Source organism: Tympanuchus pallidicinctus, unplaced genomic scaffold (genome assembly GCF_026119805.1).
Source record: "Tympanuchus pallidicinctus isolate F22 unplaced genomic scaffold, pur_lepc_1.0 scaffold22, whole genome shotgun sequence".
Lineage (NCBI taxonomy): Eukaryota > Metazoa > Chordata > Aves > Galliformes > Phasianidae > Tympanuchus > Tympanuchus pallidicinctus.
This window is the reverse complement of record NW_026294739.1, coordinates 39196847-39261797: the sequence shown is the minus strand read 5'-3', so window position 1 is coordinate 39261797 and position 64951 is coordinate 39196847. Positions and strand designations below refer to the sequence as shown.

General features: G+C 41.3%; 1 long non-coding RNA gene across 1 annotated transcript; it reads left to right on the top strand.

The window, feature by feature from the left end:
- Nucleotides 1-5269: 5269 nt before the first annotated feature.
- Nucleotides 5270-42598, top strand: LOC128081822 (uncharacterized). The gene is made up of 3 exons (XR_008207421.1): nt 5270-5337; nt 12908-13046; nt 41847-42598. It is a non-coding gene; the product is annotated as an uncharacterized LOC128081822 (long non-coding RNA).
- Nucleotides 42599-64951: the final 22353 nt, after the last annotated feature.

Genomic DNA, 64951 nt, shown 5'->3' with positions numbered 1-64951 from the left:
CAGAATCATACTGGGATCACTGGGTGATCATGAAGGTGTTTGGAGGAGCAAAAGAGAAAGTCCAGATGCATGGGAGAGGAGATGTATATTGAAATGATGTGCTTTAAAATTAAACCAGGTACCAGTAGAACGAAAACAAAATGTCTGTTCTAATGAAGACCGTTGTAAAATATCAGACAGATAGCAATTATCAGATGGTGAAGTTTTTGTTTATACTTCTGCTTCTAGAAGCTCTTGTAGATAGAATATCTGGAGTGGTGACACTGAAAGCTCAGACACTAATCCTCCATCTACAGCCAAGCAAATTGCTTTGCAAATAATGAAGACTTCAAAGAATGGGACTCAGAATGTCCTGCTTAGAGCTTTTTCCATAGCATTTTTCAAACTCTGACTCTTACAAGTTCAGACCAGAATTTCCCCCATCAGCTTTCCTGAAACCCACTGAATAATTTTACAGGGATTTAGTCAGGAAATGGCATTGCATCTGCCCCAGCTTTGTGTAGCCAGGCTCTAGCTTCAGGGCTTGAAGCAGGTCCCTGACAGTCCAAGCAAACAGGGATTACATGATCTTGGCAAAGATTGCTTGCTACTAGTATCCAGGGGGGTGTCTGCCCTGCTTCTCTTGTATCCCAGGGTAATGAAAAGTTTTCCACTTAAAGTTTTTTAATGAGCGTGACAACTACATACACTTACTGTATGTAGTTTGTAATGCTCTGACTTCTCATCTCATGTTTGCAAAACCACAAATCAGAGCACTATTTTTAGATGGAGACGCTGTCTTGGACTCATACTGAGTATAAATATTTATAAGAATATGGAGCCCAAATAATTCAAGAATGTTAAGTTCATCTAAATACTTCCAACACATGGGTGAAGTTAGTTGGCAAGTAAAAATGGTAAAAGCGAATTTCTTCATTCTCTTACCAGAATTTGCTGAAGTTACTGTTAATATATATTTTGAATTTTGTATTTATTTATTCAAGGATTGTTTATTAAAAAAAGAAAAAAAGACATTCTAAAGATTTGGCATTGTGATCTACTTTGTGTCCTCCATATTGAGCAGTGCAACTTAGTTGTTACTCTGCAGACAGCAATTAATGAAGGAGTCACAGATGTCTGAAGTGACAGATGCTACCATCTCTCACAGTTTGTTACAGCCCAATCCGGGTCACTTTCAGGCATCCACCACCTCTTCTGCCAACTCTTGTGTACCGCACATCAGCTGGAACTCTAAGGGAAAAACATGAATGCTTTCACTCTTAGGAGGTATCTGAGTCTGGTTTTCTTCTGAAAAGGTTCTTTGCTGAAGTGTCAGGAGAAAGGAACCATGGTAGTGCTATCAGACTGGGTAAACAAACATACATTAGATGGTGACACAACTGAGTGGGGTAAAAGAAGGAAATTGCAACTTTTTCTCCTTGTTAAAAACTCCCATTGAGTCCAAAACAAACAAGACCTGTACTCCACTTACACTGGCAGCAAAAGTACTTACGACAGTCTCGTGTGTAGGCTGTGCATGGCAAAGGGAACACATTTAGAGAGCAGCTAGTGGCTTAGTACAGCCCCTCAGCTTTGCAAGCTCTCTTGTGACCCAAATACTGCATTGAAAATTCTGTTTCCTTTGATTGTATTCTGGTGAGTATGCAAATAATGCTTCACTGAACTATGAGAAAAAAATGCAAAAGTGATGCCTGTAGAGGACTACCAAGTAGGCTGTTTTCTCAGGTGCTAGAGTCACTCATTAGGAGTGTGTGTGATGATGAAAGCTCTCATACTGCAGTTCTTATGGACTAGCCCTTAGGAGCAAGATTATGGTTAAATCAGGCTGTCAAGGTGAGCTGGCTAAATGTATATCATTCAATTGCACTGAGCAGTGAAATACAACCTCTGTGGTTGGTGTTCACAGCCCACAGATAAGGTAGGGAATGTTTATGTTAATTAGCATACATAAAGCCAAGATGAATAACGCCAGATATGATCATAACTCCAGTACTGAACTTATTGAATTCATATAAAACAGATCAATCAGTTGCTATCAAAGTAGTCTAAATGCATTCTATAGGCATTTATTCTTCAGGCAGCCCCTGAAGCTCTGACTTTAAGAAGTCTGTACGTTTTATACAAGGAAAAATCAGTCTATACATTTCTCATGTCGTCTATTATTTTCTAAACATGTATTTTTGACCACAAGAGAGAATCACAATAGAGATAAACGGGCTGTTTTTCTTTGAACTATCATAGCCTTTCTTATATTGTTAAGCTAAAGGCACCCACTAAACTTAACTTTAGGCCCAAGAAGGGGTGTGAATACAAGGATTGGGAAACTGGAAATGTCTCTTGGCATGAGCTTAGGAACATTTTTGCATATATCCTGGTGAATTCATTGGGAGTGACATTGCTTTGGAGGGAGATTCAGTTTCTCAAACTTAGCAGAAATCCACCACTCTCATCTTTTCAGATTGAGATCATTTTCTGTTCTATCAGTCAGTAAATTGGAAGCAGGCATGAGAGGTTAGATCTAATAATACATTAGAAGGAGAGGGGCATTTTGCATCAACCGGGCAAGAAATGAATGAAACAAAGGCTTGCCTTGCAGCTTATAAATAACTGCAGGAGTAAAGCAAGCAAACAAGCTCTGGTAAGGAGCAGAACGATCCCAGTAGGTATTCAGCTGTCGGGTACCGTCTGGGCTGCAACATCAAAAGGAAAAAAAGCAGTCACCAGAAACAGATGATGATGAATTGTTTTATAACTGCCTCACATAGCTTTTAGTAAACTAGGTGCAATCCTTTTCTTTAATGCTTGGTGACACATGCACAAAACCCCCAGTACATCTGATTTCTAAGGCTTCAAATAATGACATACATTTCTATGCCATCCAGAACATACATAAATATGAAAATGCCTCTTTATCTAATACTGTTGATGGTCTCAGTTCTGAGCAACGCAGAGGAGATTAAAGCCTGATGCTTCTGTGTACAGCCTAAGGCACTCACAGTGGGAGCACGGCGGTCCCCTTGTTCTGTGTGCTGTTCCAAATTTCATAAACGCCTCTGTCGCTGCAGTCACTTGCTACCATGTAAAGATCACTCCAGTACTCCACATCAACTTTGCTAAGTGCTTGTTCTTATTAGCCTGAACAGCGACAGTTTGTTGTTGTGGGCTGCTCTGGGACATTTCCCTCTCTAATAGTACACTGCTTGCCAAATCTACATGTTATTGCATTTGTCTGTGCAGTGCAGACTGCTTCTGAGGCTAAACTTATTTTTTTTTTAACTTGGACATTTTGTAGCTTTAGGCTAAATTACATTCTCAGTTACATCTGATGAGATCAAGGCTAGCTTTTAGTCATATCATACAATCATCCTCACTCCTTCATTTACATCAGGGTAATTGTAGGCTGAATTTATTGCTGAGCCTTGGATGACTCTTATTCATCAAAATGTAACAAAATGCCTTCTCTGATAGCTTTATTACTATAGTTTTCAAATAGTTGTTAAGTCCATCTAGATGTTTTAGATATTATTCAAGTATCTTAAGGAAACATTAGATCTGTTTTCCACAGAAAGGACAGCAGAGCTGTTTGATAAAGCAGCCCAAACACTTTTGGAGTCACGTCTATCATAGAAAGCCTAAGACAGCTCATAAACCAAACACGACCAAGAACTGAACTGCACAAATGATTTCAGATCCTGAGCATCCCTATGGCAGCTGATAGGTTCTGACTTACAGCGGTGCAGTGCTGACTCAAAGCTGATGAGACAAGAGCATCGTTCCCTAAATGATCTGTCGCACTAGGTCTTCATGAGTAAGGACATATACAGCGATGGCCTCATTTGACATAGCTCAAAATGAGCTCCGTTAAAGCGAAAGGAGATTGAAATGACTTGAGCTGCCTACATTTGAAGCAGCCGAAAATCTAAGGGGTAGTTTTAGCAGATAAGTAATAAGCTTAGCAGAGCTAAGATTTCTTTTCCTTTACTCCAGAAAGATTGCTTTCTCTTGGGTGGAGCGCGTTCTTATGAATGCTGTAGTGGTGCCTTGGAGTCTTTGTTGGAAAAAAAAAAAAAAAAAGCCTGCTATGGAGTTTAACTCAATAATAGCTATTTTTAGTGTGACTTTTCCTATGTATTTCAAAGACATGATTAATGTAGAACTTTTCAGAGTGGTTTTCCTCTAAGTTTCTCCCATTAGGGAACAAAAAACTTCTGTACATCTCTAAAGTAAAATTTCATTTTAACCAGAAGTAATCTTCATCTATGGTTTTAAATAGAAACTAGTTCTTCAGTTAGAAAATCTTTTGGCAAAGTGCTTTCTTTATATTTGGGATTGTTTAATCAAAACCATTATGAAATTGAAGCCATCTAGCATGCCTTCATTAATGGCAGTGCCTAGTTTATACCAGTTAAAATTCCAGTTTCAAACAAGTGCCACAGATACAGAAATGAAATAAATATATATTTCTTTAAACGAGATGTAATACATCTTATGGATAAAGGACATAAAGTAATGCGTACAGTAACTAATTTAGGGCTGTTGACTCTTAAGCCATGTTAGTGACTTTAGGGAACTGGTAGCAATTGTCACTCTTTCAAAAAGAAGCACTTGTTTGTGGGTTGCTGGGTTTGTAGGTATCTTGCATCTTTCTTTTACCTAGCAGGTCTTACACAAAACTGTGAGACAAGAGGCAGGTAGCAGATCATTGGGCGACCTGAAACAAACCTCAGGAAATAAGAAAAAATTCTGATATGGTAATCTTGAAAACTGAAATCTTGCAGTCTTTTTTCTTTTTGTAAATACAGTTGAGTGTGGGCTGATGATTATCACAGACTGCACTTCTGCCAGGAGACCCTGGAGGTTCTGCAGACACTAGCTGGGCTTCTCAGTATCTGAAAAGAAAACAAATGTGTGGAATGGAATGTTTCCCAACAAAATATTATGTCTCAAGTGTTGGGTTTTTTTTTTACTGTTTAAAAATTGTATCTTCCATCAAGGATTGGTGTAATCAATCTTAGTGCTAAGTTCAGACTTTAGTCAAAGCAGCTGATTCTAAACCCATGTGTTTTGAATAGCAATTATCATTCGTTTCTTCAATGGAGTTGCATAGGAACTGTTGAGTCACGGCCTGAACCACTGATGGAGCACCTGGGGAAAGGACCCAGTCAGCCCTGGGAGCACAGGTGAAGGCAATTCAGCTGTGTGACTTGAAGGGGTGGAGCCTGGCTCTTAGATCTCTCTGAGACCTCATTTAATGGCTGACTGCCACTGGGGAAGGATCTCCTGCTAGAGATTCCTTCTTTGTGGAGTCTTCCTGTGAGCCTAGATCTTCAGCTACAGGTGAACATCCTTTTTTGTAACGCCTTCTCATTGCACATATCTGAGACTGGTCCTGTTGCCTTTTCATGAGTTTATTTGGGTTACCTTTAATTAGGTTGGTTATGTGGGCAAGATAAGTACCACTTAAGTGTGATTAACATTTTTCCCTACTGTTACCAGCCTTAGTTTATCCTTTGCCTTCAGCCCGTTGGGTCTTTAGGAACCTGCTTTGCTTTCTGGGATTGCATTTCTGTTGAGAGAAACCTGTAATAAATTACTTCAGGATTTAATGTGGGTTTCTTAATGGTATGAAGTACATAAATTCTCAAAGTGAAACGGATGTTGCTGGGTGAGTAAAGCTGAGAGAATTTCTGACTGTATTTTCAGGTGTTGTTTTTTTTTTTTTTTTAATAACCTTGTAATGGGAGACATGCATGAAGGTGGCTTCACCTACTCCACTGTCAGTAAATGTGCATCTACCTTATAGTGCTGAAAAAAACGTTTTGGTGTTGGCTTTGTTTGTAAAACAAAGTTCTTTGAGTACTTCTGGCCTTGGGAACTTTCTTGGAAGCTGTGTTACTTCTACCCTTGCTGTTTATAGTGTATAAGTGATAATCTTGCTCAATTTGGGGAGCAGACTTCTATGCGAGGATAGAACATTGCTTCGTTTATCTGAATGAATTGAAGAGTATTTTGTGTGTGGCTTTATAGTGGATGCAAAATGCATTAGGAGCACTGGAAGGTGATGCACAGCTCATCTACCATTTAAAATGGCTTTCCCTTAAATTAGAAGTTATGAAAGTAGGTTGATGGAGAGGGAGAGAATTTGGCAATTGGAGTTTTCCGAGTAATGAAAGCTGATAGCTGCAAACTGAGTTTACTGAGCCTGAAGAAATTTTTGTCTTTCAAAGCAGTAAGTGATCCAGCATTATAGCAATGGAGTCAATCAATAGATAGGTTTCGTTGTTGTTTTTACTTGATTTATTTGGCACTATGCGATCACTCAGGTCTGAATAGGAACCATGTGCGTGTGGTCACCTGTGTCTTACACCTAACAAATCTGATACATTCCAGCATAGAGAGAGGAATTATACCTTAATGTCAAATTCACTAGCTGCTCCTAATTACCTTTCCTACTGTCTGTTATTTGTTGCTTTGTCGTGTGGACATTTGATTTCAATTATCAAAACATACATTCTCTAGCATACACCAGTACTCTTGCATGCTAGAAATAGGTTATGATGCAATTCTTTGAACACAGTGGTTGTGCTCAAAAGCATAAAGATATCGAAACCCTGCATTAATTTTCTGAAAGTGTTCATCAGAAATCTAGTGGAACCACATGAGAATCATAGAACAGCCTGGGTTGAAAAGGAGCACAATGCTCATCTGGTTTCAACCCTCTGCTGTGTGCAAGGTCACCAACCAGCAGACCAGGCTGCCCAGAGCCACATCCAGCCTGGCCTTGAATGCCTGCAGGGATGGGGCATCCACAGCCTCCTTGGGCAACCTGTGCCAGTGCCTCACCACCCTCTGGGTGAAAAACTTCCTCCTAATATCCAACCTAAACCTCCCCTGTCTCAGTTTCAATCCATTCCCCCTTGTCCTATCACTATCCACCCTCATAAACAGCCGTTCCTCCTCCATTCAAGTATTGGAAAAACCATAATGAGGTCTCCCCAGAGCCTTCTCCAAGCTAAACAAGACAATTTAATAATGCTGTAACTCATTTTTCACCTGAGAAGGGGGAAAAATAAAAAAAAAATTTAAAAAAAACCAGCTCTTCTTCAATACTTTTCTATTTGTTTTAAGCGATTCTGTAGCTTTTTGGGCTATAGATGAGTGTCAGTACAGTTTGGGAAGTTAAGCAGTTAGTCCATTAATGCATTTGATACAAGCCCATTGTGATTTTCTTTATCATCTTATATTGCTGTTGCTGAAGTGAATGACGGTTGTTGTTCTGCTATTACGCTGTGAGATTTCTGTCGTGTGTATTGTGCCTTACCATTTTTTGTTAGTCTTTTTTCTGTGTGAGGCCACACTGACCTGCACACTACAGAGTACCTTACTATTGATTTGACGTTAGATGAGTCTGTAGCCATGATGTGCAGTGACAAGTCTTGTAAATTTATTTTTTAAAAGGCAAATCTGTATTCAAAACAAAATAAAAAGGTGAAAAAATACTAATTTGACAAGCAGCCATGTCTATTAGGAATGTATGAATGTTTCCTCACAGTTATACCTAGGTTATATGGTCGCTCACATACGCAGTGAGAATGGAGGAACTGCATTTATTTGACCCAAACAGTTCAGCAGAAATGTAAACTCTGGTGAGTTCAGGCCATGGGGATGTCACCTGGTGTTGGGTCAGTGTGAGTGGCAGCTGTGGCAAAGCCTGTGGAGCAGCTCTGGGTGCTACCCAGCTGCCGTCACACTCTGCCTTTTGGGGTGTGAGGCATAAGACTGCATTTCATTGGGAAGGAATGTCCTGTTGTGATCTGCTTTAAGCGCTGTGTGACGGATGTCTAGCTCAGTAGATTGCGGCATGCTTGCCAAAATTGGAATGCAATGTAATGCACCTCATCAAAACTGAGAAAGCGTTTAAAAATTAGTATTATCAAGAGCAACAAAAGAAAGTGCGAAGGAAATTAAATGGCACTTTTTCTTCACTGTTCACACGTGAAAGAGACAGCGAAATTGAGTTGTCTTAGGATACTTGTATATTTTCAGTAATTGGCCAGTACAACCACAGCTCTTTTCTCTCTGAGCTATAGGTCAGTACCTGGCAGTTTAGGGTCCCATAAAAGACACGGAAACCTTGCCTCTGTTTAGCATCAGTCCGAACTGTGTGATTTAGACCTGTCTTTAGGCTTCTGGAGTTGTGTTGTTTTAGTTTTTCGGACAACTCAAGTCAGATGCAGCTTTTTCTGCTGTAAAGCTATCATGGGTTACAGGCATTTAGTTCTTCTCCAGGATTATTGTAAGCACTTCTCTTCCTTGACTTGAAACACTGGCCATCCTTAAATATTTCAATACGGTGCAGAGGAAGAGCTTTGGCATGATAATGTCAAGAAGTTGCGATGAAAATAAAAATGTAAGGGGATGTGTACCTGAGTGTTCCCTTGCTGCTTGGGGCAGTTGTGGTAACTTCCATGCTTCTATTTAAAAAAAACAACAAAACAAAACCAAACAATGAAAAAGCCTAACTGTAAAAGCAGGTATGAGGTAATTTTAAACTGAAGGTACTTTTTGGTGCAAGCTGGGAACCTCAAAACAGGATGCTGTTAGGCAAGAAAAAGCTCAGTAGATATGCTTGCTACTGGAACCAGTGCTTTCAAATTCCAGGCTTAAGGATATTATAGAGCCACAGAGTTGTTTCAGTAAATATTTATGATTCTAAGTTGTTTGCTGTTTGGGTCTTTTCCTGAGACCTTCAAAGAGCCTTTGTGTGTGTTTATTTTGTTTTTAAAAGCAAAGAGCCTCAGTGCATATTTGGTCTCAGTTTAAAAGTTAAAAAAATAAAAAATAAAAAATAACCCCCACCATATTTGAAATGTTGAAATGCTGCAGTTTCTCCCTTGTTCTTGTCTTCTGCTTCACAAGCCTCTTGATAAGAATTGCAGGCAGGTGGGAGAGGAAGAAGCTTTTGCTTCTTTTGCTTTGCTGTTTGACTTGGAGTTCCCTTCTAGCAAAGCACAGCAAAACTATGGCTTGTGAGGTCTGTACGGTGTTATTTAACACATCATAAACACTTTCAAATGCCCTTTCCAAGGTCAGATACCCACAGTAAATTCTGCGGTGACATTTCACAAACGCTCTGACACAGAACGAGCATGGAAAACAAAGGCTGGTTTTGAGAGAGCTTGGTAACCCCAGTTCATCCCCACTCCCAGTGATGGTGATGTGGTACTGCACTGGGACTGTATTAGTTCAGTATGAGCTCTCATGGCTTTCAAGCTGCCAGTTGGCTACAGCTGATGGAGGTGTCCATGAATCTTACATACGTCCTGGTTTGGATGTTGCATTTGAAGTGATGTTAGATCACTTCTGCAATTAGCAGGTGGCTGTAATGAGTGGGCTCACTGAGATGGGTACTCCTGTGTATGGCTGGGTGGCAGCAGGATGGAGCAGTCCCGGAATGACAGGGAAGATTCCCTGTGGATGGCTGTACTTCCTTGGCCATTCTTTAGACTTCACCAATAAGCACATGCAAAAAGAGAACAGCTTGACAAGAAGACCAGCAGAGTTCTAAGAGAACTTTTGATCTCAAGTATGAATGTGATCCAATGTATTTTGGTGTAAGAGTGTATAAACATTTGCCTGTCTCAAAAATGTCTGTGATATTTCACCTCTTAACAGAATTAGGGTTTGAGTGTTTCACATTCTTCACATCACCTCTATGTGAGATATCAGTGAGGTCAGGTAGCAGCAAAATCTTTTCTTCCTGTGTGCTTACTGTGGTAGTCAGTAACTCCATGTGGCTCTGCTAGCATGGGGCAGAGCTTGTGCCCAAAGAGCACTCATGGCAGATGTGTTGAGACATTTTGCTGTGTCATGGGTTGGTGCTGGCTGGCACTTGTCATCCCTCAAAGAGCTGCTGGAGGGCTCCCATTAAGTTACTGGGTACTGTGGCAAAAAGTCCAAAAGCTGCTTATAAACACAAGGAGAATGTTAGGACTGGTCTTACCTTCCTCTTTCTTAGGTTTATGCTTTAGACTTAATTAACTGAGCTGTGTTGAAAGCTTCATTGCAATTTGACAAAATCTGCTTTATCCTGAATGAAATAAAGGAAGCAGGATGTGGGTTCCTATCCAATTTCAAGTACACTTGTCCAGACATTACAAAGAAAAGGGAGAAAACTCTTCTCTAAAATACTGACTGAGTTCCTCTTCTGGAGGAGCGTTGTCTAATTAAATCCTGCCACAAAGGGGCAGGTCAATTGGGCAGGGCATCCTGATTTATTTTTTTTTTTTTTACTAAAATTTTTGACTTTCTGAGGATTCTTAACTGAAATGACATCATGTAACACTGTGATGTGCTGTGGGGGATGGAATTGGGGATGATGTTTTGCCCTTTTAATAGATGAAAGAAATCAAGGTCATCTAAATGAATCCGGGGAATTTATTATAACAAAGAGATACATCAAAGCATGGCATAGCTTTATCTTTCCGACATTTGTAAAACTCAATATTAATATCATTCAACTTAAGGAATAAAATTTGATGTGTGCACGTGTCAAGTGCAGCAATTCCTCAGACAGCATCACGAAATTGAGCTTCTTCAGCATTTCATCAAAGGTTAATTGCACAAGTTTCACTTCTTGTTAATTAATCCATTTCCTTCTTTGCATGTGCTGTAGGAGTTCACAAACCCCAGAATACACGGTCTCAAACTGACAGCTATAGTCAGCCTTTAGAGAGTAATTTATAAGCTATTGCTCTAGTTTTATTGTGTGACCTTCAGAAGAGAAGAAAATATTTGGGGATCTTTAAGGGATATTTTTAGGATTGTTTCTGCTGCTTCTAATTTGGGTAAATTGCATTTTCTTTTGAGAGATCTTGTTGAAATAAATTGGAATTTGGCTCTTAAATGGAGTTGGGGGAACAGAAGGCATAAGATCTTTATGCAGAAAATGCTGAAATAGGTAGAAATCAAAATAACCCGAGACAGAGGAAGTTGTTTGGCCTGAATGCTGCTCTCAATGGGCTGTGGGGAATTTTCTGTCCAGAAATTCATCCTGATAGAGTGTTGCCATCTGCATGTGCATAGAAAACGTGTTCCATAGCAGGCTTGTAAAGGGATCTGGTAGTTCAGGAGACCTAGGTGGGTGTCCAGCTTGCTTCAGAATTCACCCGCTGCGTTCCAGTGAACTGCAGGATGGAAGTTTCTTCCTGATCTTAATTTCCCCCTTTGAAGTGCTATTTCTAAGCTTAAAGGTAGTGCTTTGCACAGAGTGAGGTCTGTCTGGTAAACTGATCACATAGTTTTATATAGTATCTGATACAATGTTCTTCTAAATTTAGGAAAATAAGAAGAAACTTGGGCACAGTAGAACCGATTAGTAGAGCTGAGTGGGAAATGATTCTGCACCAGGGGGAGGTGGGCATGGAAAGGCTCCCCAGGGCAGTGGTCATGGCTCTGGGCTGCCAGAGTTCAAGAAGTGTTAGGACAGTGCTCTCAAAAATAGTTTCATTTTTGAGTGGTGCTTTGTGAAGCTGGGAGTTGGACTCATTCCTTGTGAGTACCTTCCATCTTGTGGTAGTCAACAACTCTAGGATGACACATTGCAATTGCATTGCAATTGTCTTAATTAGGGTCTGTAAACATGCTGCAGTTAGCTATTATCACGCTGTTTTGGGTTGCAGGATAGAATAAGACATTGCATGGGTATGTAATTGCAGAAGCAAAGAGAATAAAGGAAGAGAACTAGTGCTGCCCAGGAAACCTTTGTAAAATGCTGTGCTCATGAAGATGATAGAAGTGTTCTAATTCCTGCTATTTGTTACTCATGTTTCAGAGCTGGACAGACCTAAACTGAGCAGAGACTGGCTTGGGTCTTTCCTAGAACTATAATTTCCTCCGTGCTTAACAATTGTCTTGTTTGTGGCCTTTGGCCAAGAAACTGGTGTGTGCAGTGATTTTTTTATTTTTTTTCCAGCCCCAACTGTCTTCTACTGTTGTAAAGATTTCTGCAAGGCTATCCCAATCTCTTTAAGGTTGCACAGTGCTGTTGTTATGGTGTCTGTGGTAAAATCTGCATGTGATGAAGCTGAAGCAATGCCCTTTGTGTCCATGTTAGTCCTGGCAAGCCACCTCCCTTAGCTTGCTTCATACCACGAGTTCATTGTTTGGTGATGTGAGAGCACTTGCCTCCTCTGTAGCTGAAATAGAAAAAGTGGGGTATGTTATGATGCCCTTGCTGGTAAACAAGATTCACAAATGGCCATCTAAAATTACAGGGTTTTGAGAGCAATAAAGGTTTACATCTTGTAACTGGTTTCCAGGTGTAAGCATTCACAATGCGTTTTTCATGCATTTTGGAAATATTAACCTTTAATTGCCTTGAAAACAACACCAACTGAAAAAAGAGCCTCACATAGTTTAGAAAAAATATTCTGATAGTGTTTTGATAGTGACAATCAAATTTTACGTTGGCAATTAAATGAGCAGGTTTCCTTCAAAATGGCGAGCCAAATAAACTGAGCCATGAATATTTGAATTAATTTTCAGTTTCAATTAACTATTCTTTTTCAGATAATTCATTTGCTCAGCTCAGTTTTGCTGGTGTTGGTCAGCTTTACCGACTGGCCCCCAGTCAAATTTTGGAATTCGTTGAGGTTGAACAGTGCAACACGATAAAATTCCTGTCGTTCCAGATTATTAAAATGCAAATAACTTCTCGAAATACAGTTTGTGCTTTGCCAAATGCTTTGTAGTTGTACTCGTGTTGATTGAGCTTTTTAAAATTAAACTCATTTAGTAAATGTTAATAACCATTTAGATGTGCATATAAAACATTTCTATGGATAAAACTGCCATATGTGCTTCGCCTCTTTTCTTATATCTAAAAGCTTTGTGTTCTTCTTTCCAGGGAACAGGATTCTCTGGATAAGGCCTGAAAAGACGCAGCATGTTCCCAGGTCATGTGCAAGTTTTGCTGTATACCTACATTTTGATCAGCACCGGCATTTGAGAGATCTGCTGTTGAGAAACAAATCTGCTTCTCCAAGGTAAGGCACCTCTTCAAAATAACCCACTTCACAGACACCCGAGGGCACCGTAATTCACTTCAGAAAAATTGTCACTGCAATTTCAGTGGTTTCCTTTTCAGCCCTGTGTTTTTGTGAAGCTGTCATGTCAAAATTTGCAGTATTGAGAAGCAGCAGTAACTGAACACTTCCCAGTTCTGTGTATAGATCTTAGAAAATGTGGTGGTTTCTCCTACAATATAAAGAGAAAGCCGTTAGATAACAGTACTGTTTGCTAGCTTCTCAACTGTGCTTGTACTAGAGTTTTATGTAAGTGTATCATGCAGTGTTCTCCATTTTACTCAAGTTGAAATTCCAAAGCTACTTTCTGAAAATAAGTTTCAGGAAAAAAACATTTTCTTCCTTTTTTTAAAATTCTCCTTAAGAAGTAAGAGCCAGCCTACTTAATCTTTTCAGCCCACTGGGCAACTACTACTGTTTATGTTACTAAACCACAGGGAGCAGGTCACTCCCACTTCTACAGGACTGGCAGGTAATCTGTCTACACCATCTTACTTATAAACTGCTTGTTTATGTATTAAAAAGTCGAATGTCAACCAGACTCTGAAGGGAATCTTTGCTTTCCCCATGTTTTAGCTTTTGACTGTGACAGCCCCTGGGTAGGGCAAAGCATTGCCCATCTACTGTAGGTAAGACCAGGTCTGTTTGGTAACAGTGATTAGAAAGGTTTGATTTTTGCTTTCCTGAAAATTATTTTAAATTGTTTACTACTACCTCAGCCTCTTCTAGACTTGCAAGAAAATACTATGGACACAGACTGAATCTCCAAATATACAAAACTTTTAAGTAAAAACTGTCACTTGTCCTATGAGAGAAAAATTATATTAGATATGCAGTACATGTTTACTGGGTACCAAAGCAACTATTTTCTACGCCTAGTATAACCCTCCATATTTATGAATTGTATTAATCTGGAAGGACAGCTTGGTTTGAGTGCCCTCTAGTGACACACGGCATTTTGGTTGAAGTATCTTAAAATCGGCTGCAAAGCTTGGTTGCTCTCTGAGAATGACTGAGGTCTCTTGTCCTGCTGCAATGTAGCACGGATATGTCAGGATATTTACTGGGTATTTTTCCAGTGAATTTTGAGAATATAAGGAAATAATCTGAAAAGGTACAGCTAAAGTAATTTGTATGATTAGATCAATCCAAAGAAAAATTTAGCAACTAGAGGTGCTAAAGCTTCACTTCTCGTGCGTGTATTCTGAATCAAGGGAGGAGTTTGGAAGTGAGAGCTGTATCTGTCACTTGCTCAGCTGGTGTGGTTTAGAAAGATGGCACATCGTTCTGCACATGAAGTTTGGTGTCAGAATGGGGCAGGTACTGCAGTGTGGCATTATGCTTAGAGGAGAATGGCTCCCAGCCTCTTGTAAAGCCACACGCTGCTGTTGGGAGTCGTGCCCCTGGAAAGCATAAAACCAGAGCATATTTTTATGGGTTGCAGTTGTAAGACCAGTTCTGAGAGCAGATCTCATTACTCCATCAGCTTAAGAGAAATATGGCTTCAGAGCAATATAGTGAAGGTATTTTGTCAAGTACAGAACATTGAATGAATCATGTGGGAAGAGTTGGATTTCTCACTGTGGGCAATATTGCTAGAAAAGGCCTCCAGTTATCCCTTCTCAAGTTTGTACTGCCTTTTAAATAACTTCTCCGAGGTGTGGCGTTCAGGTGGTTGCTTATGTGGGTCCCGTGCTTCTAACTGATGAGTGGACAGATAAGGAAAACATTCTGAACAGTAAAATAAAGGGTATTCTCACTTTTCATTGAAGAGCCTGGTTTTCTCACTTACTAGTTGTTAGCACGGTAAAAACTGATGATGGCTGGGATACTTTACAAAGCCAAAGACACATCCAGATATATTGTTGTGTACGGTGGCTGATTTTCTGTTCAGAGAGGCAGATAAAGAAATGTTGTGCAGCGTGAACTATGTGCCGGTAACAGAGCTACTGACGTTTCTCTCATTGCTGGTGTTCTGCCTTGAGCCATGCTTGAATGTTGTCATACATGAGAGGGGCAGGCAGTACGCATGCCAGGCTTCAGTGATGGAAACGCTCTGGTGTGCTGCTCATCGTGGTAACACAGTGCCTTACGAACTTCTGGTATGTCTGCTGTTAGAGAACTGCCTTTTCATACAGAAAACTTCGGCCACAAATGCTCACTGTGTGGGATCCTCAGTGCAGGCAAAAGAAGCCTTTGTAGTATCCATGCTGAAGGAGTATTAGAATTGCGCTTATTTCAGCTGCAGGACTTTGAAAATAACTCAGTAATTACAGTATGGAAATGCATAATTATGCAATATTTATGATGTTTATCAGCTGAAATTAGCACAACAGCTTTTCCATGCCATGAAACACTGAGCAGTGGAGTTTTAAGCCCTTATTTTTATTTCATTGCACCATCTAGTGGCCGAATGCGCACACATATTGGAAGTGCAAATCACCTGCACTAACTGACATATCACTGCTTGTTTGCCAGGAACCTGAGGGAATTCAAATTGATCAATAGAAATTCATAAATTGTTTCCTCCAGATGTTGACTATGGGAATGGTGAGATCTCAGACACCAGCATCCTGTATACCTGTACGGTATCCTGTTTACCATTATGGTGAACAGATTCTCCCTTTGGAATGGGATTTTGTATGAGACAGTGGTAGAAAAACATCTTAACTATATCAGCCTATTTACGATGATAGCTGGGCTTCCTGATGTGATGTGGTGATTTGCTATTGTTGATATGCAGACAGATAAGAATGAAGGTAATGCAGTGGTGTATTTCACTTAGGTTTGTGAACCTGTTGAAATACAGATACCAATACTGACCTATTTTAGCATATAAAAGTAGAAATTATGTAAGAAACTCAGGCTTTTTTTTCTTCCTTAAACAAAGGTTAGGCTTAATTTACATTTAACAAGGCTCTATAACCATTGTTGCTCTCTATGATTTGCTGTAATATAAAATGTTCAGTCTATCTGGCCTACATTTTTTGTTGTTCGTGGTTTTATGAAGATCTTTGTCTTTTCACATGCTCTGCAAGGATGGGGGCTGATTATTGCTGCTGATCTGGTTTTATATGGATTTGTGGGAAGAGGGAATGGGGCAGGTCTGATCAAAGCTATTTCTGCATATGTTGTGTCAGTAGAAGGCTCTCTACACTGTCCTGGGGCTGTAAGAGTCTGGAGGTGCCCAGTGCTCACAGGAGGCAGTGGATGGGAGGTGTCCTCAGGCTGCTTTGTCGTGGGCTGGTAAGAACAAAATCTCTTGTTTCTTCAAATTTTCCATGATAGCAGTGGTTTTGTTTCAAACACAAATGGCCCTTTCAGAAATGTTCCTGAAGCACTCTCTTTATTTTTAGTTTCTGTAGTGGCTGTTGAGCAATTAGATGGTAATAGCATTGAGGAGGGTATTTGGTGATCAAGCTGTGTGTTCAGCTCTTCGTTTTTGCTGTGGCTCCAAGTCTGCTGAATCTGGCCAACTGAGTTCAGAGTTCTCTGAGAGCCACGTGCAGCATGCTGTCTGAACAGTGAGCTAGTGATACCTGTTGGGCCTACCTCGTTGTCTAACAGAAAACATTACATTTTACATGAGCTACATCATTGTTCCTGCTTTGCGTGACTCTGGGCTGAGCTCTTCTCTCAAAGGCTCAGCTTTGGGTGTCTAGATTCATTTCAGCATGAAATGTCAGGATGTCAAGCCCATATTGAATGCATTGGAACTGAAGGAAAACATTTCTGCAAACCCTTGCGTTGCAGAAGCAGCTTCACATGTGGTTCTACTCCAGAGCCTTGCAGCCTCACATGTGGTGCCCCACAGGCAGCCCTTGGTGTGTGGGTGAAGGCAGCTGTGCTGCTGGGAGGGGAGGCACCAAGCAGTGTGTGCTGCTGCACCAAGGGCTGTTTTGTTGGTTTGGTTTTTTTTTTTTTTTGCTTCTGCCCGGTGAAATTCTCTTCTCTTTTCTGCCGTGTCTGAAATCAGTTGAAATGGATAACTGCATTGTCCATATTGCAGTGCCCGCTCTAAGGGATTTCTGATTGGGTTATGCAGTTTCTCAGTCTACCTCCTTGACTGCGGTAAAAAAATGATCTGAGGAGCTTGCAGCTGCTCTGTCACTGCTGGGCAACCTCTTGTGCAGGGGTTTGGTTATCCCAGCAAGATGCTGTAGATGTGTTGGGGCTCATGCTTGAAGATTTTCACTGTCAACCACTGGTCCCTGAGTGCTCTGCTGGTCCTGTTGTGCTGAGGGCTTTCATGATGTGTTCAAAGCCTCTCTTGCTTGGAAAACATTCTTAGGCACAAAAACTGCAAGTGCATGTCTGAAACTGGCGACACAAGTAAAAATTGCCAGAGCTGGTTGATATCACTTTGATCAAGTCAAACTTCTAAAAAATTTTATATCTCCTTCAGTATTCTGAAGTGTTAGTAGTTTTGAGGTACTTGCACTCGTGTTTACGCTGTTCTGCTTCATTCTCTTCTAGATGATGCTTTTTCCTTCTGGTTTTCTGGAGAGGGGGCAGCAGTAGGCTGGGGGGGAGGCAGTAAGTGAATTAGTGGATCCTCCCCAGGGTTTTGTGTGTTTGTTGTTTTTTTTTTTTTTTTTTTTTTTTTCCTTTTCTTGGCAACACTGAATTAATCGGGCTTCTCCTATGAAATGATGCCTAATACTGCCCTTTGGGGCTCTGGCTTAGGGTTTTGCCTGTGCTCCTGCGAGCAGAATGAAGCTTTAAGTTTCACCGTTGCCTGGACATGTGCATGGCAAGCAGCCTGTCTGGAGGACATGAAATGAGATTAGCTCAAGCAACTGAGTCTTGCTTTAATGGGAGTGCTACAAGTTAGGGTGAAGATGGGGAACTGGACATATGCCACCTTGAGAAGGCATGGTTGCAGTTTTAACAGTAGTCCATATATGCATGTGTAGTAGTTTATATGTATGTGTATACACGCGTGTTTAAAAAATGCTCAAGCATCTTTGACAGTGTAGAAGATGTCAATCTGTTGAAAGAAAATAGATAAGAGAAAGAAGCTGTGAGGGTGAAAAATGGCTGGTTGCAGTAGATAAGTAGTGGCTGGAAACGTCTTATCAGAAATCCTCTAGGCAAAGCAGTGGAGCACCCCTAGGGCTAAGAGAAGGCAGCTCATCCCCGTCAAACTAACCCAAGAAAATTGTGCAGTGAAGCCAATGTTCAGTTTTGCCAGATCTCGGCCTCTTTCCCGGCTGTTTACTGTAAAGTAATGCAACTGAACCTAGCAGCTTGGGCAAAGCAATTTGTGCAGAGAAAGGAGAGAGAGATGCTGGCTTAGAGTAAGAACCGCTCATCCACAAAAAGCCCCCAGGCCCTTATAAAACCACCTGGCTCCATATGCAGGCTTATACCAAGCTAGCATTCATCTCTGCGGCTGGTAGCCTGCACTACAGGGAAGTTAGTGCTTCAGTTGTCGAAACTACTGAGGACGTGATGGGGAAGGCCTTGGTTGTGCTTCATACTCTGGTGCAGACTGTCCATGTAAATGGTCTCCAAAGGAGAACAGGCTTAAGTCCATCCTCAAAACTACTGGGAGGGCTCTATTTGTTTGAGATCTGAAGAATTCAAGTCAAATTCTGGGATTCAAATAGCATAATGATACTTTAGGGTCAAAACAGGAAAAATCACAGTAAAAAATCCTAGTTATGTGAGATTCCCATGCCATTTCTCTAGCAAAGCTTCTTTGCTTGAAATCATTGCTGATAGTTATCATCTTTGCTATGTTTTGCTCTGGGTTTTCAGTGGTATTAGCAACAAGAGCTTTACAGAATGTTCATTTCCATTTTGGTCTGATCTTACAGACTTTTTATCAATGCTAGATAAAAAATACTTATACCTACTGATGCCTTCTTTTAAAAGTTGGCCTGAATGCTTCATGAAGGTCACTTCTGAAGTAAGCAATTCAAAAGGCTAAAAGCAAAGTTAGGTGTGAAACCAGGCAAGATCCTGTGGGGTTCATCAAATGCAGCATGGTCCTATCAGCTGGCCTTGAGTAGGAGCAATCCCAAAGGGTGGGATTAGCAGAAGGTTAACATCACTAACAAGTGAATGTTCACTGATACGTAGAGATAATGTGTTGATAAAATATCCAGCTGTGAATGCTTAATGTCAAAAGTAAGCATTTTCACAATGAGGTAATTTTGTTCCAAAGTGATTAGCTTGGAACCAAAAAATGGTCCTTCATGAGAGTTTCCAAGTCAGGTTTCAATTTAGAAAGGGCCCACTCAGTAGTGTTGGATAGAGACCTGCCTGTTAGAAATAGGAATGACAAGCAGCTACTAAGCAGAAATCTCCCAATTGACTTTATTTTGCTTTTCATAGCAGATCCAATCCTATGTTAAGAGTGAATATGCTAACTTTTAAAATCTTTCAACATGAAGGAGATCTGGTGGAAGCGCTGTCCTTCTTGCTTGTGTTTTCCTTTTTTCCCCCTAATAGTTGTGCAGCAGAATTGAAGGCTCTCAGCACCAGCCAGCCATCTTCTTTCTGAATTACCACATCTGGAAAAAGTTCAGGCAAAGATTATTGTAAAATGGAGTTGCCGGGACCTCTGTCCAGTGCCTTCCGCACATTTGTAAGGCTGAGCTGGGAATTCTGGAAAATGAGCTTATGGGGGCTGAGCTCCTAGCTATGCCTTGTTGTATGGCTTGTATGCTTCCTCCCACATCACCAGTAGGGCATTTTAGCTGAGTATCTGCAGCCCTAAATGGACTGTCGCCTGAAATAAGGACCACAGGAAGAGTGTACTGAGTAAAGCAGTGATCGAGAGCTGCTGTATTTTAACTTGCACTTGAATAGTCTTAGAAATTTATGTCTTCTAAGAACCCTGAATCCTATTAAATATATCTAAAAGGCAAGGAGGCTGACAGAATATAAGGGAGCTTAATATAGAACATATTGCATCTCTTTGTTGACTCTGCTCCATTATGCATCGCTCATTTGTTTTCTTGTTAGGAGACACTGTATTATCACTCCAAACAGACTTCTTCAGATGTCACTGAACAAAATTAGAAGCTAAATCTTGCTGTTTTATACCTAGTGTAAGTTATTTCTTATGGCCAAAAATGCAGAGTATTTCAAATGTTCAAAACAAAGCCTGGAAACCTACGTAATGGTGTAAGTCTATCCATTTCTTCCGCCTGATCTTACTATCCATTACCCTTATTTTTGAGGTGCATCTGCTGTTAGAACATTGCATACTTCTGTTTAGAGAAGCATCTTAAAAATCTTCAGTGGCACTAATTATGAGATGTTGGCTAAGTTATATACTATAGTCTTATCAAAATTCCTGTTAGGACATCAGTGTATCATCAGTGTAATAGCAACCAATTTGCTTCATTAAAGCTATTTTTGAGAAAATAAACTGATTTAATAGGCAGCAAGTTTCCTTCTCCGTTCTTACTGTCAGTGCACCTTTTTAAATGTAAAATGTGGCTTCACTGTAGAAACCCATTAAAGAGAGATAATATTTCATTCAGGTAAGTATTGCCTTTCTGCTTAAAGGGAAAACACCATTGTGAGCTTAGTAAAGAATTTAATTTGATGTATATCTGCAGGAAGTAAGCCTTACATCAAAAAGTAAGTACCAGCAGCTGGGTTCAATATGGGATTTGACACTGTTTTCTATAAGCTCTTTACCAAATGTGTGCAGTTTCTGAAATAGCCACATGCCCACCTTATTATGATCCTTTCCTGGAAAGAGAAATACCTTTAATCTTAAATATGACATTCACATGCTTATTTTTTAAAGAATTGATTTAATATGAAGGATTTTATTTCCTGTTTTTTATTAAGATCCAGGTTCCTTGTCAAAGTACTGCCGTAAGTAACAAGCTATTGCACATCCTGTTCTTCATTAAAACAGGCAGGATATCAAAGTAAAAAACATAAGAAACATAAATGTAGAGGAATTTTAGGATTGAACTGTAATCTATACCATGCAAGTGACTTAATAAGGATCTCAAATGATAAAGGAATTCAAGTCTGGGCAACATAACCAGAGCAACTTACCCCCCTCATTCATGATCTAAACTACTATTTTTTTCCTGCACTATTAAAAACATCATGTTCTTGAATTAATGTTTATGTTAACTTATAGAGAAGTTTTGAAGAGTTACACAACCATCAATTCCTAGCACTGTTACTGTTCATACATTTTTGTTTTTCAGGAAGTTAGTCTTCTTCAGTCATATCAGCATTATTTCTTTATAGATGAGTGAATACAAATATTTTCACAGATGGGTGGGATTAATTTTGGCAATTCTAATATTTACTGGATGGAAATGATTGTAAATATTTGTTGTTGTGGTTTTTTTTTTCATGTGAAGTAAACCTGAGCTGTCCAAGGAATGATACGTACTCATCCAGTCAGGACAGGCAATAATTAGCAAATGCAGTTTTATTTGCACCTAATGAACATTTTCCTGCCAAGTATGGCTAAGGAAGATATGAAATCTAGAATAGACACAGGGAAATGGAGAACATGGGTATATTTGCACGTACGGATTCATGAGGTTTAATCTAGACATCATGGCTAACCAGAACAATGCAGGAATATCAGGACAGATGTCCATGCAGACTTGCAGCTAGAGGATATCTGTAGCAACTCTGGTGGGCTTGGATCAGATGTTTTGACTGCCTTGTCACTAATACTGTTAGTTATTTTGGCTGGCTGTAGTTAGTGTGAACATAGCTAGCAGAGCTGCGTACTTAGATGGAAGTGTGGCCTGATGCAAGTGAAGTTGAATTTACCCAGGTAAATATTCTTTGCTCTTTATTTCTGTATTGCTTGAGAACAGAATCGAATTTCCACAAATCTAATAGAGCAAATAGAGGTAGAACAAAATAGCTTTTTATTGTTGTTCTTTGCAAATGTACATGTGAGGAGGAGAATGACCTGAGCCAAACAGGAGCAAGTACACTGGCCGCATCCACAAACCTGGAAGAGATGGGCAGCTTCTTTCAGGCATAGTTATGTGGTGGGCAGGGAGAGCTTGTAGCAGCTGGGGTTCAGTGTTGTACACAATCACCCTTGTGTATGAGGTAACTAGAAGGAAGGCAGATACTTTGTGAAGTACTCTTAATGTAAAACAATACAAGAAAGGTAAAGGATGTGAAGGACAGACCAGGAAGGAGCTAAATATGTAATGGCGCAGGTGCTGTCTTTTTCCTATAGCATATAACATAAACTGCTATTCATCTCTATTGCAATGCTTGCACTGGCAGCATGAGTGAGGAATGCATGTGAAGGCAGTGCTCCCTGGGAGCACAGCCTAGCAAAGGCTTAATCCTCTCTAATCCTCAATTCGAAAATTATACAGATACCTCAAACACTGAAGGAAGAATACATTAAGAGAACCCTTGAAGGAAATTAAAATAAATCCACAGGTGAAAATGTTGAGGGACAATGGGATGCTGGAAGCAGACATTTCCAGCAACATCCAGGTCTCAGTTTTTGCTCCGTTTGTCTTTCTTTTTAAGGACTGCCTCTCCTAAAATGTAATGAAACCGAACTGAAGTGTGGAGTAATGCTGTTTTTTAAGCATGAGCTCTGTTCCTGCTTTTTTCTTTCTGAAGTCAGAATGTCCTTACAGTCTTGCAAGTCTAAGGCAAGTGTCCTTTATGCCAGTGGGGGATGTGCAAGTGAGAAGAGTTGAGGAAGGTTGGACAAGTCTGGAAATCAGAGCAGGGGTGATCAGAAGCCCACCTCATCCCAGAGCTGGAGGCTGGGTGCCTGCTGTGGCCTCGTGAAAGGCTAAGGTCAGTGGAAGGCTCTGGCATACCTTGGGGTGGCTATGATGCAGGAGCAGCTCCAAAGGCTTGCCCTGTGCCATAGGAGTCTAGCAATTGCAAGTGTAATTCTTTGCTTGATTTTGCTTTGGTAGCAGGAGAAGGCAAGTGGGAATGCCAATCTTGTTCCCTTCTCAGGCTGCTTCTGCATCTTGCCTTCACTCTCTCACTGCACGTAGACTGAATTCAGAGGAAAGGAAGGAGACAGGACAGCTATTTGTGATAAAATAGGGCAGAGTAGCAAGGTGCTATATGCTTCACATTCCTCCAGTTCAGGGGTGTATTTTCTAAGACAACATCTGGACTCCATTGTAAGCAGTGTCATGAGTTCCATCCAAGCTCTGGTTTTCTTACTTTTGCTTCTTGTGGACCTGTGTACAGTGGGAATGCACCAAATGGGAGAGGAACTAAAAGAGAAGTTGTCTTCCTTCACTGTCTTTATCTGATGCAGATAAAAAACTTATATTACTGTCCCATGGGAAGGTCTCCTTATCTGCAGATGCAGTTGGCTTTTGGTGAGAGGGTAGCCAGGATATTAATGGTGCTATTAAATGTGGCAGAGCTCTTCTGCCCAGGTCAAATACAGATTCTACCCTTGGATGTACTTACGCTGCTGCTGTTGAGGCAGCCAGGAAATGTGTGCATTAAAATGGAATGGGCAGGTGCCAAGGGAAGCATCAGCTGTCATGTCTCCAGTTTATATGGGTGTTGCACTATTTCTTCAAAAAGGGCAAAATGCAGCCCTAAGAAAATAGCTGTGATCTATTTCTAATGCCCACATGGGAAAATAAACAAAACAACTTTGTTTTTCTTAGGTAATTTTCCCCATCTGCACTTTTTTTTAATGCTAACGCTATACAGCTTTCATAAAGCCCTGAAATAGGTCATGTTTTGCAACAAGAAGATGCTCACCAGTGTTCTGCTTATAGTCTTGTAGCAGCAAATGTAGGCAATGTATAAAAACATGGCACATGTGTAAATTTGCCATCTCATTGCTTTTGCTGCTCTGGCTCTATTGTCAGTAATAATACCACAGCAAGTATGGTTGGAGGGAAGCCAAACATTTATTTAGGCTTTGATAGTATGTTGGCAGCTGTGTGATCTTTGTTAAATTCAGAAATGCAAAGTGTAGCTTGTTTGTAAGAATCAGATGAGACTGTTGAAGCAGATGCCTTTTGGAGCAATACCGGCGAGCTGTGACACATGTAAATGGGGCTGTTCGACCACTTGCCCATGTATATTGAGATTTGCTTGGTCTCTGGAGCTTTTTAATTAAGTTGGGATTCAGTGTTACACAAATGAAACACTCTGAGCTTGGACAATGGCAATATGCTTTTCCACATCCCTGCTTGCTGGGCAGCCCCTCTTCTGGAGGCAGAGAGCACACTGGATATGCATTAGTCCAAGCTGGGACTCCCATAATGGTAATCTTTGAAGAGAACATGCAGATATGTTATTTTCCAATTAGTTAGCCCTCTGCATGTGTTGTGTGGTATGTCTGTAATTAATCTTTTGTAAGAAGGTCTGGAGGTAGTGGCAGCAGTGGTTTGTAATTACTGTATTTGCAAAAAGTGATGAAGATATTGCTCCTTTCGCTTTCTTTGTGCTGTGGCTGGTGTGGCCAAACTAAGTGAGGATTTCTATAAACATGAGTATGCTGTTGTGTGAGTGTTTTATGAGAGTGGCAAATTCTGTATTTACATGGCTGGGAATGTGGTTTCCTATATCATCAAAACCTGTAAAGCATTTTTTTTTTTTTAAGTAGTTTTGAAGGGATTTTTAAACAATGCAGAAGAAATGGGGTGGAAATGGTTAAATGACTGTGTGCAAGTGTGTGAGCATCCTAAAGCTTGCCACAGTTTCTGCTGATGGAGAGGAGTAGTGTAGTAGTGAGTAGCCCCAGCTCTGGCTGCAGTTGGTCTTCAAATTTCTTCTTACTCAAAAGAAAATGAGAAGTAACTGTTCCAAAGCATCTGTGCTCCTTTGCCATTGCACGTTTACAGCCAGCTGGGTGCACTAATAGCCAGAATCGCACAGTTGAGCAGATAAGCAGACTTAGAGCATCAGACTGGCTTGAAAGTGCTTAGCATTTATTCATTGTTCTTAGTGTATGTAATTTTATTTCTGTAGTCAACTGGGGTATTGAGTTGTGATTAATTGCACTGATAGTTGCTTGCTGTGGCTGGAGTGTGGAAAGGAAGAGAGTTCAAATACATAAACTGCATAAACTAAGGAAAAGTCCAAGGAGTGCATTAAACTGCACAAGCGAGATTAGCTCCACCAATCAGAGGCAGAATGCAGGATATTAAGAGGACCAAAATACTTTTAAAATGAGAACAACCAAGTTAAACAGTAAAAACTGGTCCAGGAAGCCGCTTATCTTTTGGGTCTCGTTAGTCCCCTTGAGACTCCCAGAGCCACGCTTTCTCCTTTGAAATAGCAAAGTGGCCCAGAGCCACTGTCGTGCAGAACTGCAAGGTCAACTATAAAAGCTGTGGGTTGCTGAACTCAGCAGCTATTTTTGTTGTTGAGGTTGGTCTCTATATGCCAACATGTTCCAGCTGAAATGTAACTTGCCCGGGAAATTAGTTAGTGTGCACACAAATACAGGATTATAATTACTGCTACAGAATGCTGCTCACTGGAGAATTGAGCTTGGATGGGAAAGCTAGTCTGTTTCTTTGCCCATTTTATTTGGAAAGAAAGGCAGCAGTGAAAGCTGCCAATATTTTGATGTCAGCATCCTTTGTTTTTTCTGGCTATCTGAGACCCCTTTGATTCTCCTGCTGCCAGAAATGTTTGCTCTGGCCGTGTTCTTTTTTTCCTAGCAGATCAGCTATTTATCCACAAGTTGTGAGAATCAAAGTCTTACATTTGATGAACTTTAGAGAGTACATCTCTTAAACACCTGTTTCTGCAGAGACCTCCCTGTGTTTTTACACATGTAAATCAATTTGTAAAGCACAACAGTAGGTGGTCCATGTAGAACCCAAATGCAGGTCCTCTGCCTTTGCTCAGCGGTGACACTCCACTTGGCACTGTATTTCTGGATGTGTAATGTTAATTAAATGCAGTGACTGGGGTATGCTGACACAGTGTTTTCAGGTTTCAGCTTACAGTGCTGAAATATGTAATTCATGGAACTGTCCTGCTGCTTCTCTGGGGGTAGGTGGGTTGAATGTGGATAGGTGTCCAGCTGTAAGCAACTCTGAGTAGTTGCTAAGATATATCATCATAAGTCATATTTTGTGTTTTGTTTTGTTTGCATGCTTTGTAGCTCTGCAGTGTCTTACAGTAAGTTTTGAGGTGGGACAGAAAAAAAAACTTCCCACAAAGCAGGGAGCCCATGTTACTCAGTCCGGTTATTCTTGGTACTAGAAGCTCCAGCTATAATCTTCTAGGAGACAAATCATATTTTATATTATACAAGAAGAATATATTAATTTTTCATATTTGTCTAATTTTTCTTGTCTGACCATCTGTATATATAAAGTATTAGTGAGATTAATCTTGTGATAGTTGAAATCCAGTAGGATGTTTTTAGTTGAAACACACATAAATAACTGAACTAGTATCACACCATAATCCAAAGCACTGATTTACATTACAGTCATATATCAGAATCTTTCTTTTGTTTTATCGGAGATGTTTCATAACATTTAATGATTACAACAGTGTAGGTGGTAGGATGAAATTGCACGTTGTGCAAAGGGTGCTGCTGGTGTAGGAAATTGCTTTTTGTCTCCACAGATCAGAATACTAAATCATTTAAGAATTGGTACGTATCCAAAATGCGTCTGTTGACCCAGATTCTGTCCTCTGATAACAAGACTGAAGTGATTGTTTTTCTGGGAACCCAGTAGATTTTCTTTACATTAGTAGAAGTGCCAATAAGTGCTTGCTGGGGGATTTGTAGGATACTGCTCTTCTTAAAGAATGCGCTCGTGAAACTCGCCTTTGTGTTATCTCCTCTTACATTTCTGATTTGGGAAATACTATGCCAAGAATTTAATAGCCACACTAGCGTTCTGACAAAGACATTGGGGGGGAGGAAGGGGGAAATGTGTTCTGGGCAACTGCCCATAGTAATGTAATGCTTCCGGGGCAGCGAATATTACGTAAATGCCGTGAACCGAGTGCTTATAATGCTGACTCCTTGAAAAATACCACGTATCCTTTTTATTTATACTTGCACAGAAAATGATGGGGGGAAAAAGGGGGGGGGAGAAGATCTGAGGATCCTATGTGAATGCTGTTATGGATACTCTGCGTGTTTTCATGAATGGAATGCCACCCACTTCCTTAGTTTTCTCCAGTAGTTTCTTCTTACGATGTGTATGCTCTTTCTTGCTGACTGAACACATGTTCTCTGAGAACTAGTCCTGGCATGGAGTTCTGTACTGTGACCTGCAAAGAGTCAGCTGCTGCACAGTCATAGTTCCTTTCCCTCATGGAGATGTATTTCTATATCTGTTCTTTGTAGAAAAGTGTAAGCCCTGTATAATGAAAATACCAGATGTTTGCCTTTAGACAGAATTTGCGTTATCATGGCTTCCAAGCTGCCAGGAAAGTCTGGACTCCAGCAGTGGGTTATTTCCCTACTGAGAGAGAATTGAGTAGAACACATGCATGGGACAGTTTATCCCAGTCTGTATTTATTCATAATAATCTACACTGCCCTAGATATAAAATACACTAGGGCAGAACAAGTAGAGGTTGCAGCTCTTGGAGCTGAAGAAAACGTGTTGCTTCTGTCTCCTGCTGCCCAGTTTCTTATTGAAAACAATACCAGGCACTGAGATTCAGCTCAACTGCTCCAAGAGCCAGATCAAAGCAGTATTTATAGGCAAGCCTGCAACATGAACCCAGGAGGAAGGAAATATTGATTGCATCACATTTCCTTGCTCTACCTGCAGGAGAAGGGCAGCACGGTGCACCCAGAGGATGTAGCTTGTGGTGCTCTCAGGGTTGCCTTGTCCTTCTCACAGTCTCTATATGACCCCATGGATCTGCTGGAGGTGCAGGATGCTGAAGGCTGTCCTGGCCGGTGATGGGCCCTCTGTCTGGGTCATAGAATCATAGAGTGGCTTAGGTTGGAGGTGACCTTAAAGATCATCTAGTTTCAACATTGCTGCCATTAGCAGGGTTGCCAGCCACTGAATTAGACTGTCCAGGATCCCATCCAATCTGGCCTTGAATACTTCCAGAGATAGGCATCCACAACCTCACTGGGAAAGCCATTCCAGCACCTCACCACACTAAGTAAAAAATTTCTTCCTAACATCTAACCTAAATATCCCTTCTTTTAGTTTAAAGCCAGTCCCCCAAGTCTGACTGCTAGTAGACTGTGTAAAAAAAAAAAAAAAAAAAAAAAAAAAAAAAAAAAAGTCAGTCCCCCTCCTGCTTGAAAGTTCTCTTCAAGTGCTGGAGGGCTTCAATGAGGTTTCCCTGGAGCCTTCTCTTCTCCAGGCTGAATGAGCCCAGCTCCCTCAACCTTTCTTTACATAAGAGGTGCTCCAGCCCTCTAGATCATCTCTGTAGCCCTCCTCTGGACCTGCTTCAGCAGCTCACCATCTTTCTTGTGCCAGAAGCCCCAGGCCTGGTTGCAGTACTCCAGGTGGGGCCTCACAAGGGCTGCATACAAGAGGACAATCACTTTCCTTGCCCTGTTGACCACTTCACTTTTGATGCCCCCCAGGATACTCTTGGCCTTCCAGGCTGCAAAAGCACACTGCTATCTCATGTCCAACTTTTCATCCATCAGGACCCCCAGGTCCTTCTCTGCAGGGTTGCTTTCAATGAGTTATTTCTGCAGTCTGAACTCTTACCTGGGATTGCAAGATTGAGGTAAAGAGCTCGTTAAATACCTCAGCCTTCTCTGTGCTGAGGTCGTAGTAGGTCAGCTCTCCCTTTAAATTTATTGGGGGGGGGGGGGGGGGGAGGAGTCTGCTCTCCTTTGCCTGTCTCTTCTGCCCAGTGTATCTAAGGAAACCCTTCTTGCTGTTTTTCACATCCCTTGTCAAGTTCAGTTCCATCTTTGCCTTAGCTTTCTTGATTCCATCCCAGCACATCTGGACAGCAGACCTGTATTTTTCCCAGGTGATCCATCCCTGAATCTAAAGGGTTGGTTCATTGCTGTCTGAAAGGGGCTCCAGTAGGGCTATTCATGTCATCCACTTACGGCATTACAGTTCATTAGTAGATAGTGCTGAGTTAACATTTTGATTATTTGGCTCTTCCTTTATTTCATGGCTATTTTCTGAGTTCTGCCAGTTTGTACAGTGGATCAATGATGAAAATTTGGTCACAGTTGTTGGATAACTTGCAACAAATGAGATTTGGAAGAAATGAAATTCTTCCTTTCTTCAGTAGATATTTCCAAGAGGCTCTGCAGCCACATACTGTGCTCATGCACCTCCTGTGACACCTGAGCTGGAGCTGGTGTGGGGCCTGGGCAGCCCAAGCATGGACAGAGCCTGCTGGCAGCTGTCAGTATCCATCTATAGAGGCATAACCAGTAACATTCATTGTGCTTATGAAGACCCCTTGCTGGCAAACGCATTCAGTCTTTTGAAACAATAGATCTTCAAACTAATTAAAAACACTTCCCCAGTGATATTGCATACTTGAGAAATAAACAAACTGTAAAACAATCAGCAAACACAGCAGTATTCAGCAGTATTCATTTAGAAGTGTATCTGCTGGAGCAGAGGGTAGAGAATGAGCTCGATTTGGGGCTGGAGAGTATTCTGTGCTCCTGGGATCACCACCCAGGAGCTGGGATGACTTGCAGGCTCAGCACAGAGCTCAGAAGAGGCAGGTGGCAGATGAGTGAAAAACCCCATCTGGCAGGAACCAGGGAGGTGACACCAGGAGCTTTAGGCTCCAGCAGTTCATCGGAGCATCCATTTAGTAGGTAGTAATTACAGGAACACAGATCATGGAGAATCTGGCTGCTGTTCCCCTAGACTCTGATCTAGCTTGTCTATGAGTCATTTGTAACTTTATCTATGGTGAGGGCTGTGCAGGAGAATCACAAGGGAAAGCTGCAGCTTGGGGAGCTGCACTCAGGGCTGCCATAATGCTAGTGGCCTGTACTAACTAATGCAGGCCAACAGGACAGAAGAATGGACATCTCTCTCTCACTTTCTTGTACCAAGGGAGATCTAAAAATGAGTATTTCCCATTATTTTGTTTAAAAATAATGAAGAACTGTAAAGCTGAAAACTATTCATGCCTTGTTTGGCTTGGACTTCGTTTGGAGAGGACGTGATGAGGACTTATATTTGAAAAATGATTGTCTAAATGAGTCCCTTTGGACTGATCAGATCTGAAGGAGTGAGTTCAGCTTGTCAGAGCTGTATCAGTCCATTGAGAGTCCTGTCTCCTCTGGAATGAGGACAAGGCAGCTCTGACCTACTCAGCAAGCAATTACGTACCAAAAATTGAATAAGCAGAGAATGCAGAACACATTCTGTACTGCTTAGTTGTTTTACGTTCAAAATGTGAAACTTTACCTTTTTTACTTTCTGTAGTTACTGATGATTGTTTAGTAGCTAACAACCTTGTCCTCCAGACGGATAGAAATCAAGTTCTAAATGTGAAACTGCATGACACTGTTTGCTAATAGCTATGTGGTTATATGGGTGGGCAAAAGGTTTTGCTCAAATGACAACTTCAGCACTGCAAAACTTTGTGCATGTATTTCTGCAGTACAAGAATATGGCTCAGATACTGGTCATACACTGACCAGAGAAAAATGCTTTGTGTGTTATAGCCTTACTTCTTGCTATGTGTGTGCACCATACCTCTGCTGGCTTGTCTGTGACCTTCTCTGTATGTGTTGTCTTAGAGAGGCAAGCATGACTGTGTTTGCTTGGATGCAATCAAATAAGTCAGTTCTGATCAGTTGAGCAGAAAAAATTAAGGAAGTATATAATTCTTTTTTTTTTCTCTTAAACAGTTATTTTCCTAGTCTCACACGTTGCTTGAATTTCTCTTGTCATTGGCAGACTTTCTCCATAAGACTAATTAGCATGATAGCTGCTCATTTACTAAATGCTGTTTTCTGAAATGTTGTCCTGTGTGGACAGGCTGCTGGTGTCCAAGCAGTATGAAATACCTTGGCCCAAGTGACACAAGGCAGTGATGAGAACAGTGTTCACCTCCTGGGCACCTGAAGGTAGCAACCTAAACAAGATGGTGCTTATAGGAAAGGGTAATGCCGTGTTAAATCAGCTAGTGTATAGTTGCAGAATACAAACGAAGCTTCAGACTAAATAAATAAATAAAGCTGAAATCCTAACATTGAAAGATTTCCTGAATGTTCCTGAAAATGACCTCAAGGCTCCACGTCTGCTCTTTGCCTTGTGTCCCTTCGGTACCTGGACTACAGTAGTTCGACAGGCTGAATTTAGGAGCAAATGCTGACCTACTTTAAAATTTTATGTCTGCAGCTGCAGTTACCAAAAGATGGTGTTAAATGTGTGTGTTGTTACTAACAAAGTATAATGTGCTATTTTTTTTTTTATTCATTTGAGGATTCTCTTCCCAACCTAAGCTTTGCATTGGCTGAATTTGCTGTAGCAGTGCCTGGTTTGTAATAGCAAGTTTTTATTGGTAACTGCAGTTTGCACAGGAACAATGAACTCTTTGTCACGTTGAAGCATTTTGATTAGATGAGCTCAGTTGAAAATGAAAATAAATTCTTCCAACTTAGGAAAGGTATCATCTGAGTTATAGTCGGGTCAGGTCAGAGCTGAGTGTGTATTCTAAGTAATTCCCCTGTGGAATTATTACCATCACCATAATAATATCTCAGTGGAATAAAAATGGAGGTATTTGTCCTGATAGCCTTTCACTTTTTATTTGGAAAATCATTAAAGTTACATTATCTCAAGGTTTATGGAGGGAAAGTAACACCTGCTCCAGGAATCTACTGAAAAGTTATCTCAAGGGGAAAACTATTGAAGTAGAAATTAGACAGATATTAAAACCAGACCACTGTTTTCCTCTGTGACAAAACTCAGTTTTGAGTTGCGTAACGCTCCAAGTTAGTCAGAGCTGGTGATGGTGAGAACCATCCCTCCCGTCTCACTTCTCTCTCCATCACTCTGTCTGCCCACAGGAGCGTACATGTGGTGTGAAGCTGGTTATTACCAGGGTGAGGTGTTGGTTCTAGTGAGAAGTTCGGTTGCTGCTCTTTCTCATGTAGTTTGTTTTCCCCAGTACGTCAGCTGCGAAGATAGAAATCTATAACTCATTTCTTTTTCTAGTCATTGTCTAGAATGATCTGTGTTTGAGCCCTTGAACGTTATGAACTTTGTCTCCTCTCTCCACTGAAAATTCAGTTTTAAATAAGTCTCCTGTCATTTTATACCCTTCTTTTCATTCAGCCTCTGGAAAAATGTGCTCACCAGCTCTTCCTTCCATTTTGGGCTTAAAATATCTGCATGCTTCAGCTCAGCATTTGATGCTTTCCCTGATAGCATCAATGTATATGTGGAATGCTATCTAGTATTCTTCAACACAGTATTTTACTGAGTCAAAACAATATATATATTTTAAAGTAATATAGCTGTGGCTTTCAAGTCATGCTTCAGTGTTAAAGGAATGCTTCTTCCCTTGTGTCTGATGTGTGAAAGTTCCTTTTGGAGGTGTTTCTAATTCTCATCTCCTGGGTTCTGTATAGAATTATTTTTCTATGAACTAAGAGGAAGTTTTTAGGTTTTGATGCTTGCATTTCTGCTCGCCCTAGTTTTCTTTGAGCATGAAGAAGTTAATCCTCCCATGAAAGAAGTCAGTTGCGTTTCCTTGTGTAGAGAAAGCTGATTTTAATACTGCTTCACTTCCTTGCACTCCAGAATGACAGTTCCAGTTTTGTTGGTGTGACTATTTTAGGAGATAAAGGCAAAACTGAGGAATTAGTACTTTACTGCCACTGAAAGATGGAAGAAAGAGTGACCTTCAAAAGTTGATGGAGACTTTTTTTCTGAAATTCTTGCAGTTCTTCCTCCTCAAAAAATTAAAAAGTGTCCTAGACAAGTTCTCAAATGTCTGCAACACTTGGTGTGGAAGTGACTGTTTTCAGCAAGGACACATGCATTGCTGATAACGTGGTGTTCAAGGATTTAGATATGGAAGCTGGGAAAAAGTGTTTTCTTGAAAGGAGAGATGTCTAATAGCAACACTGACAAACAATGCAAGCACAAACCAAGACTCCATTAGTTTGGTTTTAATCTTTCTTTATAAACTTCAGATTCTGGAAGATAGAACACAATCATTTTAATTAAATGACTTCTTGTACTTTTTTTTTTGCAAGAAGTTTGCATAGCTCGTAAGGACAGGATTACCCTGCCTGTACAATGCCTGCAAATGACAGATCAGTATCGTACCACATGCCATTCATTGCTGTGACTCACCTGCAAAAGTGAAGTTGGGAATGGCGATTGGCAGAACACTTCAAATCTCTACAAGAAATACCTGTTTATATAAAATTAGGAGACTTTTGATTTCCTACTTAATCCTTTGAACTAACTCTTTTTTAGTTTTATTATTTTAATTTTGGGTTATTCTTTTTCCTATTAGCTGTCACTGCTGGGGAGGAAACCTGTTTCAGAGAAGTGGAGTTGTCATGCTGCTTGCATGCAAATGCTCCTATCATAGCTGCTCGTGTGTCCTGGCGTGGGGTGAGGTGAAGCTACTGTCACCTACTTTTTCCTTTTTCTGAAAGGCACGCAGGGTTTGCAGCTCTGCCTGGCCTGGCATGGTAGCATCCTACTAGAAACTGTAAACATCAGGAGCCAACTTGTGCTTCTTCCTTAAACTTCTTGGTTTCGTAGCAGTCTGTCATTAATTAGACCAATAATTGATAGCACGTGTTGTCTGAGTAAATGGTTTATTTTCTTTAGCACAGAAGGTGGCGAGGAAACCAACAGGCCTTACATCGTATGATAACTTTCCTGGTTTTGTTTCCTTCCTTTTTTCTCCACTGGAACTTCTCACATAAGCCTGCATGTGTGCACTGGTGTCAGCTTTCTGCATGCAGAAGTGATCTGTGTGACACTGTAATCATTGCCAGTGGCTCCTATCCAGGGCAGTGGGATCAATTATTTCTCTAGAAGGTTATGTATGTGTTGCTGTTAATTTTACAAATAAATACAGAAAGGGAAGCGTGGATGATGGATTCTATCTGTGAAGGAAATTTTTTTCCCCAAAAACTCCCACCAGAATTTATTTTTCCCATTCCTCCACTGGTTTGTGAGGAGGGGAGGACGTGCTTTTATTGTTACCATTGCTCACCTTGGAAGGCGAGATGTAGGATTTTGTAGTGTTCTCCTATGTGAGTTGCTTTTGTGTCATCTCCTAAGGAAATTCCTGTAGTGTGTGTGGACTGAGAGAGGCTGAGGGAGAGATGGTTACTTATTTTAGTGCGCTGATACTATTTCACAGCGGTCTCCTTGAGTTTAGCTCCAGTCTCATTGAGTTTAGCATGTAGCTGGCAGGTCCCAAAGGCAGAGATTTTGTGCAGATGAGTTTTACGTGTATGTGGATTAATTTCTTAAGTGAGGAACTACAAGCTTGTATTCTAGTGGATCTTTGTCAGTTGTTGTAACTCTGAACTTGAATTGTAGGACAACTGCATCCTCCAAACAGCTTCTTTTTATTTCCTAGCAGGTGAATGTTGCAACAACTTTGGAAAAAATAAAATAAAATAAAATAAAAATCCCTAACTGCTTAATTAGTGTGGACACCCGGTCAGTGTCCCACGGGACTGCTGGGCTTTTCCTTTCTCTTCATCTGAGAGAGAACACAGCTGCAGCGTGGTGTGAGTGATGTTTCCAGACCATCCTTTTGAAAATCTGCCATGAAGTAACTTAGGTGAGCCTCTCAGCGCTGCTCCTGCCTTTGCTGGCTGCTCATGGGCTCTAGAAAAAGCAGAGCTTGAATGCCCTGCAGGCATTTTCAGGGAAAGGTTTTCTAGCTGAGGTGTGCAGGAAGCACTCAAGAGGAAATGCACAGCCATCCCTGCTGCCATAATACAGAGCAGCCCAGGGTCATAGGAGCACAAAGACAGTTTAATGTCATTGAGACATAGATTTCTTTGGGAAAATACTTGAGCTCTGCTTCAGAGTGATTCAAATTGACTGCCGGCCCTAAACAGCTTCAAGACATCCAAGCTACCTTCATTGTTCATTTATTCTGGCACAACTAAACAGAGCCTTTCTCCTCAGTTAAGACACGAGAGCTTGTGAGCTTTGCACTCATCCATGAGATCACATACTGGGTCTCAGTTTCAGATCTCAGCAGTAGCAGCTGGTGGAATAAAAGGATTCCTTGCAATAGCACCACATCCATGTGCCAGTGCCTATGCTGGGGGAACAGCGGCTCCCAGCTAAGCCCTGCAGTCTTGGTGCTCTGCTCATCCTCTCTGCAGCACTGCCAGGAGTGGTTTCCTGCCTCTGTGTGCATCAGTTGCTTCTGAAGAAAAATCATAATGCGGTAGGAGCTGGTGCAGTCTTGTTTGTGTCCTGGGATGAGCATGCTGGGCTGCACACTGAGAATGGCTGCTCTGCTCTACAGCTAGATGTAGCCCTGCTGTATCCCTGTGCTGTGCCTTTCTGAGCCTGGAAACTCAGTTATTGAGAGCCGAAGGATCACAGGATAATTCAGGTTAAAAGGGACCTTGGGAGATCATCTAGACTCCCTGTGTGCTCCAAGCAGAGTCAGCTCTGAATTTTGGTCAGTTGAGTAAGGATTGCAAGCTTTAAAGCATGACTGCCATCTGCCACAGCCCCTCAAAATTGACAGAAAAAGAGAAGCTACTGGGGCTGCTGCTGCAGCGAAGCAAGAAGGCCCACAGTTTGGAAGGAAAGCAAATGGCAATCATCAAAGAGGCTATTTATTGCATTACTAAAAATGGTGTTTTAAAAACCACTGATTTGGACCATGATGAAACCTTTAAAGGAGAATTGCTTTCTGCTGGGGAATCTTCTGGGACTTGGTTCTCAAAACAAGGCATTTACATAATCATTGTCAGCATGCAAATTCCTGATTTTTTTTTTTTTAAGCATAAAGGGCACATCAGTGTTTAGTGATGGGAGCCTGATGTGCATTTTTTTTTGTCTCCCTCAGCAAAAGAAACATTATGATATTATTGATATGCTGCTGAAATTTAAACATACTCATAGTAGGAGTAAATCTATTTCCTGCACATCTGTTTTTATCTATCTGTAGTTTTGTGTATAGGTGCAATCTGTATACATGGGCGATCTATATTGTTGCTAAGGTTGCTTAGCTGCTGAGTAATACATGTTGAGAAACATTCTGTCAACCTATACCCCGTACATTCTATTCTGTCTAGAGACAATTTAATAAAAACAGGTGCTTTTCCATAAGAGAAGTTCAGCAGCCATAAAGAAATATGCACAGCATGTTTCCATTACGTCTTTACATATCTTGTAATTAAAGATGTGTCAAATTCCTCAAAAATAATTCACTTGGTCAGTGAACCACGTTATTCAGTGATTTGCAGATATCACAAAAGAGAGAGCTCAGGCATTTTGATTCACTCTGCAAATCGGCGTCGTACTCCACCACGTTATGTCTTAGCGTTGCCCAGCAAATTGACTCTTGTTGCTTCACACTACATTACTATGCATCAGGTCAAAGTTACACAATTTTTTTTCTGATCAGATGCAAAGTGTTAGGTGGCAAATATTGAAATTGCAAGAAATTTAGTGGAAGAGCTATTTCCAAGGTAGATCTTCAGGAAATACTTCCTGGTAGAGTAATAATTTATTGATATCCTTTAAGAATATAATCAGTGGATTCTGAGACAAGAAGTAAAATGTCTTGCACAGCTTTAGGGCAAGCCAGGCAGCATTTTTAGAAGGCTTGGGGACTTTTTAAAATTAAGGACAGTGGTGGCACTGCACTGATACCTTATGCCCTGTCCTCCTCCAGCAGTGTCATCCCACACAGCTGGATCCATGGAGATCTCAGCACAGCATTCCTGCTGCTGGGGCTGTAGCATTCACAGGGTGAGAAGGAGAGAGAGGCCGTTCTGTGATTATGAAAGCAATCCCTGGGGCAGCATCCTGTAGGGTCTATGTTGCAAGAGGCTTCTGTCCTGAGTTAGGCAGGAAGAGCATCATTCTCAGAACCTCAATTTTTTCCTAAAACACACAATTTTCTTCACTGATGTTTTTATAACCTCAGCACGGAGGTGAGCTCTCTCTGTGCGCAGCTCATCTGAAAACTGTTTTGTTTGAGGCTCTTAAAGTCATTGCAAGCAAGAGAAAGGATTTACTGCTGATCATACAGTAATTTTTCCCTCATTTTTCTTTGTCTGGACATTCAGAATATGTGTCTGTACTTCACTAAGTGCTAAAGTTAAGTGGGTGATCACCTTTCACCTACAGCCAGGGATTTCCAGCTGAGCCATTTTTCATGCCTTGGATGGACAGTACCAGTGAGTTGCAGTCTGCAAGCCTTGCTGTCTGTAATGCATCACCTAAGCAGCCTGATTAGAAGTATGGAAACTTGTATTTCTGTGCTAGTTTCTTTGTTGGCTATTCTGCTTTTTTTTTTTCCCCTTAACACCATAAAAGAAGCTAGCTGTGCTTTGTAGTGCTCAACGTTCCTCCTAGAATTGACCTGAGATCTTGCAGGGAGAGAGCACGTGTGGGTTCTCTTGAGATTCTGTACTGCAGCCACTGCCTTTATCCCAAGGTTATGGATATGGAGCAATTTTTTTGTATTTTGCTTTTTTTTTTTTTAAGGTTTGAAAGAAAAGTCTAGAAGTTGGGTGAGATTTGGAATGTTTCCTACAGCTGTGGACGTGGAGATGTTGGGTGGGTGGAGAGGAGTATTGCAGCTTTGAAGCTTTAACGCTAGACGCTTCAAATCTTCTTTTGCTGATCTGCTGAAGATTGTGTAATCTCTCTAGCATGCAGATGTTGAACAAAAGAATATTACTGTAACATCCTTAATCTGCCTTTCCTTCTTCCCTTCCTTCCTTATGATCCTCCCCGCATTCCCTCAGGAATTGAAAGCATAAAATGGAATTTAAGGAAAGGTGCACTTCTACTTTCCTAGAACTAATTCTCTCCAAAGAGATTATCTGTATTACCAGGAAAAGCTACTGCTCATTAGATGACTGGCAGTAGATGTAGTTTAAGGCAATAAATGAAGTATTCTGGATCTCGGTGCACAGGAATATAATTAATCGGCTATTTGTTCTAGTAGGGCTGCATAGGGATTTAACAGGAGATCAGCAATGTTTAGTAATTTCATTGATAGGTTTTTTCCTTCTCCAGCTGAAGGATTCCATCTTTTCCTAGAAAATCAAACTCTGCCTTAATTTAGATAACGCAATTTTTTTCTGTGTGTGTATCATAGAAGAGAGGAAGCAAACAGGGAATAAATGAAACAAAGAAATTTAAATTATATGAATACATGGGTAGGTTAAGCCTTCTTACTTCTTTTTGTCTTGGCTCATGCAAACCTCCCACTGAAGTCCAGAAGCAATTCTTCAGGCCCTAGAAGTGACAAGAAATGCTGTAGTAAGCTAGTGGATAATAATCTGTACAGCTGTTATTAAGCAGCTACTGAGGTAGGAGAGTTATTACGTGGATGCAGCAAAGGGTTGCAGAGATTGTCCCTGAAGTCTCGGATTTGCCACTGCCATCATTCAGTAGTTCCACACTGGGGCCATCAGAGTTGTCCCTGGTGTGTGACATCTGTAGGATGGAAGCATGCTGTAAGGCACCCTCCAAACAGTGGCTGCCAACAAAGCAGCCAGAGAGCATCATTTCCTCCAGTTTCATCTTTGAGCACTTTTGTCTGTCCAGCTTTGTCTCGGGTGTGAGCACACACGTGGTGCTGCTGTGCAGGGGAGAACAATCCCTTTCCGTGAGTGGCAAACTGTCTACTAAGTGCAATCCATCGCAGTACATCACCAAAGATCAGCCTGCTTTTGAGACTGATGTGTTTTGAAAAGGAAAACACCAAAGTGAAATTTATTTCCAAACTCCTAAGTTGAGGGCTTTGATCAAGAAAACAAAGCATGATGTTGTTTTAAGAAGACACTAATGACTGAGGAAGAAGCGATGTGTTTAAAAATCTTGATCTGCTGAGGATAATGGTTGCAGGGCTTGCCATCGGCTTCCCATTAGTGTCTGAAAAACTCCCATGCTGTACCCTGCTGCACAAAGCTAGCAGAAATTTTAATACTATATCTCTGATTTAACTAGAGCACATGTCTATGAAAGACTTATTTTGTAAGATCAACACATCTATTTCATATTGCTCGCTTCAGAATACAAAGCCTGAAGATCTGCAAGAATCAACGAACAGTAAAATGTCTGGCCAAGTGATTGACAAGGCAAGAAACTGACAGGTACTGTATGTAATAGGCTAAAACCAGCCTCTGGAAAAAACACGAAAAATGGAAATTAAAACAACAGGAAAACAAAGAGCATTTCAAATTTGTCTTAATTCAATTTCTGTAGCTTTGCACATGATGTTACCCAGCAAAAAGTGAGCGTGATATGTATTTGCATGATCACATCTTTTATTCTGCGTCAAAGTTGAATGAAAATGGAAACACAGAAGTGTTGACTGTGATAACATTCAGGTGACACGACTGTGATAGCATTCAGGTCATGTCTCATACGTACAGTTGAATGTTAGCTGTGTCAGTTTGCTTACAACTGATAGTAATGCAAAGCCTTCAGTACTTTTCATTAGCGAGTAAAACTTAAAGATGGACATCCTGTCCTCAGAGGAAAACCTTTTGTTTTTTATGGGATCATCTGTAAACAAACCTCGTTTCCTCATCGTAGCTTTGAATATTTGCACGAAGCTCTCCCTTTCAGCTGAGTTGCCTCTGCACGTTGATGGTCAGGGCTGTCTCCCTTCCCAAGGTTCCCTTGCTTGGTGTCTGTACAGGCAGGCTAGTTGGAAAGAATCAGTAAGGTGAAACGGTACTGTTCCTGAATGCTCTGTGTCTTAATGTTTGCTTCAGTCTATTTGCACTTCTTTCATTTCCACACAAGATCTAGGCTTTTTTCTTTCCTTGCAGCCTGCAGTCTCCCATTTCACACTCTAGAACAATAAGAAAAAATGAAATTGGCTGGAAGTTGAAGGCTTTAACTGAACTGAGTGCTTGCTCTCTCTTCCGTGTTAGGAGATTTTCACTAATTTCATAAAATTACCATTCAGTGTGATCTCTCAGTGCTGTGCAAACGCTGTATCAAGAAATCCCATCGAGTTAACCAAAAGATTTTCTATCTAATAGCAAATTGGATTTAAGTAAGGACAATCTCAATTATCACATCTTTCATAATTAAAATTGACACAAAAATGGAAGGATTAAAGGCTGTCCAGTTACTGCTTTATTGTGAGCAAAACCCAGCAACTGAGGTGTAGTTTGAGCAAGGACACAAGAAACGCATGGCCTTTCAGCTTCAGAGCAGGAAACTGACCTCAGTTTGGGCTCTGTGTCACAGCAGCTTCTGCTCCTCTTGGTCATGCCACAGTGCAGAGTAGTTCAGCTAATATTTCTTTAGGAGGAGTGCAGTTGTAAGGCATATGCATTCATTTGTTTTGGATTGCTATTGCTGACGTTATTTGTCAGGAGACTTGATACATACATGACATTGATCTTTCTGCAAATCACATTTGTGTTTGAGTTCTGAGTAAACCTTCTTTAGGCTCTGTATCTAAACACTGATCTGAGTCCAAATATTGAACAAGGCTGAGAAGAGCAGTTGTGGTTCTTTGCTGCTCTGATCAGCACTGAGTTCTTGCCATAAGCGTTTCACCCTGAGTTCAACATGCTCTTTACCTGTGTATCTAGAGTGTTGTATTTCAATGTCAGAGATACAAAACCTGAGGAGATTAATGGATATCCAAAAAGCTATCCATTTTCTTAATCCCTATCAGCCATCCCAGTATCATCTTTCTATGAGCATTACTTCACTTATCAATGTATGGCTTCACGTTATAATCACATCCATTCAGTATACAGAGAATGGGGAAATTGCTATGAAAGTGGTGAAAAGAAATGTTCTTCTCAGGGGGTTTGTTAGCTTTTTGTTTTATTGACCCAAGTGTCTCATTTGTTGGGTTCCTCTAACCATCTGTATGTAACTTGTACGTTCTGGTAGATCTGAAAATGTGAAATATGTGAATTTTTATGATTAGGATGGATAGTTGCAGAGGTGCTGACTGTTCTGGATGGCAGATGTAGCAGTAGGGCTAGGAGGGGCTTTGAGCAGTGTTGAGAAAGGCTGGCTCGCCTCGCTGTCGGTACGAAAGCAAACGTGATCACAAGAGGAAAGGCTGCCAAAAAAGCAATGTCTTAACATCTGTCTTGGATAAAATACCTTATTTTTTCTTCCATCAGACGGTGTTCACTTTCTGGTTTCAAACTGTATAACTGCAAAGCTGGTAAGGCATTTACAGTTCCATGAATATTTGTGTTGAAAAGCTCAGACATTTTAAGAGATCTATGTTTCCAGCTAACTAGTGCTTTAACTTTTGAACCAAGCTGCTTTTTACTGAAATGGGTGTGAGAGATTAAGTTTCTATTTCTATTCTTAGGAATTAGAATCTTGAGTGCTAATGTCTAGGCCATGCTCATTACAGCTATTTTTGTTTTTGAGACGGGCTGGTTGGGCTGTTCTCATTTGAAGTTCATTATCTGAAAGCATTCAGTAGTAAATATGATCTAGTTGGCAGCTTTCAGAACAGTGTAGGTCCCCTTGAGGGCACTCGCAAAAGATAACTGAAGTTACAAATTCAGAGCGTAATTTTTCTAGGATCTGGATCTCTATTGAAAAATACACTGATGTTTGCAAATCAGAAGGTTGGAGACCGTTAAACAAATCTGTTTGCAATTGCATCTGTCCACGCCTATTATCCAAATACTCATTTCTTCTGCAGTGACATACTGAATGATGAGCAGCAGCCAAAGTTTGGGAGCGTTCCTCCGGTACGGGGAGGCTTCCTTAAATGGACAGGTGCTTTGTATCAGGCACTGGAGCCCTGCAGACCAGAGCTGTGCAGTACCTAACCCAGAGGCCATCTGTCTAGGAAGATGTTAACATCAAAACCTGACACCAGGGCCCCTCAGTTCTTTTGACAGTATGGGAGATATACAACTGGGTGCATTTTACATTGTGAGATGGGATGCCTGGTTAAAGCTGTAGATTTTTGTGTGATGCTTGCTTTGAAGAAAGAGTTTTAAAATAAGAGTAAGACAAAGAAAGTAGGCAAAACCCTGTATTTTGACAAACAGAATTTGCCTTGCAAAGATGTGACTTGTGAAAAGGTTGTTTTTCTTGGCAGTAAGCAAAAATAACAGTATGGAGCTTCTCATTAAATGAAGCCAGGCTGAAAAACTTTGTCTAAATTTTCTAGTAGTGGGTTGAGAGATGGAGTGGTGGCAGCCATGGAATAAGCAAAGTCCAGTGCTTTTCTTACTACCTGGAGCTTTGTTGTGGTTTGCTATCAAGATGTAAGGACTTCTGATTCTGTCAGTGTATGCAGGCTTTAGCTAGGGAAACCATGAGGCTGAATTTAGGATTCTGTTCTTTGATATTGTAACCTGCTTTATTGCTTTTGGGCTAGTTTTAAAAATTATATTTATCAAGGCTTATAGTTACTGCTATGCACTTTGTCTTGCCTAGATGAATTTTATTTAACTGTATCTGTAAAATAAAATTCTCACAGCTCAAAGTCACTGAGATATTGATATGTATGCATGAATTCATGAATGACTACCAGCAGAATTCAGCTTTACTAGTCACTGTTGAGCAGCAGAGGAGAGCATTAGAGAGATTAAGATTGGAGGCCCAGATGGAACTGAACTTGGCAAGGGATGTGAAAAAGAACATGAAGGGGTTCTACAGGCATGTGGGCAGGAGGCAGGCCAGAGAGAGCGTTCCCTCTCTGATGAATGAGGATGGAGAACTGGCTTCCCCAGACATGGAAGAAGCCGAGATGCTCAGTCAGTGTGTTGTCGCCCCAGTCTTCAGTGCTGGTCAGGCTCCCCTTGTCTGCCAGGACCCTGAACCTGCAGGTGTGCTTCACATTTCCTGGAAGCATCGTCTCCCACATTGGTGAGGTTTCTCCAGCCACTTCTTGCTGGTTGTATAATCCTTAAGAATTATGGAATTCTTAAGGTAGGCAAAGATCACTGAAATCGTCTGATTCAGCAATCTTATTTTTAATTATTGTATTGAGAACAACAACAGTAATATCACCAAACACCTCACCGAATCCTATCTCTCTGCCAAGCAAACCACGTGACTTTGCTTCCATCACCCGCAAGAAGTACGTTCTGTGTAACCTGTGCTTTGCATGAAACAAAGCCTGTGTGCAGATGTGTTCCCTAAAGCAGGAAAGAAATTGCAAGTAATAACAGACTTACACTAGAGCCTGTGTGCATTTAATGAAACAGAACAATGTGGTAAAAATGGCCCGGAAAAAGAGAATCCATCCAACCAGAATTCAGCTTTCTTATCTAAAGGAAAGACATTTTCATATGTAACAGTGTCTTTTATTTGCAGAAACAATTGCATTGGAAAACATACCTAATGAAGTAACTCTAGAACAAACACTACAATAAAGAAACAACATAAAACTATTAACAATATCTAAAAGGCCTAAACAGAATGTAACAGTTCCTGGAAAGTTCTCAAACGGGGGTCCTTGCTGATATGAGAGCAACTGAGAGGCCTGAGGTCCCACATTGTTGTCACATGGACGGAGTGGGCCTCAGGTGGCATGTTCTGGCAGGGCTGTCCACTGCAGCACAGCAGGCCTGATGGTCGGCAGCGAGGGGGGCTGCTGCAGCTGCTTGTGCAGGTTCTGCTGTTAGGATTTGGTGGGCAAGGAGCCACGGTGCAGAGCAGGCTCTGCTTGCTTCATCGCTTTTTTTGGTGGTGCGACCATATCTTGCGTATCTTTGATGTCAAACGGGTCATCCATAGCAAAGAATGATGTCTTTCTTCCCTGCACATTGAGATGTTTTGTTTTACATGTATGTTTGCCTGATGGTTTCTGGCCCTCAGCCAGTGCAGTTTTTGCTGCACTGGTTCAGGTTGGAACTTCTGTTTGTTTGGGCTGTCTGTCTTGCGGCTTTCTTGAGTATTGTGCTGCTGGGCAGCCAAACTTAGGGCTTAAGGACAGCTCGGCCGAGCTTGTTTTTTCTCATTCCCATTTGGGTTGCTGGATAAAAGGCTTTTTGTGTGCAGAGGGGCTGGTAATTCTGGTAAGTCTCTGCACCTCTGCTTGGCTGCTGGTATGAATTCATCCTGCTGTTTACCTGTGCGGTTCTCCATTTGGTTGCCACCGTTCTGCAGTCTCACACTGCACTGCTTACGCTTCTTGTCCAGAGGTGGACAGTGATGTTGTTGGATATGTCCTGGTGCTACTGGTAGCTCAGAGAAGGGCATCGCTGCACACAGCATTGCCCGCTGCTCCTAGAATCATAGCATCATAGAATTGTTCAGGTTGGGAAAGACCTTAAAGATGATCGAGTCCAACCACCACCTAACTATACTACCCTAACAACCCTCCTCTCAATCATGTCCCTGAGCATCACATCCAAATGGTTTTTAAACACATGCATGGATGGTGACTCAACCTCCTACCTGCCTGGGGAGCCTATTACAGTGCTTAACCATCCTTTCTGTAAATAAGTTTTTCCTGATGTTCAACCAAAACTCCCCCCTGGGACAACTTGAGGCCATTTCCCATCTTCCTGTCAGCAGTGAGACCAGCCTCGCTCTTGCTGCAATCACCTTTGAGGTATTGGAAGAGAGCAGTAAGGTCTCCCCTAAGCCTCCTCTTCCCCAGGCTAAAAAAAGCCCACTTCATTCAGTCATACCCCATAAGGCATATTCTCCAAGCCCTTCACAAGGCTTGTTGCCCTTCTGTCAGAAAGCTTTCCAGCCACTGCTCCCCCAGCCTGTAGGGCTGCCTGGGTTGGTTGTGACCAAAATGCAGGACCCGATGCTTGCCCCTATTGAAACTCATGGAGTTTACCCTGGCCCAGCGATCTGGTCTCTCTAGGTCCCTCTGTTGTGCCTTTCTCCCACCTAGCAGATCAACACTGCCTCCCAACTATAGGTCATGACTGAAGATGTGAAATAGAAGCGTCCCCAGCACCGAGCCTGGGGGGACAGCACTTGTGACTGGCCGTCACATTTGCCAATCTCCAGTCCACTGGGACATTCCTGGTTAGCCAGGACTGTGGAAGGATGGCTTGGCAAGCACACCCACAAACTCCCTGAGCACTCTTGAGTGCAGTCCATCTGGCCCTGTGGACGTGGGATTGTCCAGCTTTTGGAGCAGGTCCAAAACCACATCCGTGCATGATGCGGGGCCTACTCTGTTCCCCATCCCTATCTACCAGCCCCTGGCCGAGCTGACTCTGATCCATGTGTGCCTCAGTTGTCACACGCTTGAATAGATCACATCCATGACCAGCAGATCACAGTTCGTCTCACCAATTCACACAGCTTGGGTTTCTGCCCTTTACTGTTAGCAGTACTTAGTATTTACCTGCTTGGTGTTAAGGCAGAGCAGCATGATCCGCATGCACAGCTCACTGATTTCATCGAGCAGGGTGCTGGAAGTTGAAGCTGTGCCACCAGCGTTGTGAGCGGTGTCTTTCATTGCAAAGGCTGGGCACAGGCTGGGGTCCACTGCACTTTGCTGGGCAGGTGAGTCTGCTGGCCTGAAGCCAGATATTATCAAATGTGGGGCCAAGCGTCACTTTTGGTCCCCCCTCTTCACCTGCAGAGCCTTCCCGGAGCAAGCAGGGAAGAGGTGTGCGTTGGTTTCGGTGGGCAGGTTGCCGCGGCCGGGACCCCGGCATGACTGTGCTGTCGCCAGGGGCAACCAGGTGCGTCGTCCCACCCGTCTCTAACTGCCCTAACTGCCCCGTCTTGTCTAGCCCCATAAAGTGTCACAGGCTTAGCCCTAGATCTAAGTCCCTGACAGGGGGGCAGAGGCCCCGGGGAAAGGAGAAAACAACGAAGCTGTACTAACGGCTTGCCGTGCGACCCGGCCGGCCCCGAGCCGCGTGCGCTCCGGGAGAGGGGGAAGGGCAGAGAGCTAGCAGCTAGTTTTAACGAAGAGAAAACACAACGGCAGCGATCTGAGGAGGAACGATAATTTACTAAATATAACCAAATCGAACAAAATGAGAGAGACGAAAGTATGCAAAGTGCGAGTCAAACTACAGCGGTGCGAGGGAAAGCACGTGCTGTGCTGCGCGGCGAGCTGAGATGGCTGAGCCGGGGCGAGAAGGAGAGGCGGATCTTGGCGTCCTCCGGAGCTTCACCTCGCTTCCTCTTCCCGCCGGGTCCTCCGGGGATGCCGCCCCTCCACTCTCCTCAGGATGCCCATACGAGGCAGTAAATGGGACCAGAACTTTAACTCTTTAACTCCCCCTGGTCCACGTATTGTGATGTGGATGTTCTGATGTGGAATACTGACAACAAAAAATCACCAAACCACAACAGTAAGAGTTTTGTGTCAGGGTTTACAGTGTCAAAAGAAACTGCTCCAATAGGTTGTGCCCCCTTGCTGAGTCAGTGAGGAACTCTCTCTCTGGTTTGGATTTGTTGATCTTTTGCTCTTGTAATTTAGCCACAGTTCAGTGCGATATCTCATAGCCCACCTCTGCCTAACAGGAGGCTTCAGGGGGTGATCCTCCCCCTCTACTCTGCCCTGGTAAGGCCTCATCTGGAGCACTGCATCCAGTTCTGGGCTCCCCAGTACAAAAAAGACAGGGATCTCTTGGAAAGAGTCCAGCGGAGGGCCACGAAGATGGTGAAGGGCCTGGAGCATCTCTGCTATGAAGAAAGGCTGAGTGAACTGGGTCTGTTCAGTCTTGAGAAAAGAAGGCTGAGAAGGGACCTGATCCAGGTCTACAAATATCTAAGGTGTGGGGGGCAGAATGGCGAGGCTAGACTCTCTTCAGTGGTGAGTGGAGACAGGACAAGGGGAAACGGCTGGAAACTGCAGCATAGGAAGTTCCGTACAAACATGCACAAGAACTTCTTTACAGTGAGGTGACGGAGCACTGGAACAGGCTGCCCAGGGAGGTGGGGGAGTCTCCTCTGGAGATGTTCAAGACCTGCCTGGATGCCGACCTGTGCGACCTGCTGTAGGGAACCTGCTTTGGCAGGGGGTTGGACTCGATGATCTCTGGAAGTCCCTTCCAACCCCTACAATTCTATGATTCTGTGAAGTTGTGCAAATTGTTTCCAATTACACCCAATGTGCCTGGAATTGGTGGTGGAGTGGGTACAGCTTTCTGGTAATGACAGTAAACTCACCCTGCTTAAATCAGAAGCTACCCAGAAGTATGTTGTGTTCCTAACCGTGAAAAACAGTTGCTACGAAAACTTGAGAAAAAAGTGAGATTTTTATTATAGACTTATGGTGGTTTTTTTGGTTTTTGTTTTTTGGACTTTTTCTCAGTGTTCTGCAGAAGGTATCTGAAATATACAAGCCTGTCATGTGTTACTTTCTTGCCAGTTTTTCTTATAATTAGTTCAACATGGCACAAGACCTCTAAATGACCCTTGGTGCTGTGTCACAGATTGCACTTTGTATGTTTATATGAAATATCAGGATAAGAGTCAGCTTGGGAGCACTCTGCTTTTTTTCAAAGGAGAAAAGTCTCTGCGGGGCAAATGTTTGTGATAACTACAACTTTATTAAAACTTTTGAAGGGAGTGAGTAAAATGATTCTGCAGAACTTCATCAGTGATTGAGTTTTTCCCAGTGGTTGTCTTTTTGACTGAAAATTGAATTTAAAAAGAGTCAGGCACTGGTTTTTCAGTGTTAAACCTCATTTCATTGATTACACTAGGATAAAGTGAGTGTAAATTGTTACCGTTTTGGTTTAGTGCTTTGTACTGTTACAGGGATCTGAGTGTGATATAAAACCCATGTGGGTGCACACGCTCTGAGCATTCTGAGGCAGCTGAAGCCAGCTGTGTGACTCAAGTTGCTGCTTTTCCAGTCACAGTTGCCCAAGATCCTTACATTATGGGGAATGGGCAACCAGGCTCTCTGTGTACCAGGCGTAAGCTCTAAAATAGCGAACTTAGTGTAGGAGACTTCTGCAGTCTGTTGCCTTCATCCTTAATGGGAGCGTATTGACCACATACAAGGTGTTTGCCAAAGAAGCAGAAGCAGCAGCAGGAGCATAATCTGTGCACGGTCAGCACTAGGAAGGCTCCTCAAATAGTAGGCCCTTTTTGGTCCACCTGGAGTGCAGTGAGTGGCTGTGGAGAGTGACGGCTGAGATGAAGTTGCTGCCCTCTCCCTGGGCTTTTGCATCCTGCCCGGCTCCAAAGACTCGGAGGGGAGACTCAACTCTGTAGTCTTCAGCCCGAGCTTTATGAGTGCTGCAGTACCACAGTGGAAAAAAAGGCCAAGAATATAGTCCAGTAAAAAGATGAGCTAAATTCCAGTCTATTTTGAAAGATTTATTTTGCAAATAAAACAAAGCTGTTTCAGATTGTGGAAAAGTCGTAGCATTTTATAGTCCAACTGTATGCAAAGGGCAAAGTCTCCTAGGCCTTCTGTATCCTGCAAGCTGTGCCAGAAACATCTGCAGAAACACATCATTTCAACAAGACGTGTAAATAAGCAAGCTAATTCACTGAATTCCAGAATATCACAGTTAAATCTTTTCCCCTAGAGGTTTCCATATTCTCCTGAAGTGACTTTAAATGGGGGGAACAAACAGTAACCCCATTAAGCGCAGAAGCACGGTTGGAGGCAGCAGCATTAGATCTTTGCATAAATGTTTTGTGCAAAAATAAGGAATATCTGAAATACTGACGCATGAAGTGGTGTTTTCTGGTCAGAGTGCTTAAAAATGGGATAAAGTAGTGTTCAGGTAAAAGTCTTAATTATCAGTAGAGGTTTTGAGGTTATTCTGTTGCCATTAAACTTAATTTGATTCAAAGAACAGTAAAGCTCAGTCCCTTAGGTCTCCAAATCCTGTCCTTGACCTGGGTTCCACTTTCTAATGGCTAAAACCTTGCCTCTGACTCTGAACATATAAAGCTTCATATAGAAAAAACAGCTGGGTGGCACAGCTGGTACTTCTCCAAGCTGTGGTACCTCTTCAAAGAACTGTTTGCTTCTGAAAACATGTGGTTTGAGGGTGTGGGAGCGGAATTTGTGATTTTCTGGAGAGGGAGAAACTTGGGGAGGAGAAATACCTGAAGCTGTTAATAATCCAGTCCTGGATTTCATCTCTTAGTTTTCTTGCAGTTGTATTAGTTTGACGTTGGCTGATCCAGCAGATAAGTTGATTTCTCCCTACTGTAAAGCTTTGTCCCTCTCTTCTTGCTTAATGGCATGGTTTTTCTTGTGCTGAATCATTAGACACCGCTTTCATCGTAACAGCAGCATAATTTGAACCAGAATTCATAAGTGTTCATGTATTCTGTCGGATAACACAGTGCCTCTTGTATACCTTTGTTATGGTCTTGTTAGTTATTACTTACAGCTGTACAATCCATCTCATTTGGGTGTATTTTGTAGTTTATAATCTTCATAATATTAACAGAATTGTCTTTGCAAATTGCTTCCTAGTTGCTGTCACTGAATGTCTCCTTTAAAGACCCGAACTGCTTCTTGGAATTCAAATAACTGGCATTAATAGGATTATTCATGGATTAAAAGTAAAAGAGATGTCTACGAACAATATTTCAAAATCTTACTTAAATTTGCTTGCATGAAGAAAATGGAAGCTTGTTTGGAAAAGCACCACCTCACTCTTGCTGATCCTTGTGTTATGTATTGCTTCCTAAGCTGTGCTTCAGGAAAATTCTACAGCTCATCCAGCCATAAAGCCGGAGTCTTTATGGGTGTAGTCATTCACTTCCAGCCCAGTGGCCTGGGAAGAGGTGGCTGAATGTCTAACCAGTGTTGGGAAAGTTTCCTATCAGAGCAGATGGAGGCGTGTCCTTTCCTAAATTAACAGTTGGCCTTGAAAGGAAAGTATATGAGGCATGGATCAGCAAATTAATTCAAATTAAAAGGAGAAACGGTGTTGAATCTTCGCTTTAAAGTCAAAGCAGGTATTTGTTCTTAAATTGAGACTTCGAGTACCTTCAAGCTGTGGACTACATTGTAAAGCAGTCTTTCATGGTCCCCTCCCATCTCACTGCGTAACTCTTAAAATCCCTGTAGCTGTGGATTAATAGAAAAGTGAAACTTGGAACGTGTTTAGTGTTTGTAGCTGCCTTTTTGATAGAACATAGGAGCTGGAAATGGGAGTTCCCCAGAGAAAACAATTTCAGAAGTTCGGCATGAAGACTGGCTTCTTAAATAAACCTTCCTAACTGAGCAATGGCTTGATTAATCAGCATCAGTCAGTTTGACTGACGTGCACAGAATGTGAGATTTTCATGAGATACGTGATATTTCTTCCCATATGGTACCATACAGTGAAAAATTAATTTCTTTGTGTGCTGCTATCCAGTCTGTATCTATTATTACATTTTGGTGTATAAATGAAAACTAACCCTAGAAACATGCTCTGCTATTGAAAAGAAACTTTATATTGTTTCTTATTCTTCAGAATAGCATGATTTTGGCATCTAAACTTTGCTCTAAATTCTCACTGAAAACTAGTGAAGTTACAGAGAGGGAGTTTTGGCTTCTTGGCTAATATGATGTGACATTTTACTAGCTTTTAAATAAATGCTGAATTACAACAAAATTTAACCAGTGTTAACAGGAGTGCTCATTTTTGTTTACCTTTGGTTATTTAGGATTTTAAAACAATAAAATGGATTTTTTATTTAAATAACTATAAAACAGAACTTGCCCAGCAAACCCTAAATCGTAATTATTCTAATGATGAAAGCATCTGCCAAAATGACATTTGGAACTGCTTGGAGTCTCAGAAATTACTGGGGGATGCACAGATCCTTTCATCTGTATAAGTAATTTTTTCTTTCGTTTTGTTTCAACTTGTTGGTTATTCTTAAAGACAAAGGTGGGGAAATTAGCAAGATTTCTTTAGGTCGAACTATATATTTTATGGTGGCAGCATAAAAAATGACTAGTTTGACTCATTATTATCATTGAGTCACTAGTTTGCAGCCCTCAAGCAGGTGCCACCCCATGGGTTAGCACAGTGATGGAACAACCAGCACTGCCAGCGGGTGCTGCTCAAAGCTGTTGGGATGCTGGATTGATCACCTGAGGCCTGCTCCAGAGTGACCACCCCAAATTCATCTCCTGAGGGTTTCTGCAACTATCAGTTGTTCTGTAAACACTTCTTTGAGACAAGGCTGGGTTCTGCAGGATAGCGGAGGGGGCACTGGGCTGTCTGCTGCCTAATGAGAAACGTGGTGGCTCTGAGAGGCTGGTGGCCGGTGATAGTGCTGGGAGTGAAGTTGTGTCCCTTTTCTCCTGCCTCCTATCTTGTCTGTCTCACCTCTCACTTCTGTATCTTGGGACCACTCTTTTTTAAGGCCTGAAGACAAAGGTGGAACATTCAGGAGTCCATCAGTACCTCCAATTTTGTAAACTGGAGTTTGTTGTGTGAAAGTTAATCCTGGGTTATTTAAGCCAGGTAGGACTTTAATTTGTAACCAAACCAAAGTGCTTCTTGCAGTTACAGAGTAGCTGCCAAAATCTCACAAATGACCCTGTTAGTCATATTTTTTTTCATTCTTTAGAAGGAATATTTCTTTCTTTTATTAATATAAAACCACAGTGTCATTATGTCACCCATGCATCCACTGTGTAATTACTCCATTTTAAAGATAAATCCATTGTCTTAGGATGCATCCATCATGGATGTCACCTTTAGCGCAGAAGGTGAGACACTAAATGGACATCTTTTACTAATATTAATTTCTATATAGTCATCAATTGCAAGTAGACCATCCATTGTTCTCTTTGACAGAGACAGGCCAATGACAAAGATTAAATTATCCATCTTTGTGGAAGCGAGGGATCTGCTTCGAAGAGTGCTCTTCAAGATCTTGCTTTTCTAGCCCAAGTATATTATATTAATCTACAATTTGTTCATTTTAACCACAGTCAATTACAGCAAGAGATTGCAGATTGCTTGTTCCTCATTGAAAGGAAAGGTCAGAAATCAAAAAAGCTCCGAGTTTCTCTCTGGAAGATTTTTATGGCAAAGGGCCTGTTTTTATCTCTTGCCTATTGCGTTAATTTGAGTGCTGTGAAGGCTCTTGCTGGATCTTCTGCCAATCTTATCTCAGATTCTCATGACAATTTATGGCGCTCATTTAAATTTTGGGTGAATTATGTACTCAGTATATGAAGGGTACGAATTTTGGTATGTGTGAAGGGTACTCGCTAGAGCCAGTGCAGGAGGCCTCTACACCTCAACGCCTTTACCAACTGAGACACTTTTCACTACCTAAACTTGTGAGGGGTACAGACAGCCTGCATATGGGCTTACTTTGTTTAATCTTGGTCTGAGGCAGGGTATGCCATGTTTCTGTGGATCTACTGAAGCTGCAGCATAGGACAATCAGATCAATGGCCTGTAGAGGTAATTTTCCATGCTATTAGCATGAAATTCTTTAATATTTTTGTATTTGAAAAGAGCGTAAAGTCAGACTGCTTTATTGCCTCTGGAAAAATCTTGGTGTTGCATTGCACGATACAGCAACTAGCAGCATACCAGGTCATTGCCATAAATTTATGGCGTTTTCACAGAATTACATAGAATAATTGAAAAGAAATTGAAAGAATAAAATCCCAATTCAGGAAGGTTCTTCAGTGGGAAACAGTTCAGTGCGTTGTGAGTTCAAGCAACTATGGAGAAAGGATCCACATGTTCCTGGAAGCATCATTTAAATTACTGAAGTTTTAGCAAAGCCCAATAACCTTGTCATTTCCTATGCATTTATAATAGTGTGTGTGTGCTTTTAAAGCAGACATTTTAAAACACCCAGCCAAGTTCATAGGTAGCTTTCCTATAAAACAAAATTAAAAGTCGTGTGATCACCTATTTCCCTTGTGACCAGGTGATTGCTTTCCATAGTAAACTCTGTCGCTGTGACTTGCATATGCACACTGCTGATGTGTATCCTCTAGCTTTAGAAGAGGAAGATAACTGTGCATTCCTACAGGTAGGCTTTTTGTGGCTGAAAAATCAGACTGTGTCCAGCGTATTATGTTAATCTTGCTTGCATCGAGCTAAGGGCTACCTCTTTTACAAATAACAGCAGCATAGCTCTTCTTGCAGTGATGATTTGGCTTGCTGCATTGCTCCAAGTAAATTTGACCAGGTGTTTTTGCATGGAATAATAGCACTTTTAGGCAAGACCATGAGAAATTAGACATATTACGGGCTGTAATGCTTCCGTGATGAAATCTGCCAAAAGAAATTCAGTCTTTGCCATCAAGTCTTCTTCAAATTCAAAAGAGGCTTTTTTTGCACTGAAATTTCTTTCAGCATCTAGCTTATTTCAGCTTTACAGAGAATGCTAAGTTATATTTCAGGATAAGTGGAAATGTTTTACTTTGGGAGAGTTAGGAAATTGCTACTTTCCCTATCCGAATATGATATAAATACTATATATTAAAATAGATCATTTATGAAGTGTTTCAGTTGTTTCAAATGGAAGTGCTATGTTCTGCTACATGAAGAAGTACTGATAATAATGATAATAATTTAAAAAGGGCAGAATATTTAACTTCTAAAATATGAGAAATTTTGTGGCAGGTTGTTGGTACCTAATACAGTCCATCTTGTAGTGTCTCTACACAAGCACATGGAATTCTTTTCCATCCTTCATGGTGATTTTAAGTAGTTCTGAGGTGATTTAAACAGTTTGGGGTATTCTTTATGTTTGTGAATTCCTGAATGCTTTTGTAAGTTGCAGTCTGCTTTCTATTGTGAAAAAAAAATATATAAGTATATAAAAATCTGTTATGAGGTTGTGTTCTTCTCAGATATGATAACAGATATTGATAACAATCAGATTGATAACTTCTCAGATATTGATAACAAGTGAGAGGCAATGCAGCACGGTATGTGTTATGCTTAGATTAGAGTTTGAAATAATGGCACTTTGTGCCATTACTTTCAAACATTGCCATTAAATTTACCTCTTAACAAAAATTAGATTTCTTTATCAAAGTCATGTTTTTCAGACATAAAGCTTTTTCCTCATCCTGAGTAAAATGGTTATTCCTGATATCTGTTCATCTGCATTTTGTTAAAGGAAACTCAGAGACCTACAGGAGACAAATGTTGTCTGAACTTTGGTATTCTGAACATCTGCTGCACATCAACGAGCCCTGTGTGCATGGTCCTTAGTGTATCTTGATTTCTTTCTATAATAATTTGTGTAGTCGTTAGGGGAGAAAAAAATCCCTCTTGGAAGGACTACTGTTTCTTTTTGTCTGGGTGACCTACAGTGGACAACCATCACAAAAGGACATTAGTCACAAAGTTGGCTAGGAGTGCTATTTTATTAGGAAAATAAGAAAAAGAAAAAGGGCTGTACTTGAGTGTGGATCTTTTCTTTAGTCCTAATTAGAACCACAATCCATCATGCTGGAAAGTTTCTATTCATTTTGGTGATTGGGGACATGACAAATGAATCTCAGAATAAATGGGATGTCAAGACAGAGCAGGAGATGGATGTGTTCTGCATGGGATGAATGTAATAAGTACAGTTAATGCTGGCAAACAGCCAGTCCCATTGCTGCTCGCTGGGTGAGTTGCCCCAAGGCTCGACCAGGGGTAAGCCACCAGTAAGTGATTCCCCTCATCTCCCATTTATTAGCAAATGAACACCTTGTCAAGGTTCATTCTTTGTTTTCCTAACTGTCGCTTTGCTCCGGGAACAGCATCTAATTGAATATTAGTTAATTGTTTCTAATAAAATGCTGATAATTAGATATCTCTTTTCATGTTGCTGGCCTAGCTCTTTAATTTCACCTCCCTTTCAGTAGCCTGGGTTTCTCATGCAGCCACGTCGAGATTGATTATCTGCAGTAAGCGAGAGGCCAAGCAAGAAACTTCATTTAAGATTAATTTCAGGGAAACTGTTTTACAATTTTTCTAAATTGAATTTAGTCTTAATTTTAAAGTGTTAGGGGTTGTATGTCTTCAAAGGTTGCTTTTGGATAATTTATTATGTTTCAAGTAATCAAAACCGCTCTTGAACCAGGATGCTCAACGTGTCGAAAGGCAGTACTGGATTTAGCCATGCTGACAGGCCTTCTTCTGCTCAGAAGTGTTAGGGAGGGAAGGGAAGGCATTCCCTGGCACACATGATAGATTGCCAATACTGCAGCATATTTATTTATTCCTAAGTAATTTCTAGAAAGGAGTGTTTCCTACTCTTTATAACAGATTCTCCAGTCCCAAATACCTAGAGACCTTTGTTAGTTGCAGTGAGTCCAACGGAGATAGCTGCTTCCCTTTGAAATCTTGAAAACCAAGTGTACAATAAAGCTGTGTGCATGCCAGCTCCCAGAGTAGACTAAGTCTTACTCATATCCTAGCACCAACCCGTTTGAGACTCATGTGTACCTTGGATTTATTAAAAACAATTTATGAAAAGTCTACCACCATCAAATCTAAGCCCTGTATGAAAACTGCATGCCATTTTTCATGAAATGGTTACCAACTAACCTGACCCTCACTAGGAATAAAATATCATGATGCCTCTAGTTGTAGTCGAACTGTGATGGCTTGCATAAGTGGAATAGCTGCCTAAAAGGACCGAGAGAATGGTCCTTTTGGACAGTTCCTCATCTTAATGAAATGATAACACAAAAGTATATTCCCATTTATTTTGCTCACTAGCTGAGGACAGTACCATTGTAAGAGTGCTGCAAAAAAATGTTTCAGCAGCCTGCTGCCGGGGAGAAGTGAGTGCCTGGTAAGAGCAGAATAACAAAAGGCAGCGCAGCATCCAGCATTAGCACCGTATTGGCACTTATTTGGCAAAATGCAAAGGCTGGAAAAGGCACTCGTAAGATCTCTTCCCCCTTAGGCTCCATCTTTTCCCCACACAAAACTGGCTTTAGTTGTTTGAATTGCCCTGCGGAGGGGATGAAGCTGTAGCATCATTGCTTCTTTCAGTTCTTGACTTGCAGAAAGAGATGGGGAGGGATGGATATTTGTACCACAGCAAAATGCTGAGCAGCTCAGTGTAAGAACTGCTGAGCCGGAAAAAGAAGCTGGAGAAGGATGAAATGAATACTGAAAATGCAGAAATAAGCAAATGGAGCATAATGCAAGCAGAATTAGAATACTTGGAGACTGTCCTAAGATATTCCTGGCCAAGTTTGTCCCTTGAAGCAAATAAAACAACCCCAGGGAGCAGTTTGGCCTACCATGCATGCATTTGGACTTTGAAGAGAAGCAGAGTAACCCAATTGCATGTATTGAGAAAAACTGTAACAGCTTTCCCATCCTATTTTCTACCATGAGATGCTGAATATAACATATGAATCATACACAATCCTTGTTAACATCAACTTACTGCATTTTTGCTAGTTTCACAGTGTACCAAGTATTGAAAAACTTTTCAGCGTGAGAAAAGGTAGGATTCAGAATGAAGGCAGCTGAGTACTTCCCTTAAAGCTGGCAAAAAAAGTGGGCCTATAACACTTTCTCAACTCTGTTACATTTTTTCTATTGAAACCCATGATTTTGTTAGCAGGAATTGGACTGGCAACCCCAGGCAGCACAGGGTGCTCCTCTGGGTATGGCTGCACAGCTGTGCAGGGCTGTAGTTTGTACAGACTCCACTGGCTCAGTGGTAAATCAGGGGTGCCTGGTTTCTCAGCTTGGTTTTGCTGTTTTATGCCGGCTGAGGTGTGGAGGTACAGCCTTTGTCTTTGCCAAAGGATGTAGAGTAAATTTTATATTAAGAGGAAAAAAGGGTCTGGCTCTCATATTCATCCTGTTCTGGAGAACCTGAAAAGGTTTCTCTGAGTGGGAAGAGTGGTTTACACTGGTTAGAGAGATGGACAAAATGATCCGTTGCTCCTGATTTTTCACTGCAAATGGCTAACTGATGAAATACTGTAATGTTGGTTTTTCTAAAAAGCCTTGCTGGATTGCTGGTGGCCTCCTATCAGTTTACTACACGGAACTAATGATTACCAAGTGCTGCCAGATTTTACTTACAGTGAGATTTTGTTTGAAGTTCAGGCTGTCGTCTGCTCAGATTTTTTATTTACTGATCTATTTGTAGACGCCATGTAAGAGTAAATGAGTGTGTGCACGTGGAGCAGATTGATAGGCAACTGTGAGTCATAGCCACTGAATAACGTCTGGTGGTTCTGTTTTGTTTATCTGTTATTTTGTTTTTAATTCTGATTTCACCAGTACATTTTGATAATTTAATTGTTCCAGTAGTAATGTGCTTTGTGATTTGAGAAAGGAGCAGAATTTGGAATATAACTAGACTTAACAGCGCTTCTATGACCATTCATTGTGAGTGGGGATTTGAAATCAGCCTGGAGAAGGCAGAAAATCTGTAAACCCGCATTAGCATGGTTCTGTTCCCTGTTTTGCATCCACTTGGACCACAGAGACCTACGTGGAGGTGGGAATCTTTCCAAGCCAGGGAGCCTGCAGGAGACCTGTGCCACCAAGTTACAAGTTTTGGCCCTGGACAGCAGTGTGCAGTGGTCAAAGGTCGCCTTAGGGCAGGGAGTTCCTCACAACACAGATGGAGGTTATACCCAAAGTGATGTCAACACTGCCAGGAAATAGCCAGAGAGGTGTTCCCAAAATATATAAAAAGGATCTCTTGATGTGAACTACAATTGCTAACAAAAATGCAGGTACTGGGCATCTCAAGAAATGGTTGGCTCCCCCACCCCAGACATGCAGTGAAACAAATCCAATTTTAACCACAATGTGTGATATCAACCTTAAGTCCTGTAGGAAGGTTTTTATGTATTTCAGTAGCAAGTCATTCTGGATCAGTAGCTCTCATTAAAAGTCTTCCTAGTTGATAGATGCAGAACTGACAGTTTTCTTCATAAAACAGACCACTTCTTTCCCTTGTGGGAACCTCATTAGAAGCTGTAACAGTAGTGGATTTGAGGGAAATGTGTCCTATGCCATACCCCATTTTGCTTAGTTAATTGGACATCGGGCCTTTTGTTGGTCCATGCCAGCCCACAGAGTTTGTTGTCACTTCGGGATTTGCTGGGAAGTTGTAGTGTGCACCCATGGGAGAGATGCATCCTAAACTGTGGCTGCTCTCCACAGCTTTTTCCACCTGCCTGGACCATTCGTAGCAGAGGCAGTTAGGTTGTATGTGCACCCTCTGTAAGAGAGAACCTGCAAATCACATGAAGCACTGCTCCTAATGGCAAATGACAATGGAGGTGCTTATAGAGCAATGTAAATTTTGTAATCAGCTGTAGTCTGCAGCTGGAAGAACACAAGTATGTAAAATGTTTTTAAATTATTACTGTTGGGGGATCATAAGACAAAGATTAGTTGTCTAAATCTGTCTCATAAACAAATTAACACAGTGCTGCTTTCTGTTCAAAATATGATTCTTGTCGGAAGGATTAAACATGTTAAATCCAGCTAGAATATGCTGTGATCATGTTTTTTTAGCAAAGCTGCAATAATCAGACATTTACAACTAATAAATCAGTACTCTAATTCCTCTGCAATAAGGCTTTGAAATATAATCTGTCATTTCAGATTTATAGAACATGACTTTTCATAATTATAATTCTCAAATGCACATTACTAGTTATAATTAAATTCACTTTCAAAAAATCTGGAGCATTTTTGTGGATTATCTGTTCGTATTATGTTCTAATGGTAAAATTAATGTATAATCTGTTGAATAAATTTGGTTAGTTCTTGGATAGAAAAATATGCTCCACTATTGATCAAGTCCTGGGAACTTAGATAAGAAGAACAAAAATATGTACTGTATATCTTAAAAGAGCTCTAACAAAGCCAGATCAAACTCAATCATAGGCAAAAAGGAGAACTTTCCTTCATAAAAGAAAAAATGAAATGATTTCAACTAATTTAAAGGAAATTAAAAGTATTAAATTATAGCTCGATTAGAAAAGATGTTAAATATTGGCTCTGGTTAGGATGTAACAATGGATTAAATTATAGACTCATTCAACTGAAGAATTAATCCGTTTTTGTGGGAACAAGTATATTTATTTGTGGATGTTGGTTCGATAAAAGCCAAAGTGTATCGCTTATTCAGCTTAATGTTTCTCATTAATAAGATACCTATGAACCTGATGTACTTCTTGCCATTGTTATCAGACCTGCACTATTATTTCACTGAAGCAGAAGCTCAGGCTTTAAAATTTTAGCTTTAAAGCTAAAATTGCTGCTCACCTGCGGGAGCTGGCAGGATGTTCACCGAGCGGCTGTCCCTCCCAGGGTCTCCTGCAGACTTTAGGTTATACAACTCATTCACATAAATGTGCCCTGGCTATGGGGCTGTGGGTTTGATCCCCCATCATTTTACTTTGCCACATGGAGGTGTCGAATTGCATCAGTATATGTGAAGCTGTGCAGGTCATCTCACCACTGGGAAGCTCATGGGATGGCCAAAAGCCAGTGGGAAACTGCAGTCTTGGAGATGAAGCCTTTCCAGTGAAAGCAGGTTGTTCATGTGCAGAAACTGCTGTTGGGCTGGAGCAGGGCAGCAGCTTTACTCAAGTCCCCCCCTCGTAAGATTCTAAGCCACTTAGCAAACTTTAACTTTCTTAACTTCCCCTGTGCAAGCAGTAACATTTTGTTTCCGTGTGAAATTATATCCTTCAGTCTGATTCTGCCTCCCCAGCTGAAGGCAGTAAAAGAGCAAATGGGCAAGAGATGATTCAATCATGCCAAATTGAACTGGAAACTGGAAATCTATGAGAAATGATTGAAAAATTCAATTTGTTACCAGTGGAAAAGGATGTAAAAGGGTTGGGTTTTTTTGTTTTTTGTTTTTTTGTTTGTTTGTTTTTTTTTTCTTGCAAATAAGCCTGAAATCTTAGGTGTGCTTTGGTGCAGAGGCAGCTGGATTTGAACAGGGTTAGGAACTATTCCTGTTAGCTCTGGGTATTTTCTTGGAGGAAGGTGTACTTTAGGGAGGGAGAAGATTGAAAGCATTGATCCAGGAAGGATCAGGAGAGGAAGAGAGAACGGTGCTCCTGTGACCCATTACGTGAAGATGCAAAGCTCAAAATTGATCTATGATGCTGAATGATTTCCGTACCCACAGCAGAGATCAGTAGTTTTCTTATTTTGGCACAGGAATAGAAACAGCCCTCTGCTGAAGAAAAGTCCTTGCCCTGAAGAAATTATAATCCCTACAGAGAAAAGCTGGAAGGTGTGACTGAGGCCCATTGAAGTAAAGGGACCTGTGTGAAGTGTCATGGTAAATTAGCTGTTATCCTGGATTTATATCTGCCCATCCTTGCGTGCTGAACTGTCCAGCCCCTCTCACATGCTGCTCTTTCTTCGAAGCGTGGGAGAGAATAGACGAGAATAGACAGCAGCCAAATGCAGTAAATAAATAATTCAGGGGCTATTTGTAATGATTGATGGGGCATCCCGAGTAAATGCATGCTGGTCTGCAAGCAAAACTGTGGATGAAAACCAAGGTCATTTAGGGACAGCTTGTTCATGTGTTTATTGTACAGTCTTGAGTTCGTATCCTAATGACATTAATTGTGCAGTGCAGGTAAAATCAAAATCAGTTCCATGGTTAGCCAATAACCCTGGAGTGATGAGGAACAGGATAAGCAGTAGAAAATGGTGGGTATTTATTCCTACTTGATCAAGTACTGAAAGAGTATTTTTCACTGAAAAATAGATGGAAGAACTTGAGCCAGTCCACCAGAGGCTGCACTTCTTGGGAGAGCTTCTAGATGGGATGTGTTCACATCCCGCACGAGGAAAGTGTTAATTAGTCTCTGAAAGAACAGATATGTATCTATGCTAATCTGTCCTTGTAATTAGGAAGCTGAAAGTGTCATTAAAAGATACAGTTACCATTACTAAAAACAGCAGGCGCTATCATGATGGCATTAGAAATTGCTGAAAAGCAATTATTAAGATCTACAGTTTGGACCATCCCTGTCATCCTGCCAAGTCACCTCGTGGCAGAAAGAGACAGAAAATGGCACCTTCCCATCTCAGATGTGCAGCCATACCAACAATACCAACGGGGCAGATGGCAGCTTAGCCTTCAGCCAGAAAATTGCTCTTTTTTTGTGTCTTCTGCTTTCAAGACGCAGGAAAATGGAGGGTGATGAAACAACGAGCCATGCCTTCTGCTTTGCTTTTGAATGTGAATTATTACACAGATGATAAGATTGTGGCACAATAATATGGTGCCTGGACAATGAGTCTAATTAAAATAAGGCTTTGTTTCTAGAGTGACCACATAATGTAAATTTGACAGCTGGTTCACGTAGATCCCCCAGCATTCTATAGAGGCACCGACAGTTGTGGATTCTGCTGCTCTGAAGGTTTCTAGGGGGAGTCCTGAACTCCTGGAGCAGTCGTTCCCATCAGAGGGGATGGGATTGAGCGGGAAGTGACGTGCACATGACTGCTACAGAATCAGGTGTCTTAAAAATAAAAGAAAAAAACCACCACCGCCAAAAAACACAGCTGTGAGGGTCTGAATAATTGGGAACTCATGTGTATCAGCAGGCCTTGTGAAGGATGCAGTATGTATTTTCTCAGTTTATCTGTACCTGCTTGCTCCAGTCCACACAAGCACAGCATGATTGATAGGTGAATCAGCGCTGGGCTCCCGCCTTACAAACACACAGTGAGCTTTGAATTGTTACGTGCTTATGGAAATTACAGAGATGGGATCATATCCATCCTTATTTATGTCCTGTCTGTGATAGTGCTGTATCGCTTCACTTCCTTTTTGATCACATTCCTCTTGTTCCCTTTTTCTCTGAACATATAATATATCACATCATAGTGCTAAATTTGTTATAAGGCTTGTGTGGTTTTGGGTTTTCTTTTTCCTTCCAAATTTTGAAAACCTGCTTTGGCTTCTTGAAAAGACATTGAGATCTTTCTCATATGAGAAACATGTTGGAAATAACTGTGTTAATAGCTGGCTTTGTGCTGCTTAATCTGGCTTTACCAAAAAAAGGAATATCACTGAAGAACAGCATTTTTCAGAAAGTACAGAACAAATAATTCATGCGCATCCCAGGAGCTGGGCAATTGATACACATTAGCAATGCCTCAGGATGGAGGAGATAGCTGTATCTGTCGAAGCAGTCTTTTTTTCCTCAGCAACAACAAAAGTATTTTTCCTCTTGTAAGTGTTCATACTTCAGAAAATGGATTGCAGATGTGCCTTCCCCACCCACCACCCAAAATGCATTTGACGGTGTCCCAAATATATGTAAATATTTAAAAATTTGCCAGTCTCCTTAAGATGTGTGCTAACACAGTAGAATATAAATACAAACACGTAATTCCAGAGACTCACCCTTCCAAAACGTGACAGCCTCCCTGCTAAGGGTGTAGGACACTGTGACAAGGCATGTCAGCAGTTTTACATGCATACTGGAAAGCAGTCCGTGTGCGTGTTCATGTGGCTGGAGTGATGGAGAGGCTTTGTGTCTGTGGGTGCTGGCTGAGATGGCTGCTCTGCATAGAGCCTAAGCTTTCCTGGAGGCTGAGAAGGGGCAGAGAGTTCTACAGTATCTCTTTCACTTGCACAGATAAGGTAACCAGTGCTGCTAGGACCCTCTGCTGTTGCTTTGAGACTTTCTTACCCAGCTTTAGTTTTTTTCTTCTCTTTTACCTTTGTAATTTACCATAAAAAAAACCAATAACACAGAAGATCTTCAGCTTAACACTGAAGGGCTCTGAGTAAAGCACAGTAAATGGGATACAGACCCCACCTTCACCGTGCTTTGAGCAGTTGCCAGTCATTTGATTTCATTCCAGCTTCAGAGGACGCCTACAAATCTCTGTAATATTCACAAGATCTTCAGCATCTTGCAGCATTCTGTTCCTGAGATCAGGTGCTTCTGTGTTTCTATAACTAATGCTTCTGCACCAGTTCCTGTTTCTTCTGTCCCTATCATAGCTTCATCTTGCATTTCTGTTTTGGGTTTTTAAGAATACTTTGCCTTTCAGTTACGTGATAAAAAACTCTTTGAAAGCCTGAGGCTGAGACTCAGAAAGAAAACCCACAACAAAAACCTTGAAAACTCTTTTGCTAAATGTTGTGATGCAACTAAGGCCTTCACTTCCCTACAATAGATCACAGTGTATAACAATTTTTTTTAAGTCCAAAAACATGTGTTACTGTTACTCTCATGGCTGTTTACATGATGCAGTTAGACTTTGCATCAAACTCAAGTCCCACTGATTTCAGCAGGACTTTGAGGCTCCAGCCTTCATGTATCAGAGACCAGGATGCGAATCATCCTTTGGGGCATCATAAAGGTTCCACCAAAGAATGAATATACTTATCTTCCTGAAACAGGTCTGGCAGAAAAAGAAATATTTCTGTTTTTAATCTGGAATTCACATATACTTTTCCTGAGCATCGCATGCTCTTCTGGGAAAATTGTCAATTATTTATTTGAGTACTGGAGAGAAATCAAGGGCAAATCAAGGCAATTCATACTTTCTGAAGCACTGTAAAATGTTAAAATTTCTACCCTGGCAAAATGCTCGCAAACCTTTTTCTTCCTCTGAACTTCAACGATGTTTTCCTTATTTTTGTAGGGATCTGAATGCATCTGTTTTCTTACGAAATTGAAGTGTTTGACTTACAGATGTTGCCTTTCATATCAAAGCCTACTAAAAATCTGATATGGACAAGGAACATGTGACATATTTTCCAGTTAGTGGGTGAGAACTTTTTCTGCAGCTGTACTGTGTGTCTTGGCAAGTGTTTGTGCAAGTATCCCTTCCTCAGATTTATCAACACGAAGTCCCCAAAATCTGCTGTTGGAATTCAGCGAAGGAAATTGTTACTGCACTTGGGGAGGAAGAGCATAGGACAAGAGTCCAGTTTCCTAGTGTGCCAGATGTGGGTATTTCTGTTTCCTGGAGCTCAGAAGCTGTGAGAAGGAGGGTCAGGGAGCTCTTCCTCCCACAGCCACGTTAGGTGCAGAAGCTGGTCTGAGTGGTTTGAAATGCAGGCATTGTGCTGGACAGACGGGCTGGCTGTGCTGCGTGGAAGGCACAGAGCTGTACTTCTGGGGGAAGGAAACGTGCCTCTTTCTCCCTTTTATTAAAGGGTGCAAGGAAGGGAAGGGTTGAGGGCCTACAAATTCCTACAAATTCCAGTGCTAAGCTTTGGGTCAGTGTGTGAGACAGGGAAAAGAGGACCAGCTAGCATCCGTCGTTGTCCTTTACTGCTTCCTGCAGCTTGCCCAGTGCCAACTGGAAAGCTCTGGCTGTTGACAGTGTTTCATACAGCAAACAGCTGCTGCTGGGTGTTTGTTGCGGAGGTCTTTCAAGACAGAATAAGCACCAGTGAGATGGTAGCAGCAGGTTCTTGTGGCTGGGCTCTCTGTTTGCTTTGTGATATGACAAGGTGGCATTCATGATTGCAAGATTTCAGCACAGGTCTCTATTCATTTGTCTACTGTTGAATGTTAATTCTGTGAATGAGATATAAATTAGCACGTAAGCTATTCCTGTATAATGCTTTGGCATACCAGCTACAATGCTTTTGACAGCAGTGTATTTAAAGATGCAAGAACAAATTTGCAGTCTGGTTTGAGTTTGGCAGTTTGTTAATAAACATTATATAACAGCAATTTTATCTTTGCTGATCCACTTCTTAGTAAGCCAGAAAGTCAAATTTAAATATAGATGCGTGTGTGCTAGCTGCAAGCAAATTATTTTTTATTAACTACAACATTAGAAGCCAATCATATAAATCTGTTACTGCAGACTAGTCTCCAAAAGTCTAATTCAATTGAAAATTTGTAATTGTTCTGGTATGCTTGTCCAACAGTAATAATAAAATTCTTGGCATTAACAAGGAAGT